At 35.6% G+C, this 72,089-nt stretch overlaps 2 protein-coding genes and 1 long non-coding RNA gene across 3 annotated transcripts in view; all 3 read left to right on the forward strand.

Annotated features, from left to right (window-relative positions):
• The first annotated feature begins 10,655 nt into the window (after positions 1-10,655).
• LOC134845120 (uncharacterized) lies at positions 10,656-30,955 on the forward strand. Its single transcript, XR_010162711.1, has 3 exons — positions 10,656-10,916; positions 12,491-12,539; positions 30,540-30,955. It is a non-coding gene; the product is annotated as an uncharacterized LOC134845120 (long non-coding RNA).
• A 2,645-nt stretch (positions 30,956-33,600) lies between these two features.
• Positions 33,601-36,261, forward strand: LOC134843841 (uncharacterized). Its single transcript, XM_063860145.1, has 2 exons — positions 33,601-35,148; positions 35,726-36,261. Exons 1-2 carry the CDS (start codon positions 34,154-34,156, stop codon positions 36,045-36,047), a joined length of 1,317 nt encoding a protein of 438 aa, XP_063716215.1. The 5' UTR covers positions 33,601-34,153; the 3' UTR covers positions 36,048-36,261.
• Positions 36,262-49,639: 13,378 nt separating this feature from the next.
• LOC134844522 (uncharacterized) overlaps positions 49,640-72,089 on the forward strand; it is a 638,515-nt gene continuing 616,065 nt past the window's right edge. The window contains exons 1-2 of the mRNA XM_063861242.1: positions 49,640-50,085; positions 64,805-64,905. Coding sequence (XP_063717312.1) covers positions 49,874-50,085; positions 64,805-64,905 — 313 coding nt within the window. The 5' untranslated portion in view covers positions 49,640-49,873. The remainder of the gene's footprint in view (positions 50,086-64,804; positions 64,906-72,089) is intronic.

A 72,089-nucleotide genomic window follows, 5' to 3' on the forward strand; every position in this document is an offset into this window, starting at 1 on the left:
ATGTCACAGCAAACCTCTTCCAAAAAAAATCCATCTACAGCAAACAATTTGCAACATTTCAGAAGTCAATTTTGGGTAAAACCAAAGACAACGCTCAAAAATGATTTAAAAAAATTGAGAAGAGATAACTTTCAATCACAATCTGAAGCAAAACAGCCTAGTAGTCAACTTGAGCTGTGATAATTTGTTGGAAGCAATTTCACAACAGAACAAAAATTTTGTTGCCCGGCACGAGGATTTGAGTGCCGCGGATGTGGAAAGAAAGACTATTTCCCTAATAAGTGCAACTAGACAGAAGAAGGAAAAATCAACAAGACAGAGGTAACAAATGTCAATTAAGGTGAGGAAAATTGTAACTTCAATGACAAGGAAAAAGAGAAAATGTCTCCAAACTGAAATGTCAGTGACTTCACCCCAGATGGTTACAATAAAAAATCTGGAGAAAAGCAATTCCTCCAAAGCGCGGACAAAAAGCCTCAGTGATTTTCTGAAATCAAAATGATCTTTATTCAATGCAACCATTGCTAGCGGAATTCCGGCGTCCATCCATCGTCGAGTCAACAAAAAAAGTGCCTCTTTACTAGTACCAAAGGATCCCAATGTAAAAACCATTTCCTGGAACCAGAACCCTATCCAATGGGCAAACTTTGATTACAATCAAAAGGTTATTACTACTTCGAAAAATATCAGAGTTCTCATCTCAGACGGAAACATTTAAAAAAACCGGGAGGAAAACAGTTCCTCCGAAACCCAGAAAAATTGCCTCAGGGCTTTCATCAATTCCAAAGGATCTTTTTTGAGTGCCATCATTACGCTCGGAAGTCCCGCGTCTTTCTTCAACAAACGTTGGTCCTATTTACTTGTACCAGAGCATCCTAATGCATAAATTGTTTCCTTAAACTGAAACCCCATCACAGGAGCATTTTTTGAGTGTAAATGCAAACAGATTCAACTGTTTCGAACAATGGCAAAATTATTTATTCAAACTGATTGCGATGTAAGGATGCAAAATTTTTCTTTTTGGAAAAACAGGATCAGAATTTATTGGAACTTCAACCAAAATGAGGAATACTGACAAGCCAACTCAAGCCACCGTCTAACTCGATCAAAATTATCAAAAAGGAGTAGGAATTGAATAAAAACGACGGTGGAGAAATCATTTCATAAGTATGGAGAAAAAGAACCAAGTTGCAAAAAAGTGCAACAGCACAGAGGTAGCAAACGTCAAACTCGCAGAACAAGAAGAGGAAGACTGTAATTTCAACGACAAGGATATTGATGAATTTTCACCTATTATAAAAATATCAGAATACTCATCCCAGAAGGAAACATTATAAAAAGTGGGAGGAAAACAATTCCTCTAAAAACCAGACGATACGCCTTCAAAGGATCTTTATTGAGTGCAACCTTTGCTCTGGGAAATCCCGCATCTTTTGTAATCAAACATTGGCCTATTTACTTGTACCAAAGCATTCTAATAAAGAGATCGTTTCTCTGAACCAAAACCACATCACAGGAGCAGTTTGTGAGTGTAATTACAAACAGATTCAATTGTTTCGAACAATGGCAAAATTATTTATTCAAACGGATTGCGATGTAAGGATGCAAAGTTTTTCTTTTTGGAAAAACAGGCTCAGAAACTTATTGGGACTGGAACTTAAACCAACATTAGAAGCACTTACAAACCAACTAAAGCCACCATTAAACTCGATAAATTAAGTATCCGAAAAAGAGCATGAGAAAAACGACTGTGAAGAAAACATTTCATCATAATGGAAAAAAGACCCATTTTGCAAACTATCTCAACAGCACACAGGTAACAAAAGTCCAGAACAAGAAGAAGAAGTGTGTAGCATCCTTGTTAAGGACAGCTGAAAAAAAATTTCCAATGCTGAAGTATCACAAAATTCAGCCCAAATTGAAACAATCATAAATCTGTGGGGAAACAATTCCTCCAAAGCACAGAGAAAATGCTTGAGGGCTTTTCTAAAACAAAAAGGATCTTTTTTCAGTGCAGCCATTGATACCGGAATTCCCGCGTCTTTCGTCATCAAATTAGGGACCTCTTTGCTGGTACCAAAGGATCCTAATGCAATTATTCTTTCCTGAAACCAAAATCCCATTACAAGAGCAAAATTTTATTAGAATCTTAAACAGATAAAGCTATTTCGAACAAAAATAAAAGACTTTATTCCACACGTATGACTGGTTAATGTTGCAAAATTTTTTCTTTCGGAAAAATGGAACAGATGTTTATTGGGACTGGATCTTCTACGGAAATTAAAAATACTTGCAACTTAATTAAAAACACCGTCAAAAAGATCATACATGTATCAGAAAAAGAGCAAGAGTCAAAATAAAGATGCCTCTGGAAGAAAAATTTTATCAAAAAAAAATTGGCAATAAAATTCAAATACTAAGACTCTCTGAAAAATTCTAACATAAAATCATTATTCATGTCACAACTAACTTTTATGAGTGTAATTACAACCAAGTTCAACTGTTTCGAACAATGGCAATAATTATTCATTCAAACGGATTGCGATGTAAGGATGCAAAGTTTTTCTTTTTGGAAAAAAAAGGATCAGAAATTTATTGGGACTGGAACTTCAACCAAAAATAGGAATACTTACATCCCAACTAAAGCCACCGTCTAAACCGATCAACAATTATCAAAAAAGGAGCAGGAGTTGGAATAAAAACGACTGAGGAGAAATCATTTCATAAGTACGGAGAAAAGGAGCCAAATTGCAAAATAGTGAAACAGCCTACAGGTAACAAACGCCGAACTCCCAGAACAAGAAGAAGAAGATTTTAACTGGAAACACCTAAAATTTACTTGACAGCACCTTTTAACAGGATTAAAAATTTCAGTTTTTGTAGAGTTTCAATTTAAAATCTCTGAAAATTTGTATATGAAAAGCATAAAAAACCTCATATCTCAGAAACTAAAAAAGTGTGTGCAGTCATGTTTGGAGGCGCAATCTCCAACGCCTGAAAAAACTTAGATAACAACCTAAACCATAGAGTTGAAAATTTTAGTTTTGTCAAATTTTATATACAAGTTCGTTGAACGTTTTTGAAAAATCATACGAAAACGTCATATTATTTTTTTTGCAACTGAAAAAGTTTGAGCAGGTAGCTTTTTAAAGGAGGGCTTGTTGATTCTGTTTGAAAAACATCTCAGAAAATTTCATTTCTGGTAATCAAATGATTTGGTTTTTCATATTTGTCAGCCCATTTTGCGGCTACTATGTGTAAACTTGACGAAAAAGAACAGTTAAACAAGCTTGCAAATTCATGAAAAAGATTTCTATTATGATATAGGTTAGATACGCAAAAAAATACGTTCAAAAATCCTAAAAATGGCAAGAGAGTGAAACTTGCCTTTAAGTACAAGATATTGTTTTTTTTTCAGTTCTGTATATAGGTTTATTAGTTATTTTTTGTTACGTTTGGCGGTGTAACGGTTGAAATTATATGAAAATTGATTTCAGGCGCCAAAATAAGCATTTTAGGTAAGTTCATTTGGGGTAGTTTTCTTGAGCTAAAACGATATTGTCACAAATTTGGCAATAACTATAAAAAGAGCGATAAAAAAAAATTTTAAAATTTTTGATTGCAAAAGCTTAATTTTCAGACAGAAAGAGTCAAATAGCGTTTGTTTTTTGATTTGCTTAACAAAGGAACGAGACTTTTTCAGGATTAACGACAAAAAAGGCTCACTTCGCTCATTGTTATATTTTTCCAGACGCATGTAATTCATCATGTGGCGACACGGAGGGTCTGGAATCTTTTTATCAACGCTTTGCAGGACAGGCGTCAAAATGAGAATGAATTGAAGACATTGAATACGCGGTAATCCGAGAGATTTTGCTTGCAAAATTGCGTTTTCTCGTTATTCGAAGAGATTTATGTAATCGGCAAGGGAACGCAGTGAACGGTACGCTAAAATCTGCCCTTTCACCAGACAGGGGCTATGTCACAGCAAACCTCTTCCAATAAAAAATCCATCTACAGCAAACTATTTAGAACATTCAGAATTCAATTTTGAGTAAAACAAAAACAACGCTCAAAATAAGATTTAAAAAAATTGAGATGAGACAACTTTCAACCCAAATCTGAAACAAAACAGCCTTAGTAGTCAGTTGCCCAGCACGAGGATTTGAGTGCCGCGGATGTGGAAAGAAATACTATTTTGCTAAAGAGTGCAACTAGACAGAAGTAGCAAATGTCAACAAGACAGAGGTAGCAAATGATAAATGTGATGACAAAGAGAAAATATCTCCAAACTAAAATATCAGAGACTTCACCCCAAATGATTACAATAAAAAATCTGGAGAAAAACAATTCCTCCAAAGCGCGGACAAAACGCCTCAGGGCTTTTCTGAAATCAAAATGATCTTTTTTCAATGCAACCATTGCTAGCGGAATTCCGGCGTCCACCCATCGTCAAGTCAACAAAATAAGTGCCTCTTTACTAGTACCATGGGATCCCAATGTAAAAACCATTTCCTGGAACCGGAACCCTATCACATGGGCAAACTTTGAATACAATCAAAAAGTTATTACTATTTCGAAAAGTATCAGAATTCTCATCCCGGACGGAAACATTAAAAAAAAACCGGGAGGAAAACAGTTCCTCCGAAACCCAGACAAAATGCCTCAGGGCTTTCATCAAATCCAAAGAATCTTTATTGAGTGCCATCATTGCGCTCGGAAGTCCCGCGTCTTTCGTCAACAAACATTGGGCCTATTTACTTGTACCAGAGCGTCCCAACGCACAAATCGTTTCTCTAAACTGAAACCCCATCACAGGAGCGTTATAACTAAGTTAGACAAGTGCACTAGGGACCAGCTTGTAGCTGCAGCAGTACATTAACTGTTAAAAAAGCATAGTAAAAATGACCGTAGACGCGAAACCAATAAACTCCCAGTTTTACAAGAATTAAAACAGTTGCCAAATCTATTTGAACGTTAAGATTGAGCAGCCCAAAATGTTAGTTGAAAAATTAGAACTCACAGTAGGATTGACTTACCTCGATTTGTATACGTTCAGTCCAGTAACATTGGATGAATGCGTGTTCAAGCTTTGCAACTTCAGCTTTGTATGTCGCAAGTTCACTGGAACCTACATTTTTCAAAACCGGTTTTTAAGTCTTAACAGACATGCCAAAGAGATTTGAGAAAGCGATGGCTAACCCAAATGTAGGTATACAAGGCGTCTTTTGATTTTTAGTTGACCTTCTGATAGTTTGAAAGTGCTCAGTTTTAAAGCTCAATGACATTGTCCTAAAAAGGAAGTAAAACTAGATCAAGACATATTTTCACTTAAGCGAAGCAAAGAACAGTCTAACCTGGTTACCATTTGAAATCGAGGACACAGACTGCAAACCGAAAAATAACCGCCTGCGAAGTCACTGAAGCAACTGAGATCCTTCTTGATTGTTTTCAACCATAAGTCTATATTCTTACGAAGTCTCAATCAAAATGCAAAAAGCGTACCGATCACATCGTTTTTCAAAAATAAATGAATATGAATAAAGAAACACCAACGATGTTCCAATATGACACTTGTAATCAATGTATCCGGTGTGACAAAATAACAAAGGATTAGGTGCAGCTTTAGAGGAGGAAACAGAACCGGACATATGGGTACATTTTGCCTTCACTTTAAAAAAGATTAGCACCGCGGAACACAAGTACAGAACGAACAAGCTAGAACTTCTCGTTGTCTTATGGTCATGCGAGTTTTCTTAAATTTAATTTTTGGGGAGTCGGTTCCAAACCCTAACTGACCATAAAGCTATAGTTACAGCATTTACAAAGAACTAAGGAAACAAGACATATCAGTCAAGGTTAGCTAGATGTGTGCATGAAATGTATCAACCGAGTACTCTATACTTCAGATTGCAAAAACTACAAAATGAATCGCAGAATACCTTTCTATAAACCCGGAATTCGAGACTCCTTCAACCTCCGCTATTATGATGGACAGTTTTTATTTAAGGCCATTGTGAACTTGATGAAACGTCTCGAGCATATAATCAAATCAAAAGACGTCAGAACAAAAGGAAATCATGCTGTAAGTATTAAATTCTAATCAATCACAAGAGAATTATCAAAGTTCATTTGCGATGTAAATCTTTGCAAGAACTATGGGTCAACGCCGAACTACATGAAGAGGGCGATGTTTTGGATTTCTACCAATCAGAAATGTGAAGTCATACCGCCAAGTCAAGGCAACTCAGAAATTTTCACGGTGTTAGTTTAGTCCGATCTGAGATTTTTATGTAATGTACATTCATCAGCTGAAGGAGCGAAATCATGTTGTTTTTATCTTAACCAATTAAATCGTTTCTTCTGATTAGATCATTACTTGTGTACATATCGCGATTATACGGTCAAATCTTTTACCCAGTCAGAGCAGTTTGTACAAAGTTACATTACACCACAAGAAGGCGAAATTACTTGCGGTGGATTTTTTTAAATCAATCATAAAAGTATATTACTTATTTATTCATGAATTCAAACGTATCGACACGAGAGGGTGACGAAAAAGAATTTGTAAAATCTGACCTATCGTATTCTGACCTATCGAGATGTCGTATTCAGTCATAGTCTAAGCAAAACATTTGTCTCCGAACTTCAATTTAAGTTTCAATGGCGTTTCTAAACCCAAACTTAGTGAGAAAAAAAAAACAATAATTTCAGCTCTCACAGGAATTTTATAAGTCAATTCGATCTACCATCAATCTATCAAACGGAAAGCTTTTTGAATTTGGGAGGAAGGACAAACACCACACAAACAGTTGAAAGCGAGTAGAAGACGGAAAATGCTAGCATCAAGCAAAAAGAGGATCATTTATTTCGAAATGTAAAAACATATTCCGAAAAGGAAAAACATATTAAAACGATTGGCTGGTGACAATGTGATATCTGAACAAATGAGAAAACCCAAATAGTCTATAACACCCATCATCTCAAAGGATACGAAGTTATTGACGACGGTATTTCACAACATCCTAGACGTTGACCTTTTGGAAAAAATGACGACAGAGGATAGCCAACTAGGTCGGTTGCGGAAATGCATATTTGCAAAGAACAGAGAAGGATTCCCCAGACTAGGCAACTACTTTACCAGCAGCTTCTGAGACAACCGCGCGGTGAACACAGACCGCAGTGTGAAAAACAATAGGGCGGCAATCCCACCGTGTCTAATAAAAGTGTTTTCGTCACGACTCCACGGGACGCACACGGGCCAAGAGGCGATGTTGGACACCCCTAAAAACTCTGGTGGCCGAAGATGCACAGAGAAATCCTTAATGTTTGCAAATCGATGTTTGCAGTCATGCAGAGTTTTTTTCTTAGCGTACGATAAAAAACTTTACATCTGCATTTCGTTGAACTCTTCCGAACCTCTGTCAGATTTCTTAGGACCAAAAGAAGAATTTCATTTGGATTTAATGGGACAATTTTTTGAATCAAAGTACAACAACATTTTGCTGCAAATAGTTTTTTTTCAAAGTAACCATCTGTTACCAAAAGTTCAGGAAGCGAAAAAAATCATTAAACTTTAAAATAATTGTTTCAATCAACATAAAGTTCCAAAAAAAATTGAGGACGGGTCAGTATTCAGAATTTAAAACGTAAGCTTGCTGATCTCTGTGAATTCAAGTGGATAAAGAAAACTTTCTGCCCAGTGGCAGATCATCGGGGCTGTGGCCTCATTGAGATATGTGTTCAGACTCAAAACAGAAACTCTGTACCATTCTTTTGGATACTGAATTTGACAATATCCAGTCAGCATTTAACTGCTAATAACGGTTTTGCTATCGTTATGAAGACAGAAACCTGTCAATTGTGTCTAGGTCATGTATAGTTGTTTGAACGGTGCGCTCTCTCGACAGCTAGTGAAAGATATAGTTACTCACATTCAAATGATTTTTTCTTATGTGACAAACTTTGACTTTTCAATCAGCCTTTCTTGACGGAATTTTTGAAGTCTTTCAAAAAGTTTTGTTTTTCTGAGCTCAAGTTTAAAAAACTAATTCACCGGTGATTAATTTGTCAAGTAATGGGGCTTCAAATTTTGTCAATTTGGGACAACGAACGCGCGATATATTTTGTGCGATAAACGCGTTTGCTGAGATTTGATTTCGTGCATTAAACGCGTTTGCTTTAAACGCGGTCCTAATTGAATTGAGGCATACTCTTTGGGTTATTCAATACTTTGCTATATGCAAAATATATCACTTCAAATATTTATTAGCGTATGGAGGTATTATTTCGAAAAAAATAAATATAAAAAAAATTTCACAAATCGAAAAATTTTCAAAAATTTTTAAAAAGTTTTCATCAATTGTTTTATTTAAATGTTTTTCAAAGAAAAAAAAATTAACTTTCGAGGTTTTAACTTTATGTGTGCAGTCTGGTTATAACTTTTTTTGAGACATGGATTTACGAGAAATCACACAGTAAAAAACTATATCAAATCAGGTTTATTGTTTCTTTTTAAATCCGACGTCGAAATCAAGAGTTTAATGTTAAATAACTTATTTCGTTGATTGAAAAGAATTTTGCCAAAAATTTGCTATGAACTATAATCGAGGAGAAAAATTTGTAAATGTTTTTTTTTCAAAGTGCCCTTTACTGAATCGGATTTGATGCCCGCTATGCGTTTTCAAAATTTGATAACTTTTTCGGCTATTTAATTTAATTCAAAAATTGCGGCTGACTTGCACAATCTTATGAACACTTTAATTACTGAGACCGTTGTTAACACTTAAGTTTTCACGGAAGTAGAGGGGTGGGAGAGGGCCTTATGCAAAAAAAAACTTTCTAAACTTTGCAGAAAGACAAAAATGATTATTTCAGAGATCTTTCTTGAAAATGCTTTAAGTTGGCCTTTGTTTGTCAATGCTTAAGTTTTTCCAATTATTTTAAATCAAAAACGCGCCAAAAACGCCGCTGTAGGCAATTTCTAGAACAGTGCTTTCAAAAACTGCTGTAAAAAGCCAGGAGAAATTTTTTACAATAGAATCAATTTTCAGCCAAAATGGAGGATTTATTCGAAACAAAACTTAGGGAATATGAGATATAATAACGTACGCGGAGATATGAGATATAATCCGTCTAGGAAATCGTTCCAAATTAGTTGAAGAAAGCTTATTCGCCATAATTGATATGTTACTAGGAGCAAAATCTATCACTTGATACTTTATATGTCGTGTGGGGGTATGATTTTCAAAAAATCTCAAATTTTTCAAAACAAATTTTAATTTAATGTTATTAGATTTAAAATTGTCTTGTTATTACTGCTCCATAGAACTTAGAAGGCAGTCGGAACATTCAGGGCTTCGCTCTGATACGAGCAGTCGTGTACGCAAAAACGGGCGTGTACGCAAAAACGGGTTACGAAAAATTTTATCGAGGATTTTCTCGAGGGGAGAGGGCGGATTTTCAAAAAATTTTCGATAATTTTGTCGATTTTTTTTAGGTCAACCGAATTAATTTTTCAAGCTCTCCCTAAGCACGGTTCAGTCACTGTTTTGGCCAAATTTTTGGCGCCGCAGGCGAAGTTTTGAAAAAAAGGCCGAACAGAGCGTTTTTAGGCACTTTTTGAAAATTTTTATAGAAAAATTGCGTTTTTTCGGCGCGCGCTCCCCCCTCAAAATTAGTATATATTGGCCCCAAAGGCGCCTTAAGAGAATTTTTAGGGTCGGTCGACCAAAAATGGATTTTTAAAAAGTACCAAAGGTGGGACCCTTTGGGTCGGCAGGGGGTCGAATCCTTGAGGGAAGAGCGTCCCCCCCCCCCTAAATCCGCCCCTGATTCCGACATTCAAGTTGAAGCTTATTAGAAATAGTTCTTCGAAGTTTCGTGTTTGCCTTTTTTCCGGCGTTTTATGTTTTTTTTTAGTAGTTGAAAAATTGCATGTCAGGTTGCTGCTGAATGAAAACTATTTTGAAGTTAAGGGCTTGAAGTTTTTCATAAAAAAGTGACCTCTGAAAAAGCGCAATTATTGTGGCTTACTCTTTTGACAGTTGCAATGCAATTTTAAAAATTCGGTTGCAATTTCAACTATATTTCACTGTCTCAAGGTCATTATTTAAAACGCTGTCTGCTAAATTTGTTAACAGCAGTACGCTCTTTCAATATTGCTTGCCTTTCAAGTAAAGCGAAGTTAGAAACTGCTCTTAGGTCTGATCTCGGTTCAAATTCTTGCAGCTTATTATATAGTCAACACTAAATTGTTAGCAACTGGCGCAGATCCAGGAAACGGAGTTGACGGAAAAGTTGACTTTTTAGATAGACAGTTTCCTTTTCCGAGCTCTCCTTATTTTCACAATATTTTCTGCGCTGTAGGCAAACTTTTGAGAAAAAAAAATAGTCCAAAAAACTGCGCGTTTTTTGGCTCGCGCTTTCTCCCGAAAACTTTAGGATTGGTGAGCCAAAGATGAATCTCGCAAAATAATTCCAATGGTGGGACCCTTTGTGTGGCCAGGGATTCAAATCCCTACCAGTTGACAATAACTCATTTTTGTTAAGAGAAATTGAACCAATTTAATCAACATCTAACTGTTCATTTTGACTATTCATGGAACCTAATTTTCACGTATGTTGAAAATTTGAGCCAAAAATTTTGATTTTAACAAAAAAGCACCGTTTTTTGCCGATTGAGCTTCTCGATATAACCAATATTGCCAACAATTCGACATTTACTATATTTTTTGATTGGTCGCAACTTCGAAATAAAAAACCAAATTATTTACATTGTGATACAATAATCCACCATTTATCAGGAATGGTTAACTTCCTTCTATTGTTTCTGAATTGTGTTGTAATTATCAACAGTTACCATACCTACAATTATTACCATCATTATGATTCCGGCGGCTATGCTCCTTTTCCAAGTTCAACAAGCAGAATTATCAGGAAATTAGATGACAATTTTCTTTTGCTCGTCATTTATGACAGGATAATCTAAAAAATGTAGCGTTTAGAATGGTTTTTAATTTGGAACAAGGCGAAAAAGGCTAATTTTTCTAACAGGTCTCTAAGAGGAGGACTTTCTAAAAGAATTATTCTATAGTAACGCAATATAAGCAGTAATAAAAACTGATTAATGAAAATTTTTTGTAAGTGATCTTGAAGTGGGCGCGCTCTGCGTCCACCGGCACTGCGCCGACAACAAACTGGCACTCTCATAAACAGTTTTTGTCCTTAAACTAGCATCACACAAAAAGCATCAGGCTCATTGCATTATCAGTTTTTTTGCTTTTGGTTGTTCTGCTCTTGGACCATTCTTCTTCTAGACCGGCCTGTCTCTCTCGCACATTACACTGGTCCTGGAAATTTTGTACCCATTAGTAGTAGTAGTAGTAGTAGTAGAATCATTATCAAAAACTTAGTAATAGTTAGTAATAGAATCGTTATCAAAAACTCTTCTGGTTGCACAAAAAAGTTTCAATTTTTGATCATCGACTTAGATATAGCTTTAAAATTAATTTCGCTCAAATTACAAAATAGACAAATAGACAAAAAGATCGACAACTTTTTAAAAATGAGGTCGGGCCGACACCAAAAGAACATTTCATAAGCAGAACTAATTTATGTTCAAGTGCAGAAAAATTGGATCATCCACCAGTATGATACGTGTTCCGTGCGGAGGCGGGGCATTGAGAAGAATAGTTCAAGAGAAGAATGGGTTCAAGGGCATGAATACATGGTTGGAACGGGAAAATCGATGTGTGAGAGAACACAGACAGTTGTTTTCAGGTCGCCGGTGAGAGTACTAAGCGCACGTTGTGGGCTCTTATTTTCGCGTAGAATCATACCCAAGTTCGCAACAGATTGGCGCGACTTCGGTGGTCAAAAAATTGTTTTTTAAGCTGTTTGAGAATAAACAATTCGTTTTTTTAATACTGCTAGGTGATATGAATTTTAATTAGAATGCTCGTAATCTCCTAGAACGCAAGGAATTGTGGTATTTTTCCTGCTATCAGACCCTTTCTGCTCTTAGATGCTCTGCTCATCGTTCGGTGACCGAAGTAACCTAACAACCCTAACCATTTCCGAGACCCGACCTATTCTTATAAATGAACACGTTAGGCCTGTGGAACAGATTTTCCATTACTGCCACTCTAATTCTGTTTATGTTGCGTTATCTTTCTGCTCTAGCACACCTTCTGCTCTGGGATCATTCTACTCAATGCCCTCCTCGCCTCCTTTTTCTAAGCAGTTTTTGAAAAAAATCAAATCAGTGTGTGCACCGGTTGTTTTTGGCCAGCTTTCTTTATCTGAACAATTTTTTATATCAAATGAAGCGTTTTCTATCAAATTGGAAAAACAAACTTTGCAGAAGAAATTGTAATTATTATTCTTGAAAACTTGACGCAATTCAATTGGCTGCTCTTTGGTAGGTGTAAGAACTCATCTGTATCTAAGTATCTTTCATAAAAAACTGATAGTTTTGCTTGCTTCCAAGGATCAGACTGGAGTTACTACTACCCGGGTCTATACTTTGACGACATCAGGTAAAGTTTATCCAACTCTTATTTAAAATCTTCACCTAGAAAAAGGTCTCAGAAAAACAATACTGCTCGTATCACTTTGAAACCCTGAATGTTCCGACTGTCCTTTAACATCCATGCAGTTTGATGAAAAATGAAAAACTGGAAAAAATGTATTTATAGAATTTTCCCCAAACGCTATGTTAAGTACAAAGTGATGCATTTAGCGTCTAGTAACGTATTAATATAATTAGTAGCAAAAGTTCAGACAAACAATTAATTAAAATTAGTAATCAGTGCTTTTCGAAGTTTGTTTTGCATGCAAAATCTAAAGCCGAACAACATTGATTTTTTTATTCTTAGGATATTATTAATATAATCGTTTTTGCATTGAATAAAATAGCCGAATAATGTAGATGGCTATGACAAAGGCGTTCATCAGCAGCAGTCTAGTGTTTGATGGTGATGATTTTTTGATGGATTGCACTGGCTTAATGCCACAAGCCAATTTTCTTAGTATAATTTCAATTCCCTGTTGAAAACTTCATTTTTGATCGATTACACTTCAAAGTATTTGACAAATGGTTTTCTTCAACTATTTCATTTTCGGTACGAATTAAGTTTTTTGGGACATTTTTTGAGCAGTTCCAAGCGTCATGGAAAGAAAAACTTTTTTTGTTCCGATCAATTTTCTCCCATTTGATGCAGCTTTTTTGCTAATGGTGTCATCAATATCAGAGCGTTTAATGTTTTTTTTTTTCAATTTTTTCGAGGAATGAATCAAATTCAAGAATTACTAAATTAATTATTTCCTCAAAACCATGGCAGAGATGAATCGTAGTACAGTGCTGACTTAAATTAACCGGACAAAACGCGTTAAACTTGAAATTTAAAACCCATTTTTCTCAAAATGGGTTGATTTTAGGTGAAAAATTATGAAGACAAAACTTGCTTAAATTTTTAGCAGAATTAAAATGGTGCAATTTGTTCTGCGAAATTCTGGCCCGAAATTTTACCCCAAAAATGGTTCATTTTGGTTTTTCTTAGTTAATCAAAAATTACGCCGAAAATACCCGGCCGATCACAGACATATTTATACCAAAGTGAGATCATTACGTAGCCCAACAAACTTTAAGAAGGGTATTTTCTCCAAAAAAGATGCATATTGTTTAAAAATTGTTTTGAACTAAAAAGTTGGTATTTTATATAGTAAAAATGACTTTTTTTGTCTAGCAAACAAAAACAAATTAACTTATACAATATTTTGGAGAAAATACCGTTCTTAAAGTTTGTTGGGCTACGTAATGATCCCACTTTGTTATAATTATGTCTGTGATCGGCCGGGTATTTTCGGCGTAATTTTTGATTAACTAAGAAAAGCCAAAATGAACCATTTTTGGGGTAAAATTTCGGGCCAGAATTTCGCAGAACAAATTGCACCATTTTAATTCTGCTAAAATTTTAAGCAAGTTTTGTCTTCATAATTTTTCACCTAAAATCAACCCAATTTGAGAAAAATGGGTTTTAAATTTCAAGTTTAACGCGTTTTGTCCGCTTAATTTAAATCAGCACTGTACTACGTTGAGTCCACATAACCTAATTTATTGATTTCGGGTTCAGAAAAAATGCGTCATTTTAGTTGTGCTCCGGGTATCATAGCTGAGATAAAACAATCGAAATCGATAAGTAGACTCACGATTAATGTGATTTAGTATGTAGCAAAACAAACAAGACTGCTCGTATCAGGGCGAAGCCCTGAATGTTCCGACTGCCTTTTAAGGTCTATGAAGCAGAATTATGCTGAAAAAATTAAACGTAAAAAAAATGAAAAAAAAAATTGAAAAAAATTTGAGATTTTTTGTGAAAATCATCCCCCCGTGAACGCCATATAGAGTACAAAGTGATAGTAACAAATCCTTTATGGCAAATAGGCTTTTCTCAACCAATTTGGAACGATTTCTAAGACGGATTAAATCTACGCTTACGCGTTAGTAGCGCGAAATATATCGCGCGTTAATTGTCCCAAATTGGCCAAAATGGCAACCTTTAAACCCCCATAACTTTACGAAAAATGATCACAAGTTAAATATCTTCTCGAATTTAAGCTCAGGACGGCAATACTTTTTGAGTGATAAAAAAACCGTCAAAAACCGTCAAAAAAAACCACTCGAGCACAAATATTCCGTTACTTTCGATACGAAATTCGAAAGAAACCATTCACATTTTTTTAATAAGCTTCGTTCAACTAATTTGGAATGATTTCTAAGACGGATTAAATCTACGCTTACGCGTTAATAGCGCGAAATATATCGCGCGTTAATTGTCCCAAATTGGCCAAAATGCCAATCTATAAACCCCCATAACTTTACGAAAATTTAGGATTTTTAAGTATAATTGCTCTGATATAAAACTTTAGTTTGATTAAATTCACATTTGTGCGCTCGCTAAATTTAGCCCACTTTTGACATCATTGGTACTGCGGTCATAAAAAAGGCAGATGCTTTCGAACCGCATTTTTTGAAATGCTTATCAATCCTTACTTTGATGAACGGCTTCCACTGTTTTTTGTCAGATCAGAACTTTTGTTAAGGCAGAGAGCTGAATTTTTGTCAGAATAAAGCAGAGAGTTCAAATTGCAATTAAATGGAGTTGTATATTTTGGCCTTTGATTCAGGCAATATTTCCTACCTTTTGCTTCATTATAGTTTATAGACCGAAAACAACTACAATAATAAGTCTTTTAAAAGCTGGTATCCTTTTGGTGTCAACACTCCATGTTTCTGGACAACACCGCATCATGTAGCTATAACATTCAGGGGATACACAAAGTATAGTCACCGGATATAGAAGTTGCATCTTTTATTTTCTAAGCAAATTTTTTATACTTTTAATTTAGCAAATTTTTTAAGAGGTGTTCTTAGAGCAAAAAAAAACCATCAACAGCAAAAATTTTAAAGTATTCATTAGAAAGCTGAGGATCTAACCCGGGTTGAGCAAAAATGCTAGTCATACAATTTTCTCAAATGAAAAAAGCTAATCATACACTTTTCATGCAATTCCATAAGTACAGAAAAGTGCATGAAAGGTCTATGATTACTATTTTTTCATATATGGAAATTGTATGACTAGCGTTTTTCAATAAACCAGAAATATTGATTTTTAACATTTTAATTTCTCAAAATTCTTTGGTTGTGTTCGTAACCAAACACAAACAAGACTGCTCGTATCAGGCCGAAGCCCTGAATGTTCCGACTGCTTTTTAAGGTTTATGGAGCAGCAGTAAAAACAATAAAAAATTTAAATGAAATAAATTAAAATGAAAACTTTTTTCTCTAAAATTTGAAAATTTTTATGAATATCATCCCCCACACGCCATATAAAGCACAAAAAAATAGATTTCGTTCCTTGTAACAAATCAATTATGGCAAATAAGCTTCGTTCAACCAATTTGGAACGATTTCTAAGACGGATTAAATCTACGCTTACGCGTTAATAGCGCGAAATATATCGCGCGTTAATTGTCCCAAATTGGCCTAAATGCCAATCTTTAAACCCCCATAACTTTAAGAAAATTTAGGATTTTTAACTATAATCGCTCTGATATAAAACTTTAGTTTGATTAAATTCACATTTGTGCGCTCGCTAAATTTAGCCCACTTTTGACATCATCGGTACTGCGGTCATAAAAAAATGCAGATGCTTTCGAACCACATTTTTTGAAATGCTTATCAATCCTTACTTTGATGAACGGCTTCCACTGTTTTTTGTCAGATCAGAACTTTTGTTAAGGCAGAGAGCTGAATTTTTGTCAGAATAAAGCAGAGAGTTCAAATTGCAATTTAATGGAGTTTTATATTTTGGCCTTTGATTCAGGCAATATTTCTTACCTTTTGCTTCATTATAGTTTATAGACCCAAAACATCTACAATAATAAGTCTTTTAAAAGCTGGTATCCTTTTGGTGTCAAAACTCCATGTTTCTGGACAACACCGCATGATGAAGCTATAACATTCAGGGGATACACAAAGTATAGTCACCGGATATAGAAGTTGCATCTTTTATTTTCTAAGCAAATTTTTTATACTTTTAATTTAGCAAATTTTTTAAGAGGTGTTCTTAGAGCATAAAAAACCATCAACAGCAAAAATTTTAAAGTATTCATTAGAAAGCTGAGGATCTAACCCGGGTTGAGCAAAAATGCTAGTCATACAATTTTCTTAAATGAAAAAAGCTAATCATACACTTTTCATGCAATTCCATAAGTACAGAAAAGTGCATGAAAGGTCTATGATTACTATTTTTTCATATATGGAAATTGTCTGACTAGCGTTTTTCAATAAACCAGAAATATTGATTTTTAACATTTTAATTCCTCAAAATTCTTTGGTTGTGTTCGTAACCAAACACAAACAAGACTGCTCGTATCAGGCCGAAGCCCTGAATGTTCCGACTGCTTTTTAAGGTTTATGGAGCAGCAGTAAAAACAATAAAAAATTTAAATGAAATATAATAAAATGAAAACTTTTTTCTCTAAAATTTGAAAATTTTTATGAATATCATCCCCCACACGCCATATAAAGCACAAAAAAATAGATTTCGTTCCTTGTAACAAATCAATTATGGCAAATAAGCTTCGTTCAACCAATTTGGAACGATTTCTAAGACGGATTAAATCTACGCTTACGCGTTAATAGCGCGAAATATATCGCGCGTTAATTGTCCCAAATTGGCCTAAATGCCAATCTTTAAACCCCCATAACTTTAAGAAAATTTAGGATTTTTAACTATAATCGCTCTGATATAAAACTTTAGTTTGATTAAATTCACATTTGTGCGCTCGCTAAATTTAGCCCACTTTTGACATCATCGGTACTGCGGTCATAAAAAAATGCAGATGCTTTCGAACCGCATTTTTTTAAATGCTTATCAATCCTTACTTTGATGAACGGCTTCCACTGTTTTTTGTCAGATCAGAACTTTTGTTAAGGCAGAGAGCTGAATTTTTGTCAGAAAAAAGCAGAGAGTTCAAATTGCAATTTAATGGAGTTTTATATTTTGGCCTTTGATTCAGGCAATATTTCTTACCTTTTGCTTCATTATAGTTTATAGACCCAAAACATCTACAATAATAAGTCTTTTAAAAGCTGGTATCCTTTTGGTGTCAACACTCCATGTTTCTGGACAACACCGCATGATGTAGCTATAACATTCAGGGGATACACAAAGTATAGTCACCGGATATAGAAGTTGCATCTTTTATTTTCTAAGCAAATTTTTTATACTTTTAATTTAGCAAATTTTTTAAGACGTGTTCTTAGAGCATAAAAAACCATCAACAGCAAAAATTTTAAAGTATTCATTAGAAAGCTGAGGATCTAACCCGGGTTGAGCAAAAATGCTAGTCATACAATTTTCTTAAATGAAAAAAGCTAATCATACACTTTTCATGCAATTCCATAAGTACAGAAAAGTGCATGAAAGGTCTATGATTTTTATTTTTTCATATATGGAAATTGTATGACTGCCTTTTTCAATAAACCAGAAATATTGATTTTTTAAATTTCTCAAAATTCTTTGGTTGTGTTCGTAACCAAACACAAACAAGACTGCTCGTATCAGGCCGAAGCCCTGAATGTTCCGACTGCTTTTTAAGGTTTATGGAGCAGCAGTAAAAACATTAAAAAATTTAAATGAAATAAAATAAAATGAAAACTTTTTTTTCTAAAATTTGAAAATTTTTATGAATATCATCCCCCACACGCCATATAAAGCACAAAAAAATAGATTTCGTTCCTTGTAACAAATCAATTATGGCAAATAAGCTTCGTTCAACCAATTTGGAACGATTTCTAAGACGGATTAAATCTACGCTTACGCGTTAATAGCGCGAAATATATCGCGCGTTAATTGTCCCAAATTGGCCAAAATGCCAATCTTTAAACCCCCATAACTTTACGAAAATTTAGTATTTTCAAGTATAATCGCTCTGATATAAAACTTTAGTTTGATTAAATTCACATTTGTGCGCTCGCTAAATTTAGCCCACTTTTGACTTGCGGTCATAAAAAAATGCAGATGCTTTCGAACCGCATTTTTTGAAATGCTTATCAATCCTTACTTTGATGAACGGCTTCCACTGTTTTTTGTCAGATCAGAACTTTTGTTAAGGCAGAGAGCTGAATTTTTGTCAGAATAAAGCAGAGAGTTCAAGTTGCAATTTAATGGAGTTTTATATTTTGGCCTTTGATTCATTTTGGCATTTCCTACCTTTTGCTTCATTATAGTTTATAGACCCAAAACATCTACAATAATAAGTCTTTTAAAAGCTGTTATCCTTTTGGTGTCAACACTCCATGTTTCTGGACAACACCGCATCATGTAGCTATAACATTCAGGGGATACACAAAGTATAGTCACAGGATATGGAAGTTGCATCTATTATTTTCTAAGCAAATTTTTTATACTTTTAATTTAGCAAATTTTTTAAGAGGTGTTCTTTGAGCAAAAAAAACCATCAACAGCAAAAACTTTAAAGTATTCATTAGAAAGCTGAAGATCTAACCCGGGTATTCATATGAAAAAAGCTAATCATACACTTTTCATGCAATTCCATAAGTACAGAAAATTGCATGAAAGGTCTATGATTAGTATTTTTTCATATATGGAAATTGTATGACTAGCGTTTTTCCATAAACCAAAAATATTGATTTTTTACATTTTAATTTCTCAAAATTCTTTGGTTGTGTTCGTAACCAAGCACAAACAAGACTGCTCGTATCAGGGCGAAGCCCTGAATGTTCCGACTGCTTTTTAAAAATTATGGAGCAGCAGTAATAACATTAAAAAATTTAAATGAAATAAAATAAAATGAAATTTCTTTTCTAAAATTTGAAATTTTTTATGAATACCATCCCCCCACACGCCATATAAAGTACAAAAAGATAGTTTTTGTTCCTTGTAACAAATAATTATGGCAACTTCGTTCAACCAGTTTGGAACAATTTCTAAGACGGATTATTTCTCCGCTTACGCGTTAATAGCGCTAATTATATCACGCGTTAATTGTCACAAATTGGTCAAAATGGCAATCTTTAAACCCTAATAACTTTACGAAAAATAATCACAGGTGAAATATCGTTTCAAATTTAAGCTCAAGACAACAATACCATTTGAATGATATAAAAAAATTCCGTCAAAAAGGGCTAGTTGAAAAGTCTGAAAGAAAAAAAAACCCACCCCGAGCACAAATATTCCGTTACTTTGGTATCGAAAGTCGGAACAATGACATAAACTTGATTACTCAAACGTAGTAACCAATGGTTTGGCCGTCTCGCATTAAAAATACATTTGGAAACAGCCTGAAAAGTTTAAGTTCTGTCTCACACAAATAATTTAACCAAAGTAACGAATTTTTAAATTAACAGACATTGATCATGGCATACAAAAACATGCCATACAGAAAAAAGAGGAGTTTTAAGCGTTTTTGAAAAAAGCTATGAAGAGAAAAGGAAAGGAAAAAAAATTCAATATTAGTATATCCAGGACTACGTTATACACACAAAAAATTAAATTTTGCATGCAAACTTTTTTTTTTCAAAAAATGTTTTTAGTACGAAAATCAATTTGCGGTTGAAAAAAAAAACAACGGAAAAATTTTCTGGGGCAATTTCAAAAATACTTTGTCGTCGCCATCAAAAAAATGCTAGTCATACATTTTCCATATATGGAAATTGTATAATTAGCATTTTTTTGACAAAAAGTTTTTCTTTTTTATTTAGTACGATACACCGAATTTTATGCCAAAACAAGAAACAAGTTTTTCGAAAATTCGACGACATCATTTTTGCAAAATGTATGAAATTTGTATGATTAGTATTTTTCCATAGACTTAGTTTATGGAGCTGTATGATAAGCATTTTTGGTCTATGGAGGTCAACCCGGGAAGATAGTCCCCCACTATAAAGCTTTTCACTTACTTTAAAAAAAGTACAGCAAACTGCTTAGCTGCGAAAAAAATAGCAACAATTTTAGCAGTCCATTTGGTATATTGCTGAATTTTAGGCAATATTTTTTACAAGCCTAGTATACAGTAGATGTTTTTTCCTTAAGGTGCAACCAATATGAGGGTGTGCGCTCAATCTGAAAAAACTGTATAAGACAAATTAAATTATGAGTATTTTTCGGTAAACACACATAACAAGAAATAAGCAATGTCAACGGTTTGCATAATCAAGATCACAAAATCAACTTGTTTCGGTACAACTCGTTTTTGAGATAATTTCGCGCAAGCTAGTCACAAGAACCGGTCGGTAATGTCCTTGAGACAGATTGCTCTTTTTGGCGGTCAGCCTTAATCAAGGCTGAACCGAATTAGAACCAAAAAACAGTTAAAATAGGATGTAACCCCCGTTTTTAGTATATTAATACATGGGCAGGTGGGGGACTCGAACCTACGTCAACTGTTAACCTATATAATCGGCGTTAGTTTAGGCCACTCGGCCAACTGTGCTTATTTTATATGCATCTATACTCGTTTTATTCTATACTCTTGTTTTGCATTGCAACATCCTCCCCCCCTGAAGAAGGAAGAACCGGAGCGAGCTTAACGGTCGGCCGCGTGACTGAACGGGTTGCGGTCCTGACAAGGGCGGATCGGGCGCAACCGTCCTGTCCGTAGTTTAGCTTGACGATTCGGGCGAGAGGGTAGTACCCACGCGGACTATCGGGCTCAATCACCCACACGAGATCGCCTGTTTTAAGAGTGAAGTCAGAATGAGTGTGCCACTTGACACGCTTATTCAGCGAGGGAACATATTCTCGAAGCCAACGAGACCAAATCGCGTTAGCATATGACTGCGCTCGCACGTATCTTTTCTTGTGATCGAAGTGCTCCCCGGGTAAAAGCGAAGGAAAGCTTGTGGCATGTTGTCCAAGCAAAAAATGGTTTGGGGTTAACGCTTCTAACTCACGTGAATCGGTACTAACGGGAGTGATTGGCCTCGAATTCAAAGCCTGTTCAACTAAGCAGAGTGTTCCTAACACCTCTTCAGTGACTCGCCTACTGCCTAGGATATCGTACAGCACGCGCTTCACGCTTCGGACGAGGCGTTCCCAGGAGCCGCCATGATGGGGTGCGCCTGGCGGGTTAAATTTCCAAAAAACACCTTTATGTGCAAAAATGGTCGGAGCCATGCCATTCCAGCTCTTCATGCAGGCAAGTAATTCCTTTTCCACACCAACGAAGTTCGTGCCATTATCCGACCAGATTGTGCTTGGCGTACCACGGCGCGCAACGAACCGTTCAATGCCCATGACACACGAACTGGTGTCCAGAGATGGTACAATCTCAAGGTGTACAGCCCTGGTGGTGAGGCAAGTAAAAAGGAATCCCCATCTTTTTTCCGTGCTTCTGCGAACCGGAACGTAAAGCGGTCCAAAGTAATCCACACCCGTATGATTGAAGGGTGGTTGCTTATATCCGAGACGTTCGACAGGTAGATCGGACATAATTGGCTGGATGGTGCTTGCTTTGCGTTTACGGCATGTCACACATTGATTTTCGATAGACCGAAGTAGTCGACGCAACCCAAGTATTGCATATTTCATATTTAAAACGGAGCGCATGTAATCTAATCCTTGATGAAAATGCTTATGGTGGAGGCTGCGGGCCAACAAACGAACTAAGGTATGTCGGGCGTCGAGTATTATTGGGTGCTTAGTATCAAACTCGGTATTCACTAAGCGCACAATCCGTCCGGTGGAACGAATGATTCCAGCGGGACCGATAAATGGCGAGTATGTGGCAATTTTACTACTATTCTTAATAGGTTTGCCAGCGGTGAGTGTTTTTAACTCAACGGGAAAGGATTCCATCTGAGCAAGACGAATCAGTTTGCTTTCTGCAATATCAAGTTCAGTGGGGTCGATGATTCGTAAGTCCTTACCACGAAAATGCTTATGTGAAGGCAACATCCTCAACATAAAAGCGACTACTCGTTTATATCTTGTAAAGGAACTGAACCTTTCCCAATTGAACCCGTGTTCGGGATGTTTGATTGATGTGACATCGGTGACGAAGGATGATGATGTCTCCAAGCAATTATCAACATCAAAAGAAGGACCCTTCAAACGAATTTTGTTGATTACACGTTCGTCGGGTATAAACGGCCAATCAGTAGTCCTGAGAATGCTCGGACCAATAACCCAGCTGCTATCCTTGAGGGCTTCCGAAGAAATCCCCCGCGTACCGGTATCAGCTGGATTATCGCCGCTCAGAACATGGTGCCACTCATCAATAGTGGTCGACTCGAGGATTTCGCCGACACGATTAGCGACGAATACAGGTAATTTTTCAGTGGAGTTTAGCCACTGCAAAACTGTTGTACTATCTGTCCACATAAAGACATGATTAATAGAGACGGTAAGGGCGGTCAGTATATCATCTTTTAGTCGTGTGGCGAGCAGAGCAGCTTGAAGCTCTAGCTTCGGTATAGATAGCGCTTTCATGGGCGCAACGCGAGCTTTACCAAAGATGAAGGATATTTGAGTTTTATGCAAGCTCGCGAGTCGCGCACGCAAAAATCCAACAGCACAGAAAACGTCCTGCGAGCTATCACCGAACATGTGGAGCTCAATTTGATCAACAGGCTCTGTGAAGTAACAACGGGGAATAGTCAATTGCCCTAAGAGACGGAGACCGGAGTACCACTCGAGAAACTTATCTCTTATGTCTTCTGGCAATTCGTCGTCCCAACTTTGACCACTGATTTTCCAAATATCTTTCAGTAAAAGACGGGCCCTAACTGTGTATGGAGCTACTAACCCAACAGGGTCAAACACAGAAGAGACGAAACTCAAGACGGTTCGTTGAGTTATTGCTTTATCGAGAGGACGATCCACGCTTCTGCTAACAACCAATGTGTCTTTCACATGGTCCCACTTAAGACCTAAGACGTGTGATGAATGTTCGGCACCGTTACATATTTCCTTGATGGGTGAAGATCAGGTTTCGGATTCCTCGGGGTTCATTGCTGAAGTGATTTCATCAGCATTACTGACAAATTTAGTCAAATTAAATCCTCCCAATTTTAGTAAGGAAACCAAATCGCGACTAGTTTTAATTGCTTGGGTAACGTTCTCGAATGAATCCAAGTAATCGTCCATGTAAAATTTTTCATTTACGACTGAGGCGGCCTCAGGGTATGTGGACATATTATCAGTTGCTGTTTTTTTTAACGCGAAATTGGCGCACGTAGGCGAATCCCGTGCGCCGAATATATGGCGAGTGTACTGATGAACTACCACATCGGAAGTGGTATCCTCCCGCCACAAAAAACGGAGCGAAATTTGATCGCGGGCAAGGACTCCTACCTGGAGGAACATACCCTCTATATCCGCGGAGACGGCGTACTTATGTTGACGGAATCGCAAAAGCACAAAAATTAAAATTTGGAGTAGGTCAGGACCCACCAATAAGGACTTATTTAAGGATGTGCCATGAAACTTAGAAGCCCCATTAAGGACTCGGCTCACCTTACCCTGCTTATTCGGATTTACGACGGGATGGTGCGGAAGATACCACTCGCGATCGGAACGCTTACGTGGATCATGCGGTTCGACGGTAACGACATAGCCTTTCCTAATGTCCTCTCTAATTGTTTCTGCGTATCTTTCGCGCAGCTCAGGGTCTTTACTTAACCTTCTCTCCAATGATTTAAATTGGGCGAGTGACGAGTAATAATTGTTTGGTAGACTGACATTACTATCAATCCAAAGCATAGGCACAATGTATCTTTCGCCATTGTGAACGGTTTCAGAATTGAGGATGGATAAAGGATGTTTATCCGCGGCGGAACGGGCATCGACTTGTTTGAAAGCACCATACGATTCCAACTCGTACCAGGATTTTATCTGGTCGGTCAGAGAAGAATCTTCAACAACACACTTGAAACACGAAGAAGTAGAATTACCGGACGGCGGCAACGGACCACTTAAGACCCAACCTATCGGTAGGCGAACGGAACACGGTGAGTTTTTATCATCTCCGAAGATGAACTCAATGGGTCTAACGGTGTGGTAGTAGTCTTGTCCGATAATAACTTCAACGTCCTCATAAGTCTATTGAATGGGCTTAATAGGTGCTAATTGTGGATATTTATTCTGCAAATCAGCAATATTGATTAATTCGGAACCAATCCGAATATTGTCTTTAACATATGCACAGAGAGAAAATACGAAATCACTATTATTCGGCTCGGAGGAAACTGTAAACTTGACCCTCTGAGTCTCAACAACGGTGGTTGAATTGAAACCACTAATTGACAAGTTAACGAGCTCCCCTACTAAGCCGAGACGGTTTACGAGTGACGAAGACACCCAGGAGTGAGTCGATGCACTATCACAAAGAACCAACGTCAGGAGACCGGTTACATCCGAGGATACACCAAGTGTTGCAATTGGCAACAACCCTTTAGAAGATTCAATGTCATGTACATCACTAACAGCGGCATGGGTGGAAGTGTTTGTATTCTCCTTGGATTTGTTTGTTCCAGCCTTATTCGAGACATTTGAATTTTCCTTCAGAGGAAATATTCTTTCGGCTCCATGGAGCAAGACATTATGTGTGCTATCACACTCTGGCTTCGGGCACTTTTTTGTTCTAGAACATTGCCGGAAACTATGATTGCCTATGAGACAAGCGAAGCAAAGTTTCTGTTCAGCTACGTATTTTGCTCGCTGAGTAGCATTCTTTTCCTTAAAAACAGCACAATTCCACAATGCATGACTACCCTTACACAAAACGCACGGCGGAAACTTAGACTTATCCTGAGCTTTACTAGTTACCTGGCTATTGGCTGCAAAACTTTGGTTGTTTTTGGTTTAACCGGTTCCTCGTTTTTTGCCTTAGAGTTGAGTAAACGTAATCTTTCATGCCCCTCGGCCTTTTCTTTCAACCAGTTGTTAAAGTCTAAGAGTGTTGGTCGCTGCCACTTATGTCTAACAGTATGCATTGACCAAGCCTCCTTGAGGTTAGGCGGAAGTTTACTAACAGCTTGGTTTAACAGGTTAACACTCTTTAGATCATTGTGGAAAGACAATGATTTGAAAACTGCTACGAGGCCAGATATGGCAGAGGAGAAACTAATGACATTTTCCGAATTGTGCATCTTAAGTGGAGGAAAAGTATTCAGCTTATCAAGATGCGCACCAACAATGGCATGTGGTTGCCCAAACTTCCGTTGCAAGGTGCCCAGTGCATCCTTGTACATAACGCCACCATAACTAAACTCCGCAATTGCGGTTTTTGCTGTGCCTGTGACGAGCGTTTTTAAGTATGTCAGTTTCGTATCATCGGTGAGAACAGCGGAATCAACGGTGGACTTAAACTGACCAAACTATTCGTGCCAGTTTAACGGGTTGCCGTCAAACTGGGCTAACTTCCATTCAGGAAGATGATCTTTGCGGCTATGCATCAATAATTCCGCCAATTCACGAGCGGAGAGAGGTCGATTCGGTGAACAACCTTGGTTCGGATAAGCAGAAGACGGTGCGTAGTCTTCGTTGACTGGCTGATAACCAGTATTAGTATGATTGACGAAATGCGGAACATGTTGTGGATGAACTGGGGGAGTATTAAAATACACAGTCCCACCACTAGTATAAGGAGCGGCGGTGTTACACGATGGGACAACAGTTGTCACATTAGAAAAAATGTTTCCAGCATTACAACACTGAGCAGGCGTGACGATTGGAGTTGTAGCAGCCAATCGCCATAAGTTTGCATCACTTGTGTAGTAATCGTTGATACTAGGTGACACAGTATGCGGAACAAAGGGAAGATTATGTTGCGTCTGGACTGGCGCTGCATGGCAATTAGGTGCCGAAAAGAAAACCGGCGTTGGGTTTACTCCAGAAGATGAGAAGCCACCACCAGCAAACGCAGGCGACAAAGAAACAAAACCAGAACCGGGTTGGGCCGGTAACATTGGGACAGGTAATGATTCCGGTTGCGCGATGGCAAAACTACCATTAGTTATGTTTGAACTCATGGTCTGTAAAGGAACAGCAGACGGTGGTGGTAACACGTGTGCACTAGAATGCATATTGTTAACTGGGAATGGAACAGAGGCTGGGAATGAAACAGAAGCTTGCAATGGCAAAAGGCTTGCACTGCCAAATTGAGGCATAGCCCGATGTCCATAACTATGGATTCCAGGGTCACTCAATGCTGTGTGCTCATGGTTATGACTATTATTGGTGTGAATTGCATGAGCAAGGAGGGCGGAAGTCGTCGGTCCTGACGAAATGGGTACATGAGTGAAGGCCTGCAAACCTGGCGCACTAGCAACGTCGGGAGGTGCTTGTGAACTAACAGAGTCTACCCAATCATTAGTTCGATCGGTTGCTACCTTTGAAATAGGTTGACTTACTCCTGTCAAGTTACTTTCCGCTACCTTCTCGCTAACCTCAGATGAACTGTCCTCAAGTTCAAACGCTTTCAATTCCATTTCAATTTGTTGCTTTTTATGATTTTCAGCCAATTGCTCTAGTTCCAGCTGACTTTGTTCGAACTTAAGACGGTTCTCTTGCTCTTTAAGTCTTAAAGATACTTGATACTGCCTTTCCAGCTCCTCATGGCGTCGTTTTACTAAAGCTAACTCATGCCGTTTCTCACTTGATGACATAGTGCGAACAGTCGACGTATGACGAGTGGAAGCAGATTTATCAGACTTATGTGAGTCAAGCTTTCTACTATCCTTAGACTTATTAGAGACCTTAGACCTGTTTTCAGATATTCGTGCTGCTGAATCACTTGTTTTGTGCGAGCGTGAGGATGTCTCAGACCTAGTTTGTTGTAAAGATCCCTTGCTCCCTGTAATGCCGGCTGCTGGAAATGACGAAGGTTCAAGGCTCATCTTTTAACTCTGAGCTTCGTGCATTACTTTATCGTTCATTTCGGTTACTTTCTTAAGCCAAAGGTCTTGCTGAGCAAAAACTTTTTCTGGATTTTTCGTTTTTCCGGCTAACCTAATTGATTGCTCATTGACGTCGACAGTTTTTTCCAACGCAAATTTACATTTGTAAACAGCATTATCAATTTTTGTAGTGCGACTATTATTCTCAATATACTCAAGTAATAGTGAGTGACCTTTAAGCAGCTCATTTTCTAGATTTAGACGGGTTTCGAATAACTTGCATATCTTACTTTGGAATTTTTCGTCAATGTTTTTCACAAATTGACAATATTCTACGGATGCTCACTTATAGAAAACAATCAATAAAATGAGATACTGTTTTGGTACGTAATTAAATTTGCATTAGTAAATCAACATTAGCTTACAAGACGGGGGAACTTGACGTCTCAAAGCTTCTACCTGAAGCCTATTTCTTATAGCTTTCCGAGCTTTGAGGGGTAAGCGGTTTCGCTTCTTACGTGTCTTAAGGATATTAAGATTAGCGCTATAACGCCTTAGAAGGAGGAGAGTCTTTAACTCAAGAGAAGGAGGCTGGTGAAGCTCTTTGTTCTTCTCAATTAGTACCTGGTCCTTAGCCTTACGCTTAGAGATAAAGTCTTTAACGACGTTGATAACGAGAATACCTGTTGAAACTAAACTTTCCTCTATATCCTCGGTTCCGTTCCGTCTACAGTATACGATCGCACAAATGTTTGTCCTATACCTTAATAACAAATTGACAAGTTGCTCACTACTCAGCTTGCGGTTATTGTTGCTGCGGTGCCTACTTATCGAGTTATTAATGGCGTCGTGCCAAATTACAAGGTCGTTACGGTGCGACAAGTAATGATGAAGGTAGTACTGTATTGTTTTCTGAGAGTCCCTAGCGTTAAAGTTCAAACTTAAACCTGGCTTCGTAAAGCAAGTATCTTTGACGCGCCTCTGGGACGGAACGGGAAGTTTTCGGAGCGCGTGATCCAAAGAACTAGCTCCTAGAATGAATACCATACACATAGGGGACCTATGCGACGGCTTCGTTACGCTTAAGTACCAATGGGGTTGGAAAATTAAGTAGGTCGGTTGAACTCCAACAACACACACGGAGTAAACCTGAGGATGAAAGAATTCAACTTAACTCACTTAATATCACCCTACCTGACCACTTATCTTTACTGTCACGCAACGACGTCAATAATCGGACGGGCTGAAACGGCTTTAATTTATTTGAAGCGCACTGGCTTTCAGTTTCACCAATGGTGGGTGGGGGATCAGGCAAATTGGTTAAGTTCCAACAACACACGCGGAAGAAACCTGAGGATGAAAAAACTCAACTTAATTTGCCTGATATTTCGCTATCAGACCACTTAACATTAGGTTGGTGTCATCTTACAGCACAGTTTCGCAGAATTCTGGAGACGTTTTGAGGATTTTTTGGTAATTTTTTTCTTACTTTTTTCACAAAATTTTTCAGAAAATTTTGGTCAGCAGGATCGAGTCATAAACCAACCCAAAAAACTAGTCCAGTACCTCTTGTCTATGTTCCGATTTCACTGATTAATATTCCGTTCACAAATATCCAAAAATTTTTGGTATCGAGAAAAATTACCGGGGGCTAGCTTGCGGGGAAATTTCTAGCATATATGACATCGTAAATCACTTTTAAAGCACAAATTGAAAGTTTTAAACTAGTCGAGTCTTACAGTTTTAATTGGAGATTGGCGACACCGGGAAAAAACCAAAACTTCGGGTGTCGAGAAAAATACAGCTCCACTTCGCCCAAAAGTCAACAATCAGGACACCTAAACAGGCCTCTCTTCCGCCAGTCTGCTCTTTCGCCTGTCTGCTGTATCGTCTGTCGGCTCTTTTGGCCAATCGCCCACTTTCGTCAAGTTAACTGTGTGAAGCGTTTCGGCCAATTCGGTACTCTGACGACTTTCGGCTAAACCGCACAATCTGCAGATTTTCGGCCAGCTGAACAATTTAACAGCTTTCGTCCAAATGCCCTCTTTCGGCTAATTAGACACTTTTCGGCCAAATGCCCACTTTCGGCCAATTAGAAACTTTTCGGCCAACCGCTCACTTTCGGCCAATTAGAAACTTTTCGGCCAACCGCTCACTTTCGGCCAATTAGACACTTTTCGGCCAACCGCTCACTTTCGGCCAATTAGACACTTTTCGGCCAAACGCCCACTCTGTGTCCCTTGTGTCCCTCGGTGAAGCTCGTGTCGTAAAGAGAAGACCTCGGTGTCCCTTGTGGGGCGCCAAAATGTGCGCTCAATCTGAAAAAACTGTATAAGACAAATTAAATTATGAGTATTTTTCGGTAAACACACATAACAAGAAATAAGCAATGTCAACGGTTTGCATAATCAAGATCACAAAATCAACTTGTTTCGGTACAACTCGTTTTTGAGATAATTTCGCGCAAGCTAGCCACAAGAACCGGTCGGTAATGTCCTTGAGACAAATTGCTCTTTTTGGCGGTCAGCCTTAATCAAGGCTGAACCGAATTAGAACCAAAAAACAGTTAAAATAGGATGTAACCCCCGTTTTTAGTATATTAATACATGGGCAGGTGGGGGACTCGAACCTACGTCAACTGTTAACCTATATAATCGGCGTTAGCTTAGGCCACTCGGCCAACTGTGCTTCTTTTATATGCATCTATACTCGTTTTATTCTATACTCTTGTTTTGCATTGCAACAGAGGGTCTAGCTTAGATTCTCAATTTATCATGAATATTTTCGCCAGAAAACTTAAACTTGCAACTTCCATGTCCTGTGACTACTAAGTATCTCTCGATTAATGTTTTCCCAGATAAATTTTGAACTATAGACTACTAGCGAGCAGAAAGGCTGAGGAATCTGAAGTTCGCTGGTGGGTATAACACGAAATTGTTAAACCAATCTTCTAAATTTAGAGGAAGAGTAGTAAGTTCAGTAAAAAAAACGAGTCTCGTATTAAAAGGCGCTCTGAGCACGAAGCGATAGCTCTGTTTTCTGCTACTCCAGACATACTTAACGCATACTAGAACTCTTGCAAATTTGCATTTGAATAATTGCGTTCAAGGTATGGAGAGTTCTACGACGGAGGATTCTTTAGTCACAACTCGGGGCGACTCCACAACCGCCGACTGTTTGACATGCGGGGTTATCGCTTGAACCGGAATTCAATCTATTCCAGAGGCAACCGGAAGTCCTACAGCAACCCGAGCAGTAAAGGCGGGAAATCTTCATCGGGGGCTAAAAGTGGGTGGGGTGGCACCGGATACTTGGGCGTGATCAACAGGAGCTCAAACAACAACAGATGGTGACCTTAACTCAAAAGAACCAATGTGTATCTGTAATTAGCGTTTATTAGCGATTTTGAGGTATAAAAGAACTGTCTGAAATGATGTTTGTAATGCATAGTACTAAACACAATGATATTATGTTTTTAAAGCTCTTATGGTCCATGTGAACAATTTCTCTCCTAAATAGAACAAGACTGCTCGTATCAGGGCGAAGCCCTGAGAGTTCTGACTGCCTTTTAACGTTTATGGAGCAGTAATAACACAAACAACATAAAAAATTAAATGAAACAAAATAAAATGAAAATTTTTTTTTTCTAAAATTTGAAAATTTCTCTATGATAAATCATCCCCTCACACGCCATATAAAGTACAAAAAAATAGAAACATAATTATGGCAAATAAGCTTCTTTCAACCAATTTGGAACGATTTCTAAGGCGGATTAACTCTCCGCTTACGCGTTAATAGCGCGAAATATATCGCGCGTTAATTGTCCCAAATTGGCCAAAATGGCAATCTTTAAACTCTCATAACTTACCAAAAATGATCACAGGTGAAATATTTTTTCAAATTTGAGCTCAGGAGAACATTAACTTTTGAATGATATAAAAAAAATCCGTCAAAAATGGCTAGTTAAAAAGTCGAAATTTGTCTGAAGAACAAAAACCCACCCCGAGCACAAATATTCCGTTATTTTGGTATCGAAAGTCGGAACAACAAGATAACAATCTCCTGAATGTTCCGACTACCTTTTAAGGTTTAAGGAGCAGTAATAACCTAAATAAATCAAATGTAATAAAATAAAATGATTTTTTTTTCTTAAATTTGAATTTTTGTATGAAAATCATCCCCCCACACGTCATATAAAGTACAAAGGATAGATTTCGCTCCTTGTAACAAATCAATTATGGCAAATAAGCTTCGTTCAACCAATTTGGAACAATTTCTAAGCCGGATTATATTTCCGCTTACACGTTAAAAGCGCGAAATATATCGCGCGTTAATTGTCCCAAACTGGCCAAAAGGGCAATCTTTAAACCCCCATAACTTTACCAAAAATGATCACAGGTGAAAAATCTTTTCAAATTTAAGCTCAAGAGATTATTACCTTTTGAATGATATTAAAAAATTCGGTCAAAAATGGCTAGTTAAAAAGTCGATAGAAATAGTAATTTTCAACAAAAACCTTATTGAAGGTATCAACTTTATGAGGTCAAACTCAAAAAAATAATTTACCTCCGATTATTTTTTTAAGTTCTAGGGGTTGGAAAATTGCCAAATTGGCCATGTTCTGGACTTAATTATGCACGCCTAGAACACTTCATTCTTAATGCTGAGTGCATAACGCGAATTATTTATCCGTGGCGAATTATCCCGCACAACAAAATGGTTCCAAATTGAGTTGAGGCTATCTAATCGGTCGCAATATTTCGTACGACTCAGTGTTTCGCACTTCGATATTGTCCAATTTTTATAGGTTTTCAATATTTTCTTTTCCCAAAAACTATTCGATATGAATTAAGGGACAGCCGGAACATTTGGGGATTTGCCCTGATATACGAGCAGTTTAGTTTGTCTCATAAATTTGTCTCATAAATTGTTAGCTTATCGTTTTTTGCAAATCTTTTTTTTCTCTCTCTAATCCAATTTAGTTCTTTGTCGTTCCTTGAGTTAATTATTTTTTTTCCAAAAATTTTATGACGCCGCGCTTAGAGAAATTTTGTTAATTTAACAAGCGGCATCAATTACAAAGACCATTTTTTTTTAAACTTCCGTCGATTTGAATTAATTTATTTTCAGTGATTTGGGATGAGTAAAAACAGCATTCAAACCAGTTTTTGGCAATGTTGAACAACATTTTGATTCTCGGGCACTGTTTTCGGCACTGTTGTACTGCCCCGGATTAAACGGGCATTGTCAAAATGAGGTTTGAAATCCGAGTAAGCCGTGAGTATAGCAGAATTTGATAAAATTTTTGGCAAAAAAAAATAGAAATCATAATCCGTTATAATCAATTATAATGGATTTTAATTGAATTACAACCCAATGTAATGAATTTTTTTGGATTCAGGGGCAGATTTATGCCGCTCAAGCCCCCCCCCCCCCTAAGGAATTCGACGCCCTCACCAATCAAAGGTCCCCCCAGTGGTATTATTTTACGACCAACCATTTTCGACCGACCAACCCGGCAATATATAAATACAATTTTTGAAGGTGAGAGCGCGCCGAAAAACGCCATTTTTGGTTAAAATGTTCCTGAAAGATTCTGAAGGTGTCGTCCTTTTAAGGTCTTTATTGTGTTCAGAGGGCGATCAGAAATTTCATTGAAATGCTCTAGTAAAAAAATGACCACCTTCCTAGTTTGTCCCAATTCGGCCTTCTTATAAGTTTGAAGAATAAAGTTTATACATTAGTGAATTTTACTAAATCGCAAAATTTAGAAATTTGGGGCGAATAAGTAAAAAGACCCTGTTCGACTCATGATTCGACCGACCCTAAGTGTTACGGCTTTCGAAAAAGTGACGGAATATTTTTTGATTTAAGGGGGATGTTCTTTTGGTCCAAACTCTTGACAGCCAGATTACACCAACGAGTTCTTTAATCTTTAGGTGGAAAAGACTATGGGAACTCCTTAGAAAAATTCTCCCCCAACAATATCTTTATTCTGATATTTTCTATGGCTGGATTCCTTTTTCAATTTGTTTGACAAATTCTTAGGGCGGGGTCATTATAAACTTTTGATAGAAACGGCTTTAACTATTTACTTGCAACTAAATTTAGCTAAACGCAAAGACGTGTTCAAGCAATATGCGTTCAAAACAACTAAACTCGTTGTATTTTATAAAATATTCAGTCTAATTGTGAGTCACTTCTATTGCATTTATACCAAATACGTTTGCACCAGTTTCGTACCGCGGGAGTATACGCATTTTTATTACCAAAACGCACAATTTTTTACCGCATAAATAACTAAACGAAAAAAGCTATTAAAGTGAAGCATTTATCACAAAACCATTTTCGTGAAACAGAAAAAACGCATTAAGAACGTTTTGCAGCAAAAGATAAATTCATTCCACATACCGACTATAAATTGTGTCCCCACATATAGTAATTCCCAGTGCAGTTAAAGTCACCGGGATAAAACAGAGGGAAAAGGCATAATTTTATACATTTCACATTTCTTTCAACCACGTGCGTCAGAGCAGGCCTTCCCGTTATTTTGTCTGAAGTTCCAAAATAGCCCAAAATAGGTGTTTCGTCATATTCATTTTTCCTAAAAAGGAAAATTTAACTGACATATAAAACCAATTACGGCTGTTAACATAAAAAGTATATTAAATTTAAATTAATCCGGCAAGTTTTTCCAGATTTTATTGATTAATTTTAATCACCATGTCTTACTTCGGTGATGACCTACGGGACAGACAAATTCCCGAGCGCAATTTCATGGCACGGTTCAACGACGACGACGACGATGACATAGAAGCACCTCCGAGGCGACCTCCTCCCCCTAGAGGACCGGCGAGCAGGGGTTACGAAGGAGAGGATCCGAGGAATCAGGGTCAATATCCTCCCAGACAACAACAACCGATGGAACAGCCAATGAATAATTATCCGCCTGGAAATGATAATTTCCCGCAGCGCGGACGTGGTCGTGGACGTGGTAGATACCCGCGGCGTGGGCATGGTAACTACCCGCCGCGCGGACGTGGTGACTACCCGCCGCGCGGACGTGGTGACTTCCCGCCGCGCATGCGTGGGGCGCGCGGACGTGGTGTCTACCCGCCGGACAGACGTTCAGAGCCTGAACCCGGTCTACCTTATGGTTCGGAAGAGGAGCTTCAAGGATACCAGCCAAATGGATCACGTTATGTACCGCAGCACCCGCCATTTTTCGAACAGACAGAGGCCTTCGAAAGAGGTCCTCCTAACTTAGATCCTGACTTCGAGGAACAGCTTAACGAAAGCTTGTCAGGTGGTGCCACTCTCGTTAGCGATGACACGTACCAAGGTATCGAAGAAGGCGAAGGGTTTGCGGCCAAGATATCGAAAACCAGCATTGCTGTGTTTTGCTACGTTATCGTTTGTTTAATCTGTCTAACTCAACTCATAATGGGGGCTATTTACTTGTATCGGTGTCCCACGAATGACAACATCCCCGAATGGAACATGATCATTGGAGGCGTGACTTTGGTCATTATCATATGTATCGCGCTGCTCCATGGCTGGGAGAGAGTGAGGAGAAATGCGGAGCATCCGCTGAAGCCCTTCGACGACAGAGGACGCTCTGCGACATCTCTCGGACAGTTCCACAAGATGTCATGGTTGTTTTTGAGCATCATACAGCTGCTCGCCCTGGTAGCCGGTACCATCATCATCGCAAGAAGGTAAATGATAGTTCGCTTAAGTTTCTGCAATTTTAGTAAGTTCGAAACTTAATATTTTCTACGTTTTTGCAAAAGGTTTTTCATTAAATGTATCTTTTAAAAGTTTGTGCAAATTTAGTTTGAAACTTAATATCTTTGGTATCATAGCTTCCAAGTTCTGCGACGCATATGTGTTTTTCCGTACTTCCTCGTCATGATTTCGCCCCCTTAGCCCAATTTTTTTTCTTTATTCCATTTTCTCAAGCAAACCGTTCACTGTTACAGCTTGATAGAAACTTTTTTGGCTGCAATTTTTTTTAAGTAGCCTGTGTTTTTCTAGCTGCCCAGTTTTATCAACCCAGAAAAAAAAGCAGATGCGATTAGGAATCTGGCAAAGGCTTCATTTAAAATTCGATGGCATCGCCCAACTTAAAAAAGAACCTTTCTCTTTTTTCCACGCCAAAATGCTCCGCCTACTCCAATAAAACCAGAGGATAATTCCATTTCTTCCCCATCCCTAACTAGTGTGATGTGAAATTATTGTCTTATTCCCGACTTGTAAAAATTGTTGATGTTTTTAACCAACGGTTTTGTATAGACGACCCGAGTTCGAGTTGGAACGAGATGACTTGAACGACGACCCTTTTGACGACTACGATAATCGGCGACTGACGGGGTTGAGTCGGTTCCATGACGCCGAGATCATGAACCCAGAGTTTTGCGACCCCGGAATTTGGGTGTTCACGCTCGTCATCATCATCGTCGGTTGGGTGTACCTGGCGTCTCTGTCTCTCGTCTGGTTCTATTCCTTCTGCTACAGTCCCGACATCCGAGTCAAAGAAATTCGACCCACCGAGGTTGTCTATTGGGAGAAACAGAAAAGCCAACAACCTGCTGTGAATGCAAACATCTACTCGTGAAACGACTTAAAGTTGAAAACTGATCGGATTTAACGTTGAAAAAAAATTGTAGGAAGTTTTAAAAAAAAAATTAATTCGAAACAGCATGTTTTGGAGTTTCTGATGTTACTGTAAATATGTTTTCATATGAAATATGATTAATTTTAAATTCTGTTGACCTGATCTGTTATTAAATGTTTTCCGTACAATCTTTAATATATAACTTTAATTTTGAGACAGTTTCAAATGCTACTCGAACAAATTTTCAAGAAAACTTTTCTTTTTCGATTCTCTTTCGATGAAATTTTTGTTTTTGCTTACTCAGTTGTATCTTTCCTGCTTTCTGAGACAGCAAATATATTTTTACGCTGCTAGTGGTTTTCATTTGTACTAGTTGACGATCGAAATGATAGTTTTCAAATTATTTTTAGAATACCCCAATGAAGATAACGATTTCCGGAGCACGAAAGAAAGAAAATTTTACAATTTTGATCAAGTTTTGAGAAGTTTTTGATTTTGAAGACAACTTGCGGAGATCAAATTAACAAAAGTATTACACTCAGGATCATTTTTTGAAATGTTCTGAAGTTTGATAGGTGGCATGTCACGGAACCGAATACCCAGATAGCCGAAACTTTTTGTCGACCTTATTGCGTTGATCTAAAAGAGTTATCCAACAGCTCTACAAAAACCGTATTTGGCAAAAATTTCTGCGATATAATCAAAAATTTTCAGGTTTTGTGAACTTCGAACTACAAACCCCGATTCGCTACACTGTTTTGGTTTATACGTTCCGGCTTCCGCAAAATTAATTAACAGTGCTGTCATTTTATCATTTACTTTATGGTCGAAAAAAATGATCCCAAACTTTTACAGATTAGTAGCAAAAAAATTGTTTCCGTTTAGACGAAATAATTGAATGAAGAAGCAATTTTATTGCTACCTAAGTTGATGAAACCAAACCAATTATCCAGAAAAAAATTTTGTTTAGTCTATGGGACTTTTGCTAGTTTACAGATTGGAAAAATAGGGGGTTTTAATTGTTCGAATTTGCCTCTTTTCTGTAATTCTTAGGAAGAAAGTTTTCCGGCTATCTCGGAAAGCGTCTCCGTGGGTGCGCACTTTTGATGCGTCTCCGTGGGTGCGCAAATTGCCGTTTTCAGCTTCTGCTTTTATAAAATAAAAAAAACATGCATGTTTTTAGCGTTCATAAATCGAAATGCAAATATCCTCAACCTGAACTTTTTTACGTTACAAAAGCTAAAAAATGAGCAAATGAATGAACATTTTAAAAAACCTTGTCAACATTAATTTTATATCCGAATTTAACTCAATTTTTTTTGTGACCGTAGAAAAATTGGATCTCAATGTGTTTTTCTGGCTCTCACCATAAATTTTTGTGAACTTTTTTTTGTAGGTTAGCTTGCAGAATTTTGAAAAATAACCTCACTCTTGCAAGATCTTCCAAGAAAACCTTCTTTTGCAAGATTCTTGCAAGATCTTCCTTGATCAACAAGGGATGCTCGTTCCGACTAAGCTTTGATATTGATCAAAATAGTTATTTATTTGTGAAATATAGATTAATTTTCTATTGAAAATTGAAAATTCTCGAAACTGTCTCAATTTTGTACAGAAAATGACGAACACAAACTGATAACCAATGGGTCAGTTAATCAGTTAAAACTCTTGAATCACTTAGCTAGACTCAATTCAAGCTATATTGATTACTGTGTTTGTCCCCTACAACCCTGAGCGGCAATAGAAAAACTTTAACTTCACGCGCATTGACCATCCCAAAATAGGCCAAGTTGTCGTTTTTCAACACCTCGTGAACTCGCCAAGTTATTCTAAATTTTCAATTTTTATTACTCAGCCGACCCGCATTTAAGAAAAGTGAAAACAAATCGATTGCTGTGGATTTTCGTGGTCAAAAATGTTGTAAATATAATCGATTCCCTTGTTAGGTTCATACAACATAATTGGACTAAAAAGGGATTTAAATCCATTTTGTCGCTAAAACAAAATGCATTATAATTCGTTTTGAATCCATTATAATGGATTTTATAACAAAAAAGAAATCACATAAAAATGGATTTTTTTTCCATTTTATTTTTGTTTCGCTGAACACTCTCGTCCCCCCTCCCCTCCCTGAACAACCCTCACCTGAACAATCCCCCCACCTGAACAATCCCCCCACCTGAACACCCCCACCTGAACAACCCCCCTGAACACCCTCCCACCTGAACAACCCCCCTGAACATCCTCCCAACTGAACCCCCCCCCCCACCTGAACCTACCCCCCTCCCCCACCCAATTATATACTGAAAAATCCATCCTTTCTTTTTGTGATAAAAACAGAAAATGTTCATGTCAAAGTTTTTAAGCAGCGAAAAAATGACAAAACTGAAAAAATTTGCCTTATTTTTTTTTAAATTTTGTTTTTTATTTGAGAAGCACTCGGTTTTAATCTTTAATTCTGTAAAACAAGGTTCAAATTAATTTTTGAATACCTGGTTCAAAATTTAGTTAGTTGCGGTGTGTGCTTAAAAAATTAAAAAATTGAGTTGGTTGAAAATATATTATCGATTCCCACCTTTTTAATATTAAACAATTTAACACAATACGAAATAATTCCCTTCTTTTTGTTTCCTTAGCAATTTAAAACACATTTTAAAAATGTTTCTGTAAATATTCACCGTCATAATCAAAAATTAAAAAAATGTTTACTTCGTAATCATTCGACTGCGTTTGTTGTCCTACCAATTCCACTCACGGTCGCATCACGCTGGTTTCAAAGAGAGGATGGTAATAAGACTTCACGTTTTGGCACCAAGCTTTATATGTATGTAGAGCCGAAGTATAGATTCAACTATTTTTTCAGTTTTTTTAGTTTTTAAACAGTTTTCTTCGCATAAAATCTGAAGCTCCTTAGAGTTTATATCATAGGACTCGTCGATTTATTATTATTTTTTCAAATGCCAGGGTAGGCAGCGTTTTTAAGGCCAACGCTAAATCCAGGCTAAAGGTTTTCCTTTGTACTACTTGACGATCAAAATGACAATTTTCAGACAGGTTTCCAAAATGAACCACTAACAAGTTCCGGAGCACAAATAAATTTTTTTTTACAATTTCGATCAAATTTTGAGAAGTCTTTGATTTTAAAGACAATTTGTGGAGATCAAATTAACAAAATTATTACACTCCTTATCATATTTTGAAATGTTCTGGGGTTTGATAGGTGGCATGTCACGGAGCCGAATACCCAGATAGCCGAAATTTTTTGTCGACTTTATTGGGTTGACCTAGAAGAGCTATCCAACAGCTCTACAAAGAATGTATTTGGCAAAAAACTCTGCAACGTAATCAAAAATTTTCAGGTTTTGTGCACTTCGAATTAGAAACCCCAATTTTCTACATTGTTTTGGTTTATATGTTCCGGCTTCCTCTCAACAAAATTAAATAACAGAGCTGTTGTTTTATCATTTAATTGATAGTCAAATTATTAGAGGTTAGTCGCAAAAAAAATTGCTTACGAGTAGACGAAAAAACTGAATGAAGTTAAAATTTCATATCTTTCTATTTTGGTGAAACCAAACCAAATATCCAGAAATTTTTTTTTTGTTTAGTCTATGAGGTTTTTGCCAGTTTAAAGATTGGAAAAATAGGAGATCTTAATTGTCCGATTATAAATACTTCAAAATTTATGACAAATTTCCTCTTTTCTGTAGTTCTTAAAAAGAAATTTTTCGGCTATCTGGAAAATGCGTTTCTGTGGGTGCACACCTTTGATTGCTGGCAATTTTCCCTTTTCAGCTTGTTTTTAAAAAACAAAAATTTTATATATATATTTTTAGCCATCATGAATCGAAATGCAAATATCCACAACCTGTAACCGAAGACAAATTAATTCTCAACTGTGTTTTTCTGGCTCTCATTATAAATTTTTGTGAAATCGTTCTTAGTAGGTTATCTTGCAGGATCTTGAAAATTAACAACACTCTTGCCAGATATTCCAAGATAACTTCCGTTTGCGAGATTCTTGCAAGAGCTTCCTTAATCAACGGGGGATGCTTGGTCCGATTGAGCTTTGATATTGATCAAAGTAGTTTTTTGTTAAATGTAGTTTTTTCACTAGTAAAAATTGAGAATTCTCGGAAATGCTTCTATGTTTGTACAGAAAATGACGAACACAAAATGATAAACAATGGGTCAGTTAATCAGTTAAAATTTTTGGATAACTTAGCTAGACTCAATTCAAGCTTCAAGGGTTACTGAGTTATGTTTACTCCCCTACAACCCTGAGCGGCAATTGAAAATTTTTAACTTCATGTGCATTGATCATCCCAAATAGGCCAATTGTTGCGATTCAACACCTCATGAACTCGCCAAGTTAAAGCAATTTTTCAATGGTTGTTTTTCAGCCGAAACACTGAAAAATTTTAGACGGAATTTTTATTGGAAAAACTCTATTTTTAAAAGTCTAATATTTCTTTTTGTGATAAAATCTCAAAACTTTTATATCACAGTTTTTGTGCAGGAAAAAATTGAAAACAAAACTGAAAAAAAATTTTTTGTTTTGGAAAATTTTGTCCATTATTTAAGAGGCCCTTGGTTTTATTCTTGCTCGATTTTTGGAATAAAATACCTGTCATAATTTTGTGATTTTTAACATAAATAACCGTTTTTTAATTCTGTTAATTTAGATTCAAATTAATTGTCATTTTTTTTGTTAATATCTGATCAAAACTTAGTTAGTTGCGGTGTGTGCTTAATATTTTGAAAAAATGTGTTGGTTGAAAATACTTTATCGATTCCCATCTTTGTAGTTCTAAACATTTTGAAACTATTTTAAAAATTTCCCTGTTTTCTGTTGCCCTAGCATTTTGAAACGATTTTAAAAAATTTTTTCTGTAAATTTACACCGTCGTAACCCAAAATTAAAAAAGTAATCACTTCGAAGGGGACATCGGTTAGCATCAAAGAAAAAGCAATAAAAATATGATCATTTGTAATTTCCCGCTACTTAGTTCGCAAAAATTTTGATTAGAATTGACCTTGCCATTATTTCGGATTATTAAAAAGACTCTCGTAGTTTTCTTCTGGCTGTTTGGTGTTTCCAGAATTTTTCAACCTCAACTAAAATTCAAAAATTTCCATTAAGCGAAAAAGCGAAAAAAAAAATTCAATTTAAGAATCCTTCCCGAGCTTAGGCTTATAACACGATCATTTGGTTTAGCTTTTTTTTAACTGTTGGCCACATAAACGCAAATCTAAAGGGATTGCCGGCTCCCTGTGCTAACCTAGCAAACCAAAAACAAAAGCGATTGACAAGGCATTGAACTGCTAGGACTTGAGTTAAGTTCTTGCATTGGGTAGGTTATCCAGGAAACTGCCTGGAAAGGTCTTTTCAAACAAAATTGAACAAAATTTAGGTAGGAGTAAAATGTGAAATCTAAATTACAAATGAATCATTCGAAAATAAGATAAAGCTTACACTGGCTTAACACAAGCTAGATAAAGCTTTGAAAAAGTATAGATCAGTTTTATTTTTGTATACGGAGATAATGTATTTTTTCTTCTTTGTCATTTTATGGCCATTTGATGCATCAAAAAATTTCGTTTTACCACGGAGGCGTTTTTTTTTGCACGCTGCCCACTACTTTTTTATACTGCCCACTACTCAACGAAAAAAAGTTGAGCTCCGCGTTTGTTGTCCTAGCAATCCCACTCATGGCGGCATCCCGCTGGTTTCAAAGGGAGGATGGTAATAAGACTTCACGTTTTGGCACCAAGCTGTTCATATGGGTAGAGCCGAAGTATAAATCTAACTTGTCTGTTTCTTCAATTTTTTAAATATCTTAAACAGTTTCCTCCGCATTCATTCTGATTTTTTTAATGTTCATATCACATGTCTCGTCGTTTTATTTTTCATCCAATTGTAAGGGAAGGCGGCGTTTTTAAGGCTAACGCTAAATTGCGATTTGTTTGAAATCAAGGCAAATCGAGTTTTAAGTAGTTTTTGTTCGCTAGAAATTAAACTCGCGGCCCGATGCTCAAAAAATTGGCTTGTTTTCAGATAAAACCATGGGTTCGAAAGAAGACTCAATCATAATTTGTTCTTGGTGGTTGCAAATGTGTACGACTTGATTAAAGCATAAATTGACTGTCGAAAATTGAAAGTAAATTACGAACTTGTCAATTAGAGTCTTAAGTAATTTGTGAAGCCTCATTCCGCCATGCATAACTGAGATAAACCAAGTTTTTGAAAAAGCTGCGTGCGTTAATTGCAGAATTAACTTTGCTGTGATAGGAGGGAATTAAGATCAGGAGTTCATACAGTATCAATTTTGGTGTAAAATTAAAAAATAGTAATTAATTTGTTTTGCATTTAAATTGTTTAGTAGTGAAATGACCAGGTAGTAAAATGTACGGGGTTAAATGTATGGTTTTAAATAGTACGTAACCATATTATCATCCCTTTTTCGCTCCTTAGTAATTTCGCAATCACAAACTTTAATCCGACTTTTCTTAAACACTAACATAGCTTGCAAGTTTTTGTCATAACTGAAATACTGAGTAAAGTGTTTGTAATAAGATGTACCATTTGTCTTGGGATACCTGACTTTGCCAGAAACAAAAGCGCCCTAATTCAGTGTTTCTTGCTAAAAAAATACATTATCGAATTAATATTATTCATTTACTCCGATAGATTCCAGGCCGTTTGTAGATACACATTTCAACCGATTATTACTCAGGTAGTAAAATCAATCGAAGACAGTTTACAACCGAGCTCCATTAGGTGCAAAAATATTCCGTCCTCTGAGTAAAATAGAGTTTCCTTGGAGATGCTTTTTTTGAATGACAGGCAGACGGGTCTGATCTAGCCCAGGAATTTAATTGTCAACCTGGCTTCCCGCATCGAGGCAAAGCCCTAAATACCCAACTGCCCTTCAACGTCTTTGAATCTTGAAAACATCAGTCGGCAAAAAAGTCAAAAAAACTTTTTTTTAGATGAGAAAAAAATTGTCGTGGTTTTTTGGAAAACTTTCCGCACACGCTATGATAATTTTCAAGCGATGTTTTTAGCGTCTAGTAACGTATTAGTAGTACCAAAAATTTTTAATTAGCTACTAAAAATGACAAGTGAAACACCATTTTCAATTACTGGTTCAGTATCGGGACATTACTGATTTTCAGATGGTATAAAAAATTACACTTTCTTTGAAAATGTGAACAAGAAAGTGAAAAAAAAGCAAACAAAGAAATATTCCGACACTTTCTTTACAAGTCGGAACAGAAAAAAAACAAAGGTAAAGTAAACAAACAAAGAGTGAAACAAATTTTAAAAAAAACCATTCCCTAGTCGATCAAGGGAGGTTATCTTGCAAGATCTTGCAAGAATCTTGCAAGATTCTTTTAAAGAGGATGCCAGAATGTCGACAGAATTTCTGATACTGCTTTCATTTGAAAAAAAATGGTTCTAATATAAACTAGTATACTTTTTGTTCCGACTTTCGATACGAAAGTAACGGAATATTTGTGCTCGGGGTGGTTTTTTTCTGCAAAAGAGTAATGAACGCAAGTAAACATTAAAAAAACACTGAAGTTGTTGAAAAAATCTAAATTTTCAAAACTCAAAGAAAAAAATGGATGCCCTTTAAGCTCTTTAAATTTCTAGAGCAATTTATGATGGGCGCTTTTTTGATAACGTGAACCCAACTTGAGAAAACTGGATCAACAGATAAAAATTTTATTCCGCTGAGTCTCAGTTTTATAGTAGGTGAAACCCACAATATCAAGGAACAATGGTTGACAATTTTATTCATCGTTAATAAAGACTTCAAAAATTTAAATATCCTTGATAACTAGAGTATTTTTCATGGAAGTTTTTGAGCTGAAATAGTCAAGCTTGTGAAGGAACTTTTATGCAAACAATCATTTCAAAGTGTAAAATTTCAGGCGCACAATTTTTGTCTGTATGTTGCTGATTTCCAGAGACAAGTTGTCAAAATGTGTTGAAATTTTGTCGGAACGAACAAAAAGAATAAACGAACAATTTAAGAACAAAAAGACTGTCTTTGTTGGGGGTTCCGCTCAGAATTCACAAAATACACAATTTGATCTCGTAGTTTTTTTTTAAAAAAAATAGATATTTTCTTAATTTAAAAACTATTAAACTGACAAAAATTTAGGCTCAGACAAAAAGACTAATAAGAATTTGATCAATTTTTTTTCGATTGAAAAAATAAAACAAAACAAAAATATTTGAAGTTTTTTTTCTGAGCTTGGGAAAATTTGAATCACTGCAAAACAGAACACATATGATTCATCGGGAGCACTCTCTGCACAATTTTGAACGATTCAAACTGTCAATTTTGAAAAAAAAATTAAATTTTTTCAAATCAACTCGAAAAAGTTTTGAATTCTCGTTCCAGAATCAATTTTATAGATTTTACACCTAGTTTCTGTTATTTTTTTTGTGTTTTTCGACAGAAATTTTGGGATGGTTATCTTGCAAGATTCTTGCAAGATTCTTGCAAGATAGCCTCCCTCTTCCAAGATTCTTGCAAGATAACCTCTATCTTGCAAGATCTTGCAAGATAACCTCCATCTTGCAAGATCTTGCAAGATAACCCTCTTTTGCAAGAATCTTGCAAGATTTTGCATGATAACCTCCCTTGATCGACTAGGGTTGAAACAGAATAAAAAAGAGAAGTTTAGAAGGTTCTTGGAAAAACGAATGCTACTGGAAAGAAAAATTGAATAAAAAGACAGTGAAAACAAATTGCTTCTATCTACTGTGCCTGTTTCTTCAATTGCTTTACTTTCTCATTATGCTCAATGTCTTTTTCAGATTAGTCTGTTGATGAATTGGATTGAATATGGTCTCGATTTGAAGTTGGCAGAACTGGCCTTAAGATTTTATTGCAGGCAAACAAAAACATTCGGGTTATGCATCTGACAATTAGCGTGTATGCTCCAATGCGGGCATCCACCTAGAAGGATCTTGTTAACTAAATGCTCCCATATAGTACCTTGTAACGAATTGAGTCCCCCTATAAAGGGAGAAGTGAACAATTTAGCTTATCCGAATTTTGTACCTTTTTGTAACGAATTGTCACCCCTGTTGCAATAGGGGAGCATATCGTTAAGAAAACCCAAGTGCGCTATTTGACTTTTTGGGATACGTTCGAAAAGCGGACATTAGTTTGAGCAAATGGGCAGCATTCAAGCCTCCATAGAACTTCATTAAACATGATCAAAGATAAAATATCTCTTTTCACGTAATTTTGGCAGTTGATATCTTCATTGAAGTGTAGAAAAAGTTCCATTGAAAAAAACTAATGATTTGATTGCCTCAATTTGCCTGAATGAAAACTAAGCGGCTATCAGTATTTCACAAACCTCTTCGAAAATAAACGGAATGATTACGGTAAAAAATACAACAAGTAGATTGAACTCGATCAAGGGTGCTCTATGATGGAGGAGAATAATAGTTTTTGGCGAAAAAATTCAAGGTAGCTTCCTTGGAGTTTCTTCTTCTAAATGACATCAATTGAAAAACACTATACGCGAGTTAATCATACGCGAGTTAATTTTAAGGCACTTCTTTTTGTATTTCAAATCACGGCGTTGATATTGTTATCAGTTGGTTTGTCAAGCTAGAAATTCATTTTAAAACAAATATAAATGGTTAATTAGTTTGGATTGCGTGGAAGGACTGCGTGAAATGTGAGAGACTCCAACAAAAAACTCAAACGTTACGAAATTGAGCGCACAAATAAAAAATTAGTTTGTTTCATTTATTACTCATTATTAATTCAGTACTTTGTTTTGGTTATTTACAGCATTATGACCAATTCATTGCTACATATCAATATTATTGCACTTACAAAAATCATAGCAAAAAGTTAGCACTTTAAAACAAAATTGTTTCAAAAATTTCATGTTAATTCATGTTTTATTTAATTTTTTCAGAAAAATTACTGGTTAAATCTAAAAAGAAATGGTGAAACACAAGTGTAAGGATCCTACTTTTGAAGAAATGAGGAATATTTGTCCCTGGGATAGTTTTTCATCAGGTGAATTTTAGGCAATCAAAATATTGACTGAAAACGAAACGTGACTGAATAGAAAAGCACCCCGGCTATAAATACTTCACATTTCTTCAAAAATTGGATAAAAAGTATGTCCAACTTGAGTTATCTCAAATTTGAGACAAGGGAAAAAATTTCAAATTTTTATGTTTTTATGAAAGATGCTTGCTTTTAAATTTACTTTCAAAAAAGTGACATACCACCACTTAATTATTTCGCAATATGAAGACTTAAGTTCTTGGTTTTAGCTATTTGATAAAAATGACGAAATAAACGCGCCGTGAACTTTTTTAATGATTCTGAAAAGGTAATGCGGATTTTTTATGCGTAGCTCAATATCCCGCCCAAAAAGGTCGTTTCAAATTAAAATGGGGAAAGCAAATTGGTCCTATTAATTTTTTAATAATGAAGGATTCAAATTTAATGTTTGTTATTGTTGAATTTTTATGATTTCATAAAACATCTTCAACTTACAATTACTCGAAACTGATCAAAGTGTAGTCGGATTATTAAGGACTTTGACCTGATGCCACACGAGTAGACATTTTTTTTGCTTTTTTTTTGTTTGTTTCGGTCTAAATAATGCATTATCAAAAGCTATCACTTTGCACTCGACATTGCCTTGGTAACCATTTCCCTTTTTCGGAGATTTTAGAGAAAAAATGGAAGAAAAACAATGATTTGTTTTGAAGTCTTCTCTAAAAACACTGAAGGGCAGTTTCGTCCTGATCTGAGATGTCCTGTTTTCTGATTATTCTCAATGAGAAGTGAGCAATAATGGAACCAGTTTAAAACAAGTATTTAATATATACAATTATAGTCTTGATAGCTATCACTGTAAAATACTTCGAACTGACCAATCATGATCCATGACTAAAACAAAAATGATTTGCAAGGCTGAAATAATTTATAATTTCAGCCACAAAACAACAAAATTATCATAGAAAGCAGTTGCTGTTCCTCATCTCTAACCTCGCAAGAATACCAGTTTATACTAGATCTATTGGGACTAAGAAAGGTAAGAATAAGATTAGGATCAGCATTAGACTAAAATGTTGCACGAATCTATCCGGCCGAAAAAAATTTTTACTTTATCCGGCCGAACAGGCGGTATATATTATACAAAATTTCTCTATGTGAGAGCCACCCCCGACACAATTTCATTTTTTTGCGACCAAACGAGTCCCGAGCAGACATATAAGACTCTAGATTTAGAAGAAACAAAACATAGGAAAGACATATGCATTAGAAAAAATCAATAAAAAGATATACCGAATCGAAAACGTAATTAAGTTATTTCCCCGTCTCAATAAGTCTAATCAAAGCATGTTGATATAAAGCTGAAACCAGGTCACAACATTGATGACAGACCAAACATCTGCATTGCAAAGCGGAAAAGCATAGTTCAACGATTATTCATCTACAAAAATATTTATGCAGTAAATTTTCATTCAAAAATATATGATCTGCAATAAATAGAGCTGTGAGCTTGATTCCCAAGCCGCATATTTTAATACTCTTCATAATTAGTGTTAAACATAAAATACCTAACTGACAACAAAACTTATGTCTACCTCGGAACTTTGAAATCTGCAGTATTTTTGTAAATCTTTCAAACCTTAATGTTTATTTGAATATACAAAATACAAAAAAAATATAGTAAAAGGTATTTTTTTTAGTTTTTACAAAAATATATGGTTCCTTGCTTCTTATGGACTTACTCTGCTCAATTCAATTCATGATCGTTGAGGCATTTCTTAGATCTTTTACTATTTTTAAATCATTAATTTTGTTTATATGAAATTCATCAAGAGCAATCCTTGTTTAACTTAGATCTCAATTTCTTACATTTAAAACCAGATGATCAAGGCTAACATTGGATCTTTATATTTTAACTGGAAATACAAATTCTAAGTTTTCATCCATAACTTGTAATTTACTTAAATTTAAAATTCAGATCATCAAGCCATCTTTTGGATTACGTGATAAATTTACCCTCTCCATTTAAACTAGTGTCTAACGATCTCAAAGGTAGATTCACTTTCCAACCCTGATATACGACCCAGGATTAAGTGAAATTTTTCCAAAAAAACTAACCATTCAAATTAGGCTAAACAGTAAATAACTTCTGTTACTCATCCATCATTTGAACCTTACCTCCTAAATGATCCAGGCCTTAGAACAAACCTTAGAACTAGTAAGATGTAAAACAGTATCTAACGATCTACTTGTGTTCTCGTTCTACCTGAACCTTGTGGATTGATTTACTCTCCTCCAATCCTTGATCTCTCAACAAACCCCATTTAAAAAAGATTAGGTTTACTTGAAAGTAAAGAACGTCACATTCGTTTGAGAGCAGTAAAAAGTCATTCTATCAAATTGATATACTCTCTCCCCACGCGGTGGTTGAAAAATGTTGTAAAAAATGCTGTGACTATCATTTTAAAGCTTTTTCAATCGTAAATTGAGCATTGTTTTAAGGTTCGCAAAAAAAATCGTTCATTTGAAAAACAATTGGCTGAATAGTTTTTAGTTTTCAGTCTAACTTAGAGCACGAAGATTTGAACTCACTCTGTCTTTTATGAACTACGATAGAAAAGAAACTAAATCGATTTTTTTGCTCGCAAATTTAACGGGCTGATTTGTATTGTCTTTTAGAAGGCAAAATATTGAACCCCTTCGTTTAACTGTTTTTTGAACTTTTTTTTTCACGTTTATTTTTGTAACAGTTTTTTCGAGAAGCTAGCTATGGCACCAGCGGATTTAGCCACCCATTAGGGATTCGACCCCCTGCCGAACCTGCCGATATCTCAAATATTCTATTTTGTGATATCCATTTTTGGCTGACTGACCCTAAAATTTTTCTAAAGATGCCTTTGGTGCCAATATATACAAATTTTGAGGTAGGAGCGCGCGCTCAAAAAACGCAAATTTTTGGTCAAATTTTTGTCCTGCTTGCTTATCAACCAGCTGGTCTTGACGTAGTTTAACTTGCTTGAATGATCGAAAACGGAATTCAAACAAAAAAAAACGGAAGTTTTTCAGTTACCGACTTGTTCTCGAAAAGGTTAGTGAACAAATAGGATGAATTGAACAGCTAAAATATAAGAGTTAAGTGCTAAGTGTCTGTATGCACTTTGTTAAACTATCAACTGACTACAACCTTCTAGAATATCCTTCATTAGCATTCGTAATCATCGTTCGTCATTTAAGAGTAGAGTTACCATATCTGAAGCTAATTTCCCTCAAAGGTTTCGACAGAAGGAGGGTTGAGAAAATTGGGCTTATCAGGCTGTAATGAGAAACTCTCGCCTCTAAATATGGAGAGGTGCGGTTTCTGAGAGGAAGCGGCTCCAATTTATTCAAGATAAAGATTGCCCCTGAAAACTGAAAAAAACGGTAAAATTTCAACAAATGAAAAGTCGTTGAGGTTTCATTTGAAAGCTTTTAAAGCACAGTGATGCATTTTTGCGAGGTTTTTATTGGTGTTCATCTGTATTTTTTTATATATGCTATTCTTATCAAATGTGCATTTGTGCTTTCGTTTCTTGCCGATAATGATTATATTCAAGAACTTGAACTTTGAAGGAGGCCTCTGCTTCATTCCTTTTAAGAAACATAAAACTGTCATTTGCTATACTCGCCGCAACTTTTCGACTTCAACGAAAGCTTGAAAAATGAATAAACTGATATTTCTACAATAAACAACTTGATCTAAAAGTTTCGTAGCCACTATTCTTACATATCAGAATGACTCTTGTCTTTCAAGCAGTGTCACTATTTTTGACCTTGATTACAATCGCAACGTGGATCTTCTTTTTAGCCCAGAGCAGATTAATGAAGAAGACAAACTTCGTGTTTTATTGCATTGCGTTGGCACTTGCCGACGTAATGAGTGCTCTTTGTCGACTTTCAACATATTCTGGGCTCAGTGAGGTTTTGAATGGCGACCAGAATCAAATGTAAGTTCTTTCATTTTTCTTGTTGATTGATCAAAAATTGGGAAACATATGCAGCTTTTTTCAGACAAAAATTAGATTTTGAGCACTTTTTTATAAGTTCAATAAGAATTCAGCAAGTTTTGATAGGTTTTGTTAGTTAACAAAACATGTTAGTTACAAAATATTCCTCAAAAATCATCAAATTTGTTGAAAGTCAATTAAAACTTGTAATTTTAAAAAGATTGGAAAAAAAAATCAATTTTAACGAGTTCTCTGTTAAGAAATGTAGCGAGTCTGAGAGAAAATTTATGTATTTCATTTGAGGCAACATTTACCGGAATGTTTTCAAATGTTAAATTTTATACTGCATCTAATCAACTCCCCCGCTTTGTGATCACGCGCCTTGGTGAAAATGTCAATGTTGGCGTCTAATTTTTGAGATACTGTCGGTTTTCTGGAGAATTTCAAAACAAATAGTTAAAACAGAGTGCATCTCAATGAATAGTTCAATTCCTCAATTTCTCAGAAGCAGTTAGTGTACTACGAAAAAAAATTATATGAATTAAATTCCGGCCCTAATAATTATATATTAAGAAAATACTTGCGGCGCGACTGAAGAAAACACCGGCAAAACGAATTAAGAAAAAATTGAGAAAAAACTGGCGGCAAGCCTCACAAAGAATTTTGCTCAAATGAATTTTTTGTTCCGACGCGCTGGTAAAGGCGGGTGTTTTTCAGTCACGGCGGTCCGTTATTGGTCTTTTTCAATCACCCCGATTGGGTCTGACCGGTGGCAATGATATTCACTTACGCTGGTCTTGAAATGCCAAGTCCAATTGCACGATTTATCATATAAAATTGCGCCGGTCTGATTTTACCAACTTTGGGTTGCGCTGGCTTTCTTTTGAATTCGCTGACCTCGCCCGGTAAATTTGCATTTTGAAGCAAAAGCTTGAATAATTCTTTCCCATTTGTAGGCGACAAATTATTTTGAAAATCTGGTATGATAGTTGTTTTGGGAATATTATCGTTTTAACAAATTGTTTTAACCATCATTTTTACAAATTTTCAAAAAAAAACTAATTTCAATTATAACATTTTATAAAAGAAGTCAAGATCCCTAAAAGGTTTTTTTTGTGATCATTTGAACATCTCAAGTTTGGGCTGAAAATGAATTAAAATTGTGATAAAAGCTGTTACTTTAATCAATCCTTTTCTGTTTTTTAAATGAGAGCAGAATGCAATTTGTCCGTTATGCTACAACTTGCAGCAAAAATAACTCTGAGAATCGTCTTTTTTTTGTTTCTGGGGTGTTGTCAGTGATCCCATTACCATAACCTATCGGCGAGAACTCAATTGTTTTTGCTTCTTGTTCATCAGTTTTTGGCATCGGTGTTAATTCCGTCGCTTTCATCTCGACGTCGTCTATACTTTGCTCAGTTGTCAATAGATCAGTTTTTGCAACGGGTGCACTCTTTCGTTTCTCAAGTTTTTCATCAGCTGCATCTTTTTTTCGTGTTGTCCTTTGTTACTAAGCATATTCACCATGCTAACTGAAACATTTCTCCTCTTTAACCTCGGTATTGTTATCACCGGTGTCTGTCTTGACGGTCCTTCTGAGCAATTTTGCCTGGGCGCGACTCGTTGCAGCCTTGCCAACAGAGGGAAGGACTTTAAAAAAGTTAGAGCCAGATAATGCCCAAGACCCACATAGACCCAAACAGGGACTGACCAAGAAACAGAAAAATCTTTGGCATCGTCTCTATTATGAATTTAATATTTTATTTCTTGTTTGTGTATATGTTTATATCGATTTAAAAACAGTTTCATGCCATTTGACGTTGTTTGTTGTTCAGTTTGAAAAATATGAATAAAAACAGAATCCTAAAAATCAGTGTAAAAACCTCAATCAATGTTTTTATGAATATTGATCTTTGTTTTGTTAAATCATCTAACTTTTTGGGGCTAGATGAAGATCAGTTGCCACGGTTAGATAAGATCTAATAGCAGCTTGTAAAATAAAATTGAACAGCGTCTTATAGCGAAATTTAGTTCGAAAAAAGACGCCCTGTAAAAACTCATTATGATGGTAAGATCGAATCGGAGCAAGCATTCAACCAATAACAAACCTCGAGTTCCAATGCCATCAGCGTCTTTCAGATACAGTTCTGATTTAAAATTTCCCGACAAAAAAATTGTCTCAAATTGGGTTAAGATTAGACCAAATGCAAAAAGTACAAAAATATGCTAACTTTTTACCAAAATTATTATGGTGCTTTTTTTGCGAATTTTGAAACCAAAATTTATCTGCTTAGTTTTTTCAATTAAAAAAAAATAATTTTATTCAGTACTGTAGTTTTTGCTTTAAAAAAGGAAACTTGCCAAAAAAAAAGATGGTTTTTTTTGTTTTTGTGGATTTTGAAGAATCCCCCCACAAACGCTATGTGTTTTACAAAATGACTTTTTATACATATTTATTTTGTATTAAATAGTTCATAAATTTTGCTTCGAATAGAAAAAAAATTATCTTTTGAGCGGCAAAAAATTGCCGTTTACGAAGTAATTGGATGAAAATCATCGCGCGTTAATGATGTCTAATTGATCGCAAGAGTTTTCCCCCAAGGTATTTAAACAAAAATTATTTAAAAACATGTTATCTAACAAATTTTTTCTTGGATTTGAATCTTTTCTTCTATGCAAGAGAAAGTTAAGTATGAAGATCGAATAGGCTCGAATAAGCATAATTAACCCGCTGACATTTTTTATTGACGATCGGTCTTGGAGAGGTAAAATATTATAAGTAAAAAAAAAGTTAGAATTTAGAATAAAAAAAACCATCAACAGTGAATTTTTTTTAAAACGTGCACTCATTTTAGCTCGAATATCGCGCGTGAATGTTTCGGCTTTCAAAATTAAGCTAAATTTTGCTTTTTGTTCAACAAAAAAAACTGATTTTAAATGGCAGACAAAACATCTACGGTTCGTCCTGATACGAGTAGTCTTGCTTGATTTTGCAGCCAAAGCAGCGGCTAAAGATAAAAAGTTTTAAATAGCTTTTACCCGACAGTTTTGTATTTGTGTTGATATAAGATTGGCCGGAAAGTTTGTTTCTGCTGGTTTGAGCTGCAATATTTCATGTGCACCGATGGTTTTTTGATTCAGTGGGTTAGCCGAAAAGATGACTAAGTCGATAGTTTTTTAAAGACAATTTTCTTCCCACTTTTGGACGACGGCAAAAAAATGCGCACCAACCATGTTAGTTCTTTCCAGCCTTCACATATTGGTTACTGTTTGCAAATTCTGAACTTTATTTTTTATATTAGTCTTGAGATAATCTGCTTCCATTGGCCTGCTCTAGAAACTTGTTATCGAAGTGGAAATTTTCTCCACCATTGTATTACCCAGGTCGAAATGCTCAACTTATGGTTCGACTTTGAAAGTCAAGCAAGTGCAGTCGTACAACTGGATTTCCGCGGTCGAGAAGCAATTTTAAGTCGAGCACAAAATCAAAAATACCCAATTTTGGCCGAGAATTTCAAAACATAGGTCAAAAAAGTCAAAACATAGGTCCAGAAAGTCGAAGCGTACCCAATTTTTGCCGAGAAACTTGAAACACAGGTCGAGAAAGTCGAAACAACCAATTTTGGTCGAGAAAAACAAATTATAGCTTGAAAAAATTGAAACATACCCGATTTTGGTCAAAAAAGTCAAAACATGGTTCGTGAAAGTCAAAACATAGGTCGAGAAAATCAAAACATACCCGGTTTAGGTCGAGAAAGTCGAAACATACCCAGTTTTGGTCGAGAAGGTCGAAACATATCATTTTTTGGTTTAAGAAGTCGAAACATAACTATGCGGGGTCAAGCAAACAAATATCGAATTTTGGTCGAGAAAATCGAAAAAAAAAACCTGAATTGGGTCGAACAAAGTCGAATATTTTTTTTTGGACCGAGAAAGTCGAAAACTACCAAAATTTAGCCGAGAAAGTTGAAAAGTACAAACGATGGAGGTCTTTGAAAAAATTAAATCAAACTTAATTGAGGCCAGATGCTTGAGTTTTTTAAATGTTACCGAGCGCTTATTGCATCACTTTTTGCTCCATATACACTTTATGCGTGTGAATGGTTTCAAAAAAAAATCAGAAAAATTTTTCATTTCACTTATTTTGAAAACTTCATCAATTGTTATAACAAAAAAAAATCCTTTTCTGACGACAAATGGCTGTCGGAAGACTTAGAGCAGTCCTGTCCTGCGGTAAATTTAGGGCGGTGTCCTGGTGAATTTTCAATACGAAGCTCAACGATGATCTGAAAGCTTTTCCATTTCATGTTGTTAAAGCACACTTTATAATCAGTTTTCAATTAAGATTTTGAATTAAAAATACCTGGATTTCGTTCAAGTGATTGTTTTCCAAAGTTAAATTTATATCACTGTGTTACTGCTTTTTAAAGTAATTTTAGTTTAAGTTATTGTATGTCTTGAAATAAATGACGGAATTTTTGTTCTCGGGGTGTTTCTCTCTCTAGACAAATTAAGATTTTTAACTGGCATGTTTTGACAAAAAATTTATCAAATTTAGAAAAAATGCTTTACCTGTGATTATTCACTGTAAAGTTATAAGGGCTTAAAGGTTGCCAATTTGGCCAACTTGGGGCATTTAATGCGTAAGAGGAGATTTAACCCGCCTTAGAAATAGTTCCAAATTGAATTGAGGCATTCTAGTTTGTCTATTTAATGATTTGCCCCTAACGAGGCCAAAATTTGCACTCGATATGCGCGCAATATGGTGTCTGTATGTTCCTGAATTCCATGACAAAATTTTTAAACATGCTCCAACATGAAAGTTGATTCCACTGACAACATTTCCGTGGATTCCGCGTACGAATTCCTGTAGCGTAAATTTTGTCAGTTTTTAGTTTTCTTGCTAATTCGGCAATGAGCGAATAAGGGTAGCTGTTTCGGATTACCCAAACGCAAGCGGGTTCCACAAATGTAAGTGGATTCTGCGAATTCATGCGGATTCCGCTTACAATTTGCGGATTTCGCTTACAATTGCGAAATCGTCGGCAGCTTAAATTTCCTATTTACTCATATATTATTTGACTGTAAATTCCACAAAATGATCCGGATTCCGCAATTTTTGTTGCGGACTCCACAAACTTTGCGGCTGATTCCAAAAAATTGCCTGTGCTTAATGCTGTTTTGATCAACACAGCGTTTTAGCTATTTGCCCGTGGAATCTAAAACTGCAAAAACGATTAAAAAAAGCAATTTTGCTGATTCCTTAACAATTCTGTTTTTGGCCTGTTGTGTAATCCGCTTAAATTTCACAACATGCACGCTAGGGTCTCGTAATGCTAAAGGCAAAATATATCACTTTGTACTAAAAATAGCGTGTGGGCGGTTGATATTCGAAAGTAACTCAAAAAAGTATTTTGATATATTTTTTTAAATGTCACCCTTTTTCGTAAGGCGAACACTACTCCAGAGACTGTTAATGCAGTCAAAACACTCAAGATTTTGCCCTGATACAAGCAGTTTTTTCTAAATCTATTTTAATTGTTTCAAGTTGTTTTAATATTTTGCTATAAGCAAAAATTATGGTTTTGTACATTAAATAGCGTGTGGTGGAATAAAATTTCCACACCATCGTTTTTTTGTATTGCATCAATATTAAATCATTCACTACTTCATAGATTTTAGAAGACACTCGGAATATTCAGGGCTTCGACCTGATACGAGCAGTTTTGTTGAAAGATTTGTTCTTTCATCAATTGAATGGAAAGGAGCCTGTACTGTAAAGCATTAGGTGCAGAACGGAAAGAACATCAATTGATATGAACTATTTTCATTAGTAACTTAATTCAAAACGCTGCGGAAAAGTGCGCTGTCATACTCGTCAACGTCAAATTTTTATAATTTGCATTTTGCTCAAAAATTGTACCAACTCTAAGCTTTGTTGATATTAAAAACAGCAGAGATCAGAAGAAATTATTTGGAGCTCTCAGAAAATAATTGGTTTTGACATTTTGATGTTTTTCATCATGGTGGCATTCCAATCAATCGTTTTCTTCTATTGTTTGTTACTAGAGCTGATAGACTTATTTTGAAATTTAATACGTGCTCATTAATTTTTGGGCGTGAATCAGAATAACTGAGAATCAGTTTCATTTTCAACTTGAAATTTTTTTTTCCAATGGCGTTGACATTTGAAAAACCATTTCGAAGTGTTCTATGAGAACCATTTTTTCCAAAAAATCAAAGCTATATATATATATATATATATATATATATATATATATATATATATATATATAAATATATTTAAAAAAACAGGACTGTCATGCATATAAAAACTAAATTTTTTGAAGAAAAAAAAATACAGGCCAAAAACGTGTTCTCAGGCACTTTTAGGAAAATTTTGATTCAAAAATGGCGCTCAGAGGGTCGAATCATCGAGCTGAGCGGGCGCAAATCCGCCCCCTAAATCCGCTACCGGTTCTATCAGAGACTTCGCAATACTAGTTATACAATTAAATATCTCATAATCTGGCTGTGAGAGCCAAGAGTTTCATTCTAAAATTCTTAAGTGGAAAATGTGCTTATGCTGAGAAGCTTGGCTTTGTTCTAGTCAACTCTTTTTGAAGAGTTGCTTGAGCTCGTCACTTGACGAACCGATTGTTCAAGCTCAGGCTAAACAAAACATATGATATTCTCAATAGTTTCAAAAGTTCAGACCAAATTAAAAATCAAGCAAACAGATCTTCTTGTCTGATTTTTTGTAAATTAGCATGGCTATAACTTTTCTTTGTAACGTAAGTACAAGTAAGCAGGAAAGGAGCAAAACTGTATTATTTCATCAGTTTATTTTGCAAAGTGGGCAAAAAGGTCATACCGTCTTTATACTTAGTTACATAGGCGTGCTGCGGGCATAAGCCTCGCTGTCAGTCTTTTCTTAAGTCTCGACTTCAACTACTTTCTTTTTTAATTCACGCCGTCAATCTTTTTTTAAGAAAAACTAAAAAAAGACCAATTGCGCCACTTAAAAAAGGCTGATGACACGACTGAAGAAACGACTTTGGGTTTTTTGCTGTCGCGCCGGTCTGGAATTGGCAATTTTTAGTCGCACCGGTCGCACATTTTCTTATTTCGCGCCGTTCGTAACGGTTATTTGGGTAGCCGTTTTGTTTTTTCTTCCGTCGCCCCGGTCTTAATTTGCTAAGTTTTGGTCGCACCGGTCTAAAATGGCCAATATCAAGTCGCACTAGTCTGGATTTGCCAAATATGGGCTGCGCCGGTCTTTTTGATCAATGGTTTCAAAATTTCATGAAAGAGAACTGTTTGGTGTTTTCAATTGTCTCTATGCTTTGGTCCTGTTTATTTTTTTAAAAAAAGCTGCCGCCTTTTGTGGGATGTCATCTGCTTATTAATTTAATCTGATAATTATTGCATCTTTTTTATCTTCCTAATTGTCGCAATGTGTTTCTCTGAGTAGTTCTATTAAGTAGTTCTGAAAAAAATCACATTGATCAGTATTCAATCCTGATGGTTCTGTCGTATTTTCGATAGAACTATTAATCAGGTTGTGCATTGCAGTTACTCGTTGTTCCGAACTTCGAAGAAGTGATGGAATGTTTATGCTTTTGTTATGCTTTTGGGTGTCTTTTGTTCAGTCAAACTTCGACTTTTTAAGTAAAAATTTGGCCGAAATTTTTTATACCATCTGAAAGATCGTATCGAGACATTTGTAACCCGGACAATTGTGACCCATAATTGGTTACCATGAAATTGCAATATACTTGTCAGCTCATGATGGTAAACATTTAGCGGCCATGCCTTGGCAATTATACATAACTTGAATCTGAATGAAATCAGATAATTTCAACTGCGCCATTTTCTTCTCGAAATTTTTTTTACTTTTGGAGAACTTTGTTTGGGGAACAATCGCCCGGGACACAATTGTCTATGTTCCCTAAGAAAATGTTGTCCTGGCCTCAAATTAAAAAAATTATCTGTTGTCGTTTTTTCAAAAGTATTGTGTCTGAAAAATGCTAGTTGGCGCGCAAATATTTTCACCTTACAACACGGATAACCTTCATTTTGAATCAAGCCAAATAAAAACGGTCAGTACGCATGTTTGATTAAAAAAAATGGAAAAAAAAATTTTCATTGCTTTCTAATTTTTACTTGATCAATTTTACAGGCACAAAGAATTTTCTCTGCTTTCAGGGCAATCAGAACAATCAGATCATTTTTGGGCTATAGCAGAAATCTTGTTAATGCCTTGTTTGTCAGTTTTTTCTTGAAAAATCTGGGTTTTATGTTTAGTCTCGCCGGTTGCGGCTATTGTTTTCAGTCGCACTGTTTCAAAATTAGCAATTTGCAGTCGCACTGGTCGCTCAATTTTCTAGAATTCAATTTGGTACAAGAATGCTCGTATCAGGGCGAAATCCGGACCGTTTAGCGTATTTGAACCAGTTTTTAAAAATACCAGTTGAACATCTAACTTTTAAAAAAATTTTTTTTTAAAACAACCCAAGATGATGTTCCTCGGGTCTCTTAGTTTTTAACAACACAAAACAAACCCAATTAAATTGACTGATTCCTATTTGAAATGATATATGAACAAAATAAATACCCGCTCCCGCGTTAATGGCGCAAAATACTCAGCGCGTTTACTGTTCCAACTTAGCCAAAGTAGCAGTTTTCAAGCCACGATAACTTTTCAAAAAATAATGACAAGTAAAATTTATATTTTAAAATTGCACTCAGGGCATCACTAGTTTTTGGATTGTATAAAAAATTTTACTCACAGATGACTAATTAAAAAGTTGGGTTTGTGGAAGCACCGAGGGGGAGGGGGGAGCTTACGGCTTCCCTGCCTAGATCCGGACCTGTTTATAGCTTGATATAGAACTTCGCACTTCTTGAGCCGCACCAACTTCTTGCGAGCTTACCAACAGAAGGTAAGATTTCTTTTAGAAAATAGAGCCAGTTGTTCTCTAAAAAGGTGACGCTTGGAGAACGCACCCATTGGCTACCTTGAAACGAGAGTAAACTCATTATCCAAAATTTATTTTCATCCAGCCAGTTGGAAACTGGCCTAGTTGTCTGTGGCACAATTTTGTGTGTATTTTCTTCTAATTTTTGAAGAAATGTGGGAAATTTTTTCTTGGGGTGGTTTTTTATTTAGTCAAATTTCGCTTTTTAACTAAATAGTTTTGAAGATTTTTTTTTATCCATCAAAAAGAAATTGTTGCCTGGAACTCAAACTCAAAAACGTATTTCATCTATGATCTGCTTTTCTAAAAATAAAAGGGTTTAAAAACTACTAAGAAGACTAACTTGGGATGATTAACGCGCGATATCTTTTTATAAATTTATTGCGCTCTCATAATTAATTGGATAATTATTGCGTTCTTAAGACGTGCGTTAGCGGCGGATTATTGCATTCCAAGTTGAATTGAGGCAAGTTTTTTTGTTTTTGTTAAAAAAAGATGCGAGACGTTTGATACCTTCTTTTGTAATTTACGTGAGCGTGGGATATATTGAACAAAAGAATTTGAAATGAATTATAAATTTTTTGTTTTTTGAATAATTCGTCAAAATTTTAGCCAAAACTTTTTTAAATTGGCCTTAAAGCGCAGTTGGAACAATCAGGGTTTTGCCGTGATGTGCGAGCAGTCTTGCTAGTTTTTGGCTGATCTTTAAAATGGTTGAATGGTCTTTTGCTGAACTTGTGGCGCGCCCTCAGTAACAACAATCATCGTTTCGAGCTGATACCAGGAGTAGTTTTGCTCTATAATTGTTTCAAAATCAAACCTAAATAAACTCTTACACTTGTTCCAAATATTAATTCCAAATGAGGGTTTCGTTTTTGTGCATTTTAATGAGAGTTTTCAAAGTTAGAGTTTAAGTTGTTTTTTTGGCGAGCGAATTGCAAAAAGCAATCATTGGCGACCGTAAACTGAAGGTTAGCTCGTAATCCAAACTTTGTTTCAGTTCAACCAGATAAAAACAGGCCGGGGAGTTGTCTGTTGTACAATTTTTTGCGTATTTTTGTTTCAATTTTTACAGAAATGGGGGAAAATTTATGCATGAGGTTGTTTCTTACTCAGTCAGTTTTCGTTTTTCTATCTAGACATGTTTGTGGAAACTATATTTCAACCATCCGAAAGATATTGTTTTGCCTGGAGCTCAAACTAAAAAGAGCATAAGATACATTTTTTTGCAATTTACTGTTGCGTGTGACGGGAAGATTTGAAGACAAAAATTGAAATGAAACATAAAGCTCTTGTTTTTTGATCTTTTCGTTATTTTGTCACCAACTTTTTCTAATTGACCTCAAAGTTTGACTGGAGCACTCAAGACTTCGCCGTGATATACGATCAGTTTTGTTAGTTTTTAGTTGAGTTTCAAAATGGCTGAATTGTTTTGGCCGAACTTTCGGTGCGCTGTCAGTAACAACAATCACCGTTTCGAACTGATACCAGCCGCAGTTTTGTTCCAAAAAAGGGTGCGGAACGCTTAAAACATTTTTGTATGCCAAAATCAATTAGAAATTTGTATAACAAACTGAACTTTTTTGACAATCAGCTTGTGAAGTAAGTTTTTTGAAACAAAATTGAGATTTTTTTCGGTTTACCGGATAATTTATAATTGCACTGTTTGAAGCTGATATTGCGTCAACAAAAATGTCAACATCATTCCAAATTAAACAGGAAATCTTTTGCTGACAAGTCGATCAAATTTACTTTCTGAACTATCCCAGAACACTATAAAGACCCTATTAGGACCAAATTTTCTGCGCCTGCCAAACTTTCAACATATAAAAACAAGTCAAAATGCCGTTTTTGGACACCGTTTAATATTTTTGGTAGTTTTTAGCTGAGTTTCAAAATGGCTGAATTGTTTTGCCCGAACTTTTGGTGCGCTGTCAGGAACAACAATCACCGCTTCGAGCTAATACCAGCCGCAGTTTTGCTCTCTAAATGATTCAAGTTCAACAAGATAAAACTCTTACATTTTTTAAAAATAATTTCAAGTGAGGGCAGTCCTTGAATGCATAATAATTAGAGTTTGTAAAATTAGAGTTTGATCATTTTTTGGCAAACGTATGGTTTGAGTATTCGTTTAGAAAGGTTGTTATTTTTTGCTTTGTTATTAGTATTTTCTTCTGAGCCATATATCTAAGGACTTTATGATGAGATTCGTTCAGAAAAAAGAGGGAAATACGTCAAAAGTCTAAATGACTTCCTTAATGATTGAAATCATATGTAGCTGCTGATACCGTTTCCTCTCTGCAGAAAAAAAAGAACCCTGAAATTCAATATAGTGCTAAAAGTTTGTGTTCACACCAGATGTCTCATTTTTCACCCACGTCACGAATTACGGGAGATATGGATGAGAATTTAGAATTGAGGCCAAAGAAGCAATGAAATATTCAAACAACACAACAAACTACTCGTTTTCAACCTCTTTTAACAAAAATTGCGGGGAGTTGGATCTATTACTTCTTGATAGAGATAGAAACTCTTTACTAGGTACCATGGGAGGACTCAAATTCTCCATACGAACTTCATACAATTTTGATAGTACTCTTTTTGAGAGACCAGAAGACAAATCCTTTTCAGGAAAATTACCTAAGAGACCCATTTTCCAACCGCAGTTATTTCTCAACTAAAAAGGATAGCGAGGGAGTAAGATCACTACCCAGGTTGACCAAAAATCAGAAAAATTTAGAAAAATAGGGGCGGATTTAGGGGGTGGGTAGCAAGCATCTAACCCCCAACCAGGGATTCGATCCTCTCACCAACCATAAGGTCCCCCTTTTAGTATTATTTGATGACTTCCATTTTTGGCCGACCAACCCTAAAATTTTTCTAAAAACGCCTTAGGCGCCAATATATGCTAATTTTGAAGGGGAGCGCGCAGAGGAAACATGACTTTTTGGTCAAAATACTCCAAAAAATTCCAAAAATGTCATTTTTGGCCAGTTTTTTTTTTTGAAAAAAAATGCTTTTATAAAGATTTAGGAGAGCTCGGAAAATCATTTTGGTTGACCTAAAAATAAAGCTCGACAAAATTTTTTAAAAGTTTTGAAAACACGCCCTTTTACCTCGAGAAAATCCTAGATCTGCCCCTGCCTATCATACAATTCCGTACAATTCCATAGCTACAGAAAATTATAAGAAAACTCTGCGATAAGCATTTTTCATTTATAAAACTAATGTGCCGAGTAACTTTCCATGAGTCAAAAATTTAATATTTTCAGAGTTGCTAAATCTTTTTGAGCTCTTTCTCAAGTCCGAGTTTGAAAATGTATGAATAGCATTTTTCATGTGTGGGATTTTATGGGATCTACTTAACAATTACCCCCCTTTTAAGAAATGGGGGGGGGGGGAATTGTTAAGTAGATTAATATAACGCATTTTCGCAAAATTAGAAATCTCAATACAAAGCTCTAGCGCTAATTTACTGCTTTTATTAATAGGGGTGGCAATTTTTAAGTAGGTACCAAAGGGAGGGCAATTGTTAAGTAGATCCATTTTATGATAAGCATTTTTTATGCGTTGAGGTCAACTAGGGTATACTTCAGTTGAAAATAGTCACTAGTTGAACTGGAGACTAGAACTGGAATTATTAGCGTCATATAATGGTAAGATTATATGATAATCATGAAAATTTTTGTGGGTTTTTATGCAAAGCTTAAAAAAGAATAATAGGATGCGCCTCTCTACTCAGTGGTCAGCCAATCATAATTAATTTTAAGGGCATCTGTAATTTTTAAATAGCGCAGCAATTTATGATCAACTTGAGAAGCGATCGAACGGCAAAAATGTGTTGTTAATTTTTATCACAAATTATCACAAACAACTGCCTGGTCTAAAAAGCGGAACTCAAAATTCAATCATTATTAATATCAAAATCACTATTCACAAAATCATTTAAATCATTTTTTACACATTTCACATTTTGCGATCTGTGTTCGGTTTGAGCCTTTACAGGTTGAGGTGTGACCCATCACGTTTTTTGTTACAATTGGGCATTCATTTGCTTGTTCATAACTTACTTTCTCATTTGCCCAAAAATCTTTCATTTTGAACGGTTTGTTATTGTTTTTTGCATTTTTTTTAAATGCAGGAAACATAAACTAATTGTTCTTTTTATTGTTTTCAAATTTTTTTATGCTAATTGAGTTTTATGCTAGTCAAATGGTCTTCCTCCGAAATATGAATCTATCTGAATTTTGGTTGAGGATTCAATCTTTATAAAACGCAAACTTGCTTCAACATAAATTCCGGCTGCCTTAGAAACTCTATAGAATAGTTTTCAAACAAAAAACTAGCACAATATCATACCCTCACACGCCATATAGAGAAAAGAGTAATACTTTTCCTTTTGTATAGGGCTAGTTAAACAGTCGAACTTTGTCTGTAGCAAAAATCCGCCCGAGCACAAATATACCATCAGTTTCTTCGATTTCGGAATAAAACAAGACTGTTCGAATAACAGGGCAAAACCCTGAAAGTTCCGACTCTCCCTTAATTCATATCGAATAGTTTTTGGGAAAAAAAATATTGAAAACCTGCAAAGTGTGAAATGTTGAGTCGTATGAAATTAATACGACCGATCCTGTTAACTAGCCTCAATTCAATTTGGAACGATTTTATTGCGAAGGATAATTTGCCACGCATACATAAATCGTATTATGCGCACTTTGAAGAGTTTATTCATATTGCTGAGAGCGCAATATGAATCAATTCTTCATTCAAAGTGCGCATAATTTAGTCCAGAACATGGCCAATTTGGAAACTTTCAAACCCCCAGAACTTTACAAAAAATTATTGGAAGTAAAATGTCTTTTTAATTTTGAGCTCAGTAGGCAAATATCTTCAATGGAGTACAAAAAATTTTTGTCAAAAATTATTATTTCGAAAATTGACTGAATAAAAAACCACACCGAGCATTAATATTGAGTTTTTTGCGAAAGACGGAACAAACAAAAAACTAAGCATTTGAGCTTGAAAGTAATAATCATTTTGGCTTGCTTCAAGTCAGTTAAGGAAAAACTTCAAGAAATTTAAAGACCAACTAAAAAGTTTTGGTTGAAAAATTGATAAAATATTTGCAAATTTTTTTTTTCTTGTTTTTCTTTTTTTTTCTTATTTCATCGCTATGCAAAGTACAAAGTGTTGTATTAAACGTCTCGAATTTTAAAAGGACACTCAAATTATTTGAAACGATTGAAAACGCCGCTTAAGCGTATTATAGAAACGCAATATATCGCGCGTTAATTATCTCAAATTGGTTTAAATACCGCAGATTTTAATTCCCAATTAATTTACAAAAGTGATCACAGCTAACTTTTTTTTTCATTTGATTTCCGGACAATGGTCTTCAGATGGTATTAAAAAAATCCGTCAAAAACACTGAGCTAAAAACTGATTGAAGAAAAACTTATCAAACAAAATTTTTCCGCTCTTTCGTTGAAAGTCGGAACAATAGCTTGTGACTGTCTGGTGTCATGCTTTTAACAGAAAAAAACACACAGCTGAGATATTGCAACCAAGTAACCCAATCAAAACAATTTTAAAAAAAGTTTTTGAATACTGAATTTGGATCAGCTTATCAAACCTTCTGTCATTGCGTCCTTCTGTCCTGAAGGATTCCATCTTCTGTGCGTCTCCTTTGTTTTTTACTTCTCCGTTCAGTTAAAAGTGATTGTTCCTTTTTTCAGTCTGGCGGCGGCGATGTTGACATGTGGACTGTTCTCGGGGAATATCCAGGCGCTGGTTGCGGTGGAGAGGTACTACTCGACCCAGATGCTTGTCGTTGCCAGTAAGACAATTATAAATTACTAAAACAAAACGTGTTCATGCTTACTCGTTGAATTAGTTCTTCAATTGAAACCTTCATAGAACAAAAACCATACTGCTTGTTTCAAAGCGAGTAAAATGATGTCCTTAAAGTTCTGAACATCTTCTGATCTATCTGAAGGAACCTTTCAGAAAAAGCAACAAATATAAACAACGATGATTCAATATCTTTCCGAAACAAAAATATATAAGATTACTCGTTTCAGGATGAATTCTAGACATGACTGTTCAATCTTTTATAGTGCGAGAAAATAATTTTTGATTTGTAATTTCAACTACAAAGTGTTGTCACTCAAACTGTAATGGTTTCTTACCCTATATAACCCCATCCAATTGCGTCTAGTCGCGCAAATATAAAAAAAATCGGATCGATAAGCATGCCTTCAGAAAATAATTGTGCATGCTCTAAGAATACGTATAAAAGATGAATACAGAATATATATTCGGTTATTGGCTTTACGCTTCGATATCTATTAGATATTAGAAACGTTTTCCTTCAAGACTTTTATTTAGAGGGTTAAAATTTTTTGCTGATAAAAAACGTTTTTCTGCCTATGTATTTTGAAAATTGATTCAACAAGCTGTTATGTCTCTGTAATTTCCTCTTCCTCTTTGTCTGAAACGGTTTTTGGCTCAAAACATTAGACGGAAATGTGGAAAAAATAAACAAAAATGCTTCAAATACTGATAGAATTTTCAACGCCCCTCCCTATGGTGCGGTGCATATTTAATATTGCGTATAGTAAATGGCCCAAATTGGCCTAGCCAAGAATATTATTTAACACAGACGCGCGTTTTTTGAAAACTCAGCTAGGGTTTTTTTTATATCTGTAGGATAAAATTTTTAAAAATTGTCATGAATTTTTACAGTTGAGAGTCGAAAATGTCTCCCCCCAAAAAAAAACAATAGGCACAAATGCTCATTACTTTTGTCAAAATTTGGAAAAATTTTTTGAGAGACCAGTAAATATCTTTTGAATAGCTATTGATTTTTGTTCGAGAGATACTATATTTTTAGAAAGTATTTATTGAACAATATCTTGAAATTTTGAAAAAATTCTGCCCTTCAAGCTAAAATTAGTTTCAAATAATTAATTGAAAAACTGTGTTTTTTTTGTGACGTTTTATTTTTTTCGGCTTTGAAAAAACTCACGGTAGATCTTTGTTCAATGAGTATTGTTTTGAACTTGTGGGCTCGAGGTCATTCAAAAAACGGAAGTCTCTGAAAATGCGCAATCACAATAGAGAAAAAAGCTGTTTACTAATTAGTTTAGAAGCCATATTTTACCTTCAATGAAAATCAAATTTCCTTCATAGAAAAAGTTTTTCTGAATTTTTGATGAACAGAAAATTTCTTTTTTTTTTGATAATTTTTTATATTTTGAAAGGGCGATGGTCTCAAAATTTTATTTTGATTGCACAGCAACCGACTTTTTTTTACATGAAAGCCTAAATCTTTCAAAGTTTGTTATAACTTTTGGCTTTTTTTATTGCAAAACTATATATATTTTGAAACAACAGGCCAAAAAAGTTATTGCCAGGCGGAAAATTATGACCAAAAATTGCGCTTTTTGCGGGAGCGCACCCCCTCAAAATTAGTATATATTGGCGCCGAATTAGTATATCTTTATAGTGATTTGGGAGAGCTCAGAAAATCAATTTGGTCTACTTAAAAAAATACGACAAAATTTTCAAGTTTTTTTTGAAAATCCACCTCCCCTCCTCGAGAAAATTCTAGATCCGCCTCTGTGTTTCAGGGGCGGATTTAGGGCAAAGGCGGGGGGCGGACGTCTCTTCCTGAGCGATCTCAAACCCTTTGTACTAGTTTGAGATATACATTTTTGGTGACGGACCCTAAAAATTTTCTTAAAGCGCCTTTGGCGCCAATATATACTAATTTTGAGGGGGAAGCGCGCGCCATTTTTTTATCAAAATTTTTCAAAAAGTGCCCAAAAACGGCTTTTTTGACTTTTTTCAAATTTTTGCCTGCTGCGCAGAAAGTTTTGTCAAATTAGGATCTTTATAAGGGTTTGGGAGAGCTCAGAAAATCAATTTGGTCGATTTAAAACAAAGGTCGACAAAATTAAAATTTTCGAAATTTTTTTGAAAATCTGCTCCCTCGAGAAAATAATAGATCCGACCCTGCTGTATATATATGTGAGTGTGTGTGTGTGTGTGTGTGGGTGTGTGTGTGAGTGTGTGTGTGCGTGTGTGTGCATATATATATATATATATATATATATATATATAAATATAATAAATATTTATTTAGTTTATTTCTGGAAGGAGAGTTGTTGACGAAACTTGCACGGATGTTGATGGGCCGCCCACTTTACCCAATTTTTTGGCTCATCGTCCAAGTTTTTGTCCACTTCTCCATCGGTTCTCAATTTGCTCTTAATTCCTATAGTATTTAAGCATAAGACCAAAAAATCAAAACCATAGTTCGCAACAGGTTGTTTTTTGTTTTCCCGTTCTGTTTTCAACGCCCAAATCGTAGCAACACTAATTTTATAGTTGCTAAAAGGACACACCAAAAATTTTACCCCTAATAAAACAGTAATTTTGCTACCTGTGAATTAATTTATCATCACAAGTGCTCCTTCTCCTTTGAGGCTACTTTAAAATTTACCTGCTACTAATTATTTTAGCTTAAACAAAAATATATTGTAGGGTTAACGATGTACGTCATTAAACATTTTTTCATTATTCTAATACGTGCACTACTACGTTAAGACTTTTTAATCAGTTTAAAACAATTTGGATTGATAATTTTTTTAGTGGCAGTCAATTTCTAATGCGAGAAGTTAAAAGAAATTGTTCATCAATATTTAATTCACAAAATTTTTTGGAAGACCAATTACAGGGCAGATGGAACACTCAGAGCTTTGTCCTGATGTGAGAGCAGTCATGCCGAAATTCATTTAAAAAATAGCAGTACTCTGACTTTAAATCTTAAAGTTTTTTTATCTGCGATAATCAATTTGTTAATATAAATGCACCCAAAGATTGCCAGCTTTCTTTTAACGCGTAGCGTTGATGGCGTGTGTATCCGGCTTATTCTAAGACAAGCTAACAGTTCAAAAATTAGGATACTAGGCTTAAAATATGAATTTTTGACATAGTACGAGGGGATTTTTTTAAAAAACAATGTCATTTTGAGATTGCGCGACAGCAAAGTTTTTCAAAAATTAAATGGAACTAAATATATAAATTATCTATTATTTATTAGAAAAACTAATTTAAATACGTGAAAAAGCAAGTCAATATATTCAAGAATTCAATTTGCCACCTTTTTTATAATTCGAAACTTTGCAGATTACACATAATTCGTTTTTAGGCATCCGCTGACTATAGCTCTAGATAAATTGCTTTTTGGCTGAGGAAAGATATTTTAAGCTAAGCCTCGTCTCAATACGACGGAAAAATAATTTATTTTTTGAAAAGATTAATTTGGCGGAGATAGACCTTTTGCTTAATGCGATAGACTTAATGAAACTTTTTAGTCGGCTGAAAATGAGATGTTTGAAAGTTAAATTGGATTTTTTGATTGACTTAGGCTGATTGCTAGGAGTTGCATGGATTATCAATTACTTTTAACTATATAACTATAGCAATGCTAACAAAATTGAGTTTCTTCAAAGAAACAAAAACACCAAAAAATGAAGAAAAAAACGGTAAAAATAGATTTCTCATTCCCTAAAAAATTTTCATATACTTTTGGATTCCGAAACGCATCTAAAAGAGACTCAGTTAATAAGCATATCAACCTAGTTTGAAGTTATTCTTGGTACCCATTTTTATGTTAGAAATCTCTGTTCAATATAGTTTCTTTGCAGCCGCTTCAACTTAACAGAAAACCGAAACGCCATTATTTTTGTACAGAAACAGAAAAAAAATATGAAAACTGCTAAATTGATTCAAATTAACGTTTATCTTTTTTTTGAAACGTTTAGCAAAAAAAAATATGCTAATGTTTAGCAAAAAAAATTATGCTAAACGAACTAGATTTCCTTTTGACAGATCATAAGTCTGGCTGGACCAAAACGCTTGAACGATGGCTTAGTTTGCGTCGCTAATATTTGTTTTTTTGCTCCAGGTGACAATTTTTCTAATGACTTGGCTGACATCGTCGTAGTAAGCCAAGATGAAAAAAATTAATTCAAAAAAGGTTCAGAAAATCAAATCAATCCAGAAAATTTCACCGATAATATGAAAAACTTTAAGGAAAAATGAACATGACGAAACGCCTATTCGGACTATTTTGAACTTCAAGCAAAAAATTGCTCATTCAATTGTAAAAGTTCATGTTTAAATTTGATTGCCTATTGGAACCTGATCTAAACTACATTTTATGATTGGATAATTTAGATATTTTACCAATGTAAAGTATTTAATATTAACCAATCATGATCCATCTAACTAACAACCCACTTATTTGTAAGTGCTGAAGTTACTTGTAATTTCAGCACCAGAGAGATTTGAATTTAACTTAGAAATTAGTTGGACTCTCCCGAGCACTTCAGCAGCCGCAATAAACCAGTATACCCTAGATCTATTGAGCCTAGCAGAGACTAGTTAAACAACCTGAGACTAGATAGTATAAGAGTAAGATTAGGATCGGTATTAGACTAAGAAGTTGCACGAATCTATCCGGCCGAAAATAAGATAGCGTGACGAGCAGACGGTGTACCCTATCCGAAATTACTCTATGAGTTAACCAACTCGGTCCTAACTCATCTGGTGCGACCATAAGTCTCGAACAAGACCTTAATAGCTTAGAATTAACCAAAATAGATTAGAAATTAGACAAAAACATTTACAAAATGTTATACGACAATAATTTAATCGAAATGTCTCTACGACTCAATAGATCAGAGCCAATATTCCGAACCATAACAGAACTACCCGGAATTGGAAGAAGACCTCGAACCAGAGACGACATACGACAAAGTAGAAACTTACCATATAGTTATATGATAGTTCGGCAAAAGCCAACACAAACTTTTGTATTTAGAATACTACTGGCAATGAATTTAGATTTTCATTTGCAAACATAAAACCTTGAAGTTAATCTTCAAAATCATTTCAGGCGCTAAACAAAATTATTAGTATACAATAACGATTGATAAAAAGATCTAAGATCGTTTTCCTAAAACTCTGCAGTAATATACAAAACATGTTTGAAAAATATTTATTGAAAAATCAAAATAAAAATTAGTAGCATGACAATAAATGGTTAGTAATCATAAATCATCCTGTTGTTCCAGCTCCATCATCTAAAACATAACAGCAATCATAAACCCACTAACATCATCAAAACACTAAATCTTTCCTTTACACACATTTAAAATTTTATTAAAACTTAAATTCACTTAATTTTAAAACCAGATCATCAAGGCTTATCCTTGGATCTTAAATCATTTTCTACTTAATTAAATTTCAAATTTGATCATCAAGGCTTATCCTTGGATCAAACAGAACAACTTTGTTCTCCCCCACCCACTTAATTAGTGTCTAACGACCTCAAACGTCGATTCACTACCCAACCCTTTCTAAAGACCTAAGACTAATAGAAATTTTTAAACAAAACTAATCATTCAAATTAGGATAAATAGTGAAGAACTTCGGTTATTCATCCTTCACTTGACCCCCCCTCTTACCAGACCCAGGATAAATCTTAGACTTAGTAAGTTTAAAATAGTATCTAACGAACTACTCGCGTTCTAATTATACCTGAACCTTGTGGATCGATTTACTATTCTCCAACCCTTGAACACAATCACTACCCCTAAGTAAGATTAAGTAAGTTAACACCTTAACTTATACTAGCCACGAGAAAGTAAAAAATCATTCTTCGGAATCGATATACTTTTCTCTCCAACCCTGAACAAACAGACCCAGGTTAAGCTAACCAAAAAATCGTAAGAACTAACAGTTTAAGAAAATAGAAACCATTTAACAACCTTTTGCATCCGTCATCCTAAACCTTATGTCATTTAAAAACCTAGGAAATAAACAAACAATCGTTTTACACAATTGTGAAATAGATAACAAAAAATACGACCTTGTAATCACACCTCATACACAAACAGTTGGATACATTCGAACAAAACGACAAACACTAAAAAGAAAAATAATAACGAAAGAAAGACAAATAACACGAAAAAGATTTTCAAAAAATCGAAACGCATTTTCAGAATCAGAAACCAACAGTTTAGACGAACTTTACAAACTAAAAGAATCAATAGATAAAAATTGCCCACTTCACGATCAATTATATTTTTCTGACTCAGAAACAACTTCAAATTCATCAAAAAGAGGAAAAAGAAGAATAAAAAAGCAGTATAAACACAAACCAGTACATTTATACAATTGGAATCAACCAATTCGACACATTAATAATTACATATTAACAGTCATCGAACGAAAAAATGAGCTCAACGCACACCCCAGGTGACGAAACCCCAGATGATGATGAAATCTTTCCTTTTATAGTAGATGCAACCACTGATAGAGGACAGCATATATTTTGCAAAAATTTACTATTAAATTTATTTGAACCCGGAATTAGTCCATGTAAAACAGAGTTCCCAGATGTAAAAATCAAAAGACAAATCATAGACCACTACTTAAAAGATATATGCAACATAACGCAACAGTATGGAATCTACTCCATAGAATTCACCTCACCAAACCATAATAATAGAAAATATACAATTCAAACAGACGATCTTGATTTAGAATTCTCAAAAGTTTTTTCAGAATATATAAAAAGCATCCAATATCATAACTCACAAAGAGCAAACTCCATATTCACCAATGAAGTTTTCGCAATAATATATAGTTATATTTCGATATTAGAAAACGAAATCCCAATAACAAATGTCTCACCGACAGAAACATCTAAACATTTGAAAGTACGACATGAAATCACACTACTCTCTAGTTATTTAAACATCATTAAAGAAAATTTCACGAAAGACGACGTTTCACAACATACAAAACACGATCTACAAAAAATTTTGGCATGGTTCATAATAGATTATTTCACACACAATATTGATTTAATTGCACAAGCAAGAAAAAATTTTAGACCCCAAAACTCGAACGATGATACCGCTATCACAGAACAATCAGATTATG

This window comes from Symsagittifera roscoffensis, chromosome 4 (assembly GCF_963678635.1).
Source record: "Symsagittifera roscoffensis chromosome 4, txSymRosc1.1, whole genome shotgun sequence".
Lineage (NCBI taxonomy): Eukaryota > Metazoa > Xenacoelomorpha > Acoela > Convolutidae > Symsagittifera > Symsagittifera roscoffensis.

Bases quoted from the DNA above. Each gene is read 5' to 3' on its own strand.
- LOC134843841 (XM_063860145.1), top strand. From the start codon at position 34,154: ATGTCTTACTTCGGTGATGACCTACGGGACAGACAAATTCCCGAGCGC. The intron at 35,149-35,725 runs GTAAATGATAGT...GGTTTTGTATAG, and splicing joins ACCATCATCATCGCAAGAAG to ACGACCCGAGTTCGAGTTGG.